This window comes from Helicoverpa armigera, chromosome 17 (assembly GCF_030705265.1).
Source record: "Helicoverpa armigera isolate CAAS_96S chromosome 17, ASM3070526v1, whole genome shotgun sequence".
NCBI lineage: Eukaryota > Metazoa > Arthropoda > Insecta > Lepidoptera > Noctuidae > Helicoverpa > Helicoverpa armigera.
Window position 1 is genome coordinate 6,650,165 of NC_087136.1, and position 72,089 is coordinate 6,722,253.

The following is a 72,089-nucleotide window of genomic DNA, read 5'->3' on the forward strand; positions in this document are numbered from 1 at the left end:
CTGTTGCGTTGGTGTCGCCAGTTTAATTTATGGTTCTTAACACAAGAACGTATTTAGGAAAACTAATGATCAGGATGAGGTGCAGACAGGCGTCTGCGCTGCGTCCCGGGGTTGGAATGAGCGTGGTCGAGATGGAGCGGCGCCGGACAGCGCGACGGACGCGATAACGACGATCGCCGATTATCGGCGGATCCGCGCTCGCATGTGTCCCGCACCATGCAACATCACTGGAAACATTACAAATACATATTCATATCTACGATTAACAAACTCTTCGGCCAATTAATAACAAACATATTAGCCGGCCATTCTGTCAGTTGTGCGACTATAAGTTAATCACGCACCTAAGTACAATATACGAACATTGTTTTGTCTACATTTTAATAAAGTTTGCAGTTAAAATGATAAAGCCAGTAGAAAATATCAATTAACAAAGCCGTTTATTGAACGTAATTGAGAGTCGGCTCATTCATTTTCTGTTGTTATCGGTTGTTTGCCCGACCTGTCCGACAGTTCTTTTACCTAAGCTTTAACTTCACAACAATATTAAATTACAAGTTTGATTTATGACAAGTAGTTAATCTTCCGTGCCGAGTTTGTACTATGTAACTCTTTGCAACTATTGTAACTTATTTTTTTCTGAAACAAGTTTATCATTATTATTTGTTGGAATTTTAGTTTCGGTCACAAATTATGAACAATCTGCTGCAGGCGTTTTTTATACCGACATCCACGTCTCTTCACATACTAGATATTCTTAAATGTTAGTCTAGAATATAGCTTTTTGAATCCTGTGTTTGATGAAAATGCTTCTAGATACGGAGTAGCAGGACTTGAGCATGCTTAAGTTACGCAGATCTTTCAATTTATCGAATACCAATAATACAAAAAAATATGGAATTCCCAAAAAAATATGCAACTGTCAGTCATTCAATTATTTCTGCCTCTGATTCATACATAGCGTCGCGCGTCGTTCAAAGGTTCCTGCTAGTTTTTAATTGTGTACATTGGACTTTTATGAAAGTTCCCTTTGAAGACTATACTTATTTCTGCAGTAAGATGCTAATCTGTTTTACAATATGCCTTAATTCTGACTGTTTATGACGCAGAGACAGGATGCAAAATGCATTCATTCATAAATTGCCTTCAAATCCATTCAAGGATTCTTATCACTATTTTTTCCGTTACGATACCCATTGTGATGTCAATATAATACGTAGGTGTAGGTTAGGTACTGTTCATATATCTACATATTGAGTCAATTGGTATTGTAGCCAACATAACCGATACTTAACTTTTTGAACTACCTAGATACAGATTTCAAATGTCTGTCACTCCGATTCTAGCGCTTCCAAAGAAAACGTCTGAACCGATTTAAATGAACAGCAAACTAGTTGAAATCAGAATTACCTAACAGCCTTGCTTAGATGCACTGGCTACCTTTCGAGACAAGTGTAAAGCTATTTGGCTATTTTCTCGCAAACGAAGCTTTACTCATCCCTTAATAACATAAGATAATAAGGTTTTTTTATTAACGCTCAGTCTTTTACTGTGCGAGAGGAGGCTTACCTATCCCTAGCAGTCAGTAGGACGATAAAAGCTGATACAAATGAGTAAGATCTTACATAATTTACAGGGCTTATGCTATTCCTTTAAAGTTGTAATCATAACTTAGTTGTAGATCCTAAGCAATCATTCCAAAGTGATTAAACGCAATCAATAAACGCAGTGGAAAATAAAAAAGTCAACAGCGTAATATTAACAGTACATACGCAGAATGCGTAATTGAATCACATCGAGTACAATGTGCGGGGGAAAATTATCAAGGTTTTACGCAGATGATTTTTTTTTGCGTTGCGTCACGATTGCACGTCTAGCCAACGCTATCGGCTGCGGCGGTGGCTGGCACGGCCAGCATCTGCTTACTCGACCAACCTGCTCACGTTACACTGACATCCGATTTAACTGCGGACCGATAGCCAATACGTTTCAAATCAACGCAAATTCATAGGTACCTGTTGATTAATTTCGCTTAGGATTTGTATTTTAATATCTACACTTCTCCTTCCTCCTTTGAGATTTGTGATAAAAACTCATCTCAAGTTACATTATCTATTAGAAATGTTTACGTAGCATCCATACATAAATGTTTCGCTAACAGATGAATGCCGACAAGTGAAGGCATGCAAACCCTTACTTACAAGTTACAAAAAAACAATCATATCGTATTTTGAAAACCTTTAGTCATTCGGGAATTACTAACCGGAACTTCCTATTCCGGATTACGGAGTAACTGTAGATAGTAACATGTTTTTGTGGATGTAGCCGATGAATATTGTAGTGCTGAAATATAAATAGCATTTTGTTATCCTGTTGGACTTTAGAATTAACTACTTTCTTAACATTTGAATCAGATTGCTAGTTTTGGCATGAAAACCTTACAAATAGAGCTACTTTCGCATTTATACAATTACATAGTAAGAAATATTGAAGAAACGTTTATAAGCCGTCTTTCGATGTAGCTAGCTACGTAGTTTCAGTAATACCATTTTTTTTTATCTTTACTTAGACAAAGTCGCAAGCAAAATTGATGAACAGGTACAGTTAACAAAATAATGATCAAACTCGGCACTGAATATGTATGTCACCACTAAAATAGAAAACTAGATAATTGGAATACAATCTGATGTGATGTTTTATCAGCATAGTGAATATGGTCGCGATATATTTACATGTGTTAATGTGCCCAGCAGGACGATAAGTCGGTGGCTGGCGGTGCCACCATCTGTTTCAAACGCTACATACTTCGAACCTATACTTATTCAACTCTAGATTATCCATACATTTATATGTAAACATTCCGCTATTTATGTTTACTTTTGTATGGCCAATTTAATTTGTTATATTTAAGATAAGTGGCCCATCAAATTGAGCGCTAGCTTATGTCAAGTTGTTTTATTTTAGATATTTCGATGTACGAAATACTTATGACCTGGATCTGAATTGTAAGAAGAAAACCTACATATTAGCGTCAGCGATCATTTCCTAGTGTGTGGGCTAGTATCGTGTGTATAGATAAACCATCCCATTATCTGAAACCGGCGTGGTTTGTTTATTTTGACTAACAATTTGCAAAAAATTACGTTAATTGGTTTTAGTGATATCGATTTCAATGGTTTATTAGATAAAAAGGTCATTAATGGTCCATATGGTTTCGTATTGAAAATAAATGGGAAATACATTGACATCATTTTGGAATCAAGTTACAAACAAAATCACGATGTGGATGAGTGACAATGAACCAAACATTGATCGTTTTGTTTTCAACTGGAGTGTAAACAGAAATTACCAGAGTTCATGGAAATTCTCATAAATATTATGTCAGATAATATTTAAAAATATTTTGCTCACTATCTATGTTTAGATTTTCCGCTAAATAGGTGTGAGTCAACGCAAAAATAATGTTGTTATGATGAAAGGGGATGTTACTGTTTATAGCATTTCAGTGGGAGGTCGGGGCCCTATTAAGTCAATTTTTTTGTTTATCTACTGAAGTTTTACTGAAATCATTCAATCTTTTTATTTTTTATGTACCTATTTAAGTCTTGCCTCCAAGATAACTTCTAAAAATAGATGTAGGTACTTACATAGTTGGAAAAGCAGTAGATCTTGAGGTATGTGTGCTCCACTTTCAGTGTCTGTTTGGAATACCTAATCATTACTTTTTTAAGCCTTATTTGGAATTGTAAGTCGACCAAATATTTCGGCTTCAGTCAAGCTATGCTTTAAATGAAAAACTTCTATACAACAGCCATAATTTCTTAGCCGTTTTATAGATAATACTAGTAGTTTGTTGTCACCTTACCTTTCTTCGTCATTTTCGCATATTTTCCATGGGTGTCCTGAAATCCGTATTACCCAACCAACAGTAAACCGTTCCTCTGATTATGAAATTCATGTTTAGTTAGCTTATAGTTGACTATAACTAATTTTCACCAGAAAGAGCCTAGTTCTTCAGTGCAGAGCGGAAACAACGTCTGGATGTGTGTCGGCGCATTATCTAAGAGTAATGAGGTCGTCGAGATACACGTGCTTCTAATACGCAATACATTTCATACGTAGTGCACTGACTACCAGGGAATTGCGTGATGTGATGCTAACTATAGTCATTGTCATTTTCTGGAGTAGCACTAGGCCAATTACGATCTAATAGGGTCTTTTGAGGCCCAAAGACCCAATAAAAGGGCATTTTTAATTAATACTCAATAGGTATTTTCTTCGGTTAAGAATCCAGGGTTTCAAAAATTCGTAGCGTTCAAGATTTTTTCTCGTCTTCAAGAAATGTGCTTATGTACACAATGACACCATATGTATAATGAAACACGATACAGTTACATTCTGTTACTTGCCAAACTCTTTTTTTCTTGCTATGTATATCACATTGTGTTGAGCTTTCCTGATTTTTCTCCACTTCGCACTGTCTTCGACGTCGCTTTCGGATACATGGCACGCCTTCATATCCTTCCAACACTAACAGCTCTCCATCTCGTCTTAGGGAGGTGTCTTAGCTTTTAGCTAGACCTTCAGGAATGGAAAGGTGTGGAAACTAAAGCTGGTATGAATAAAATATACAGAAGGCTACCATACAACAAACATAGTTCTTTTTCTTTCGATCCGCTCATATGCGCGTGTCTGATTCGCACTTAGCTGGTTTTTTCAGTTGGTTCAGTTTGTACATTGTGCAAAGCTTATTGAATCGAAATGCACGAGAATCATTTATTTTTTCTATAAAATACACCATTACGATATAATCTTAAATTATTTTTATTTTATTTTTTCAAATTTTAAATGTCTTTTATTTCTTTTACATTTACAAATTATAACGGAAACTTTCAAGATATTTTGTGATTAGCAATATAATGATTATGCATAGTTCTTATTCTCATTTTCATAATACTTGGTTCTGAACTGAAATGAAGTGTAGAGTTTAGGTGAATTTTGATTGTTGACTACCTTACCGAAATTGCTTAACTAACGATTTATTCCGGTCTGGTTACACATCACATATGTAGGTAGGTACATAAAAATAGAAATACTTGAAAGAATTAAGTGGTTAAATAAATAAGTGAATGTTAAGAGAAACCTATTACAAATTCTAAGATTGCCTTGCGAATATTTTCGACTTATCTGTTCGGCGTTCAGCCGTAAAAGTTCCGTTCCCATCAATCGACGTTTTTGCATAAATGGTGTTCGTTAGAAAGCCGGTTTGAATGTTATTTAGAATCGCTCATTAAGCAATGTTGTATATGGAGCTAGGGAGATAGTGCTTCCCATTATATGCCACACTGGGGAAAACATGACCATTATGGAAAGTATGGAAACTGCAAAAAGCTTAACAACGTGTTCAATGAAAGTACCGTTTTTGTTTCAGTTTGCAAATTCTGTTTTAATGGATTTGCGTCGATTTCGTGTGGACAGTGTAAGCATTATTTAGCAATTATGTACAATACAAAGTTTTACGATAATGTTTATTACGTTTTCAAGTAATTTTACAGAATGATTGATGATTTATTTATAATTTAATGTAGCCATCATTAGTACATTTAATGCAAGTAATAATCGTGTTACGTGATCTTCTCAGGTGATTTTTTGTGTATAGGGTTGGTATGAATAAAAGCAAGTTTTATACGGGTTGCGCATATCTTTTCTTTAATACGAGCATTTTACAACAATATTGAAACGAAATCATCATTTTGAGATCTGCTGCCAACATACACTACGGCGCTCAACAAATAAACATAAATCGCGCACACTAATCTATATAAACAAGTCGCATAAGTACATACAGGCTTCCCGATATATTCTATACATACACTAAAGCTATATCACCACTTGCCACTCTACGTTCCCGGAACGTTCCACACTCACTAAGGTACACAGTCACTTGTTGATCTATTTTGTTCGCTTGTTCAACTGTCTGTTTGTCTGTCGCACTAGTAGATCACCTCATACACTGTGGCCTTCTTGTCGCCGGACCCGGTCACTATGTACTTGTCGTCTGATGAGATGTCACAGCTGAGCACCGATGACGATTCCTTTGACTGTAAACAAATATCAATTTATTAGTTTATTGAACTTAGCAACAAGATTGCGTAAATAGGAACTCTGAAAATAACTAGAATGATAATAGAGTATTAATTAAATACAGGTTAATAACATGTGTAAGTGTAAACATGTTGAAATAATTAGTTTGCTCACACTTTGTTTGTTAATTGTAATCATGACACTGAAGTGTGTTTGTCTTCACTTGATATGAGAGTATTCACTATGTTTTAAGACCTGACTCAGCAAAGTCGAAACAAATAGGTACCTAACCACTAGACCGAGCCTCTTGACGTAACTTTGATAACCTAAATGCAAGTGAATATTTATTATGTGCTTTCTGATAACTCAGTAAGGTATGAGAAAGCCATCAGAATAAATTATGTTTTAACTTTCTACATGTGCACACGAGGATGTTGAATTTGTGCTGTAGGCGAGGTGAAACCTCAATGGAATTCTGACAACAGACATCATACAGACATTCTTGGCTAACCTCTTAAAACGTTGACAACATTGCAACTTCTTTTACATCAGTATTCAGAGAATATAGATAATATCTACTTTTCAGAATAAGGCAATGCGGGGCTAGTTACTATACGCGATAGAATGCAATCAAAAGTAATGGTGTCGCGATGGGAATTCATAGAGGACCCGCAAAACCTCAAAACTAAAGGTGGGGCTTATATCTAACATGTAACTCTAAATTCTCTACATATAAGAACTAATTACCTGGAATATACTAGCTCCATAAGGCGTACGCCACGCATTGAGCAGGTTGTCCTTCCCAGTGGACACGAACCACTTGCCACAGGAAGCGAACCGCAGCGACAGCACGCACGACTCGTGTAGGTGAAGCTGGTACTTGTCCGGCTTGACCGCGTGGAGCACTTCCACGTTACTGTTCTCCATGCCTACTGCTAGCCATTCGCCTGGAAAATAACAATTTCGTAATAAATTAATTGGAAATAAATGACGGGAGACTTTCGTTTTTTTTTTGTTGTGTTCTGGAGAGGATTTCTCTTTAGACCGGTCTCACTGACTGAATAATATTTCTGCTGACTATGCTTTAGATTAGATCGATTGTTGCACAATATATTCTAGCTGAATTTCAATTAAGAATGCCAATGTAGTATGAACCCAGTCCCACAAGGATCGGCTTAGTAATTTGAGCTTCTTCTTTTAATTTTTCGATCAGGAAAACAATAGCTTATTGACCTCTTCTTAATTGTTGGAAAATCTTAAGTAAAATTCGTAGTGCTTACCTGTCGGACAGTATCCTAATGAGAATATTTGAGAACTGAAGTCGTGCTGTTGTAATTGTCTGCCTTCTCTCAAATCCCAAGACCTGGAAATATATAAAAACAACTCATTAACATTTTGATTTCATCAAATAATTCTAATTTTATTTTATTTTGTAATTAAGAAACAGCCAATGGCCCGTTACATTTGTGTTAAGAAAAAACAAACAACTCCGTAGTTGCTATTATTAGTGCATAGGTATCCGATTTTTTGTCTCGATATTGTTAATTACATAGTTACATTAAAATATTTCAGCTCATAATTAACTTGTCTTTGGACTTTAAAATGAAGAATCTGTAGTCGTTACTTTGAATTCAGACTGTTTCTATAGCATCAGAGACGCTCTCAACTCGAGTCTCATTTCTAACTTACACAAGGTCTAAAGACTGTGGTAACCAATTGTAGTATAAGGTTGATTTATCTTGTCTTACCTGACAGTATTGTCAAGACCCCCGGTCCATAGTTTAGTGCCGTCAGCAGATATATCGATGCAGGACGCGCCGTCTGTATGACCCTGGAACTGCCGCACCAGGGTCTGATTGTGTAGGTCCCACACCGCTATGTTGCCGTCTGAACAACAGCTGAAGCACACCTGTAAGATTTTACGAGATATGTTAGTAACATTTTCATCTCTACTTGCTTTTTCATTAAATGCAACTACAGCGCTTTCTCAGTAGTACATATTTATGCGTCATCGCTTGAACCAAAATCGAGCGTACAGCCCCACGTTTGAAAGGGTATACTTTTATTTTTTACTCAGAAATTAATAAAAAACCCCGAAAAAAGCGCTCAGCGACCGGTCTTTTAATCTTCTGAAGTGCTTACCTTAGAGTCGGGACTGATGGCAAGTGCATAGCAAGCTGGTGCTGACGAGGTGAGTTCCGCCTTAATCCTAGGAGTGGGAGACGCGAGGTCCCAGATGGACAGGTTCGAAGCCTCCCCGCCTACGATCAGCGTGCGACCGTCAGGCAGGAGTTTCACAGACCTTATGTAGTTGTCCCTTTGCTGAAAACAAGCAACATCAAATATTCAATACAATGTTTTATCAAGATATTCCCCTAATTGTATTAACTCATACTTGATATAAAAGAAAATTAAAATAAAGAGAATTATTTAATATTTATGGATATTGTCACCATTTCTTTTGAATTTTGTATTTTCTACAGTAAACCTCAAGATCAAAATAAAAATACCAAAATATCATGAATCGACGACAGTTACCCACTCACCAAACAATCCAGTTGACTGACTGGCGCTTTGCTAGGCTGGCTGATGTCCCACACCTTGACGCAGCCTTTCCCTCCAGTGTAGACGTACTTAGTGGGCGATGACACTGTGACCGCGCACACCACCTCGCCGTGCGCGAGTGCCGAGACCTGACGCGCGTGACGGGGTATGCCCGGGCCCATCAGCGCGTCAGGCGGAAAGGGCACCGGTTGCATTTGCCCCTCCGCAGAAACGTGGAATGAATATGCCCTGCAATCAAGTTATTTACTTATTAGTCGCATGCCATAACTGATCAGCCGCAGTTCACTGCTAAATTGGAGGACAAATGGGGAGTTATGTCAATGTCGTCACGCTGGGCAAGCGGGATGTGGACTGATATTTACATGTTTAAATAGTGTGACGAATGTATTACGGTAATTTAACGAGTTTTCTAATAATTTTGAACATCTAATAGGTATATGAGATCACTTACGGCTTGCCACCCGGTATCGGCGTTAGCGAGGCCGGTCCGATGGGAGGCCGCAGCGGCTCATATGCCAACGCGGCCCGCGCCGAGTACCCCGCGAGCCCATAAGCGTCGTGCGCCCCATTGCCCAGGTAGGGTACTGCAGCGCCGGGGCTTCACTGCGGCCTTCAGCGGAGCCCCCGCAGACCCCGCCCCGCTCGCCCCCGAAGTCGGAGTGACAGGCTTCGAGATCGGCGTGCTAGGCTTCTCGTCAAGCTTTTTGGCCGAAGGCGTCGACGCGTTGCTAGACGTGCCCGATCTGATGATTGTTAAAATTGAGTTATCAAAGCCCGCTAATTGTATTGATCAAATGATCAATCTAACCACAAAAAACTTATAAAAGATTTCTAAAAGAATCTTAAGTAGTCGTGTAAAAAACGGACGCTTTGAACATTGAACATAAAGAGGCGTAGTTACACAAGTACGTATTTATGTAGTACAACAAAATAAATGTCCAAAAGTTTTGTAAAATGAACGCGATCCATCAAAGCGTCTAATCTTATTGGTGTTAATGGGAGTACCAGTGAACCTCGGCCGTGTATACGTAATTGATTCAGTGCGGAGGCGGATTAACTTTCGACTTGGACAACTTGTCTCGGCGTACAATGACCTTACGGGTACAAGTAGTTTTCTCACTAGGGCTTCTGTTAAACGGATAGAGCGATTATCACGAGTTAACGCAGCCGGCGAGCATTACGATAGAACGCCGCGGGGCGTGCGGCTTAGCGTGTTCACTAATGTACTACTTGTTATATTTAATTACAGGTGAAATGGGCCGCCACGCTTGTACTTAATATTATCAAGCCCAGTTATATACGTTTTACGCACTTTTGTGAGTAAAACATTGTTTTTCTTGATGTTATTTATTTATCGTGCGGGTTTGTTGTAATACACACCTGGGACTGTGTGGCGGGTGTTCCTTCTTCGGTTGGAGTTTGTCCAGGCCGTTTTCCCGCGGCGAGGGCGCGCCGTTGTGTGGTGACGTGGGCTCCTCGCTCGCGTCATCTACTACCAACTCCTGAAATATCAATAAGACATTGTGAATATTAAATATTATGAAAACTCAGTAGTTCTACTAAAGTAACTGAAGCTACGAAAAAGAAGGGCAAATTATGATTTCATAAAGTGTACTTACGTGACCCATGTCTTTCTCTTCTTTCTTTAGTTTCTTGTGATCAGGTTCTGCCGGACTCCGTGTCCTGTACTTTTCCCTTTCACCGGGTGATATAGAATTTCTCTGAAACAAAAATAGAAAGCGATATAAACAAACCGCAAGACCATTAATATTGGCAGTATTGGTCTGTTAGTTTAACAAATACGAGTAGGTAAACATAATCAAAACGTTTACGGCGAGCTTACGTACCTACAGCAATCAATCGATCATTGTTCGCAAATAAATCGGCGCGCAGCGAGGCGAACGCTACAGTCAATATCAATATCAAAACACGCTGAGGCAGAACAAACTGACCGCATGATTAGCTCCGGGAGTGGTCATCGCCCCCTCGGGGAGGCGGGAGGACGCGCGCGGCGAGCGGGGCGGGGGGGGGAGGACAGGCGACCGCAACATTTGGATGAGCGCGCAAATACGGACTAATGAAATAATCATATACGTGACGAACGACCGCCCCGCGCTTCACTGATTCCGTTCGTGTTGACACTGCGTACTTTCGCGTACATCCGCACGCTATGTACGGCCTACCCGCTAGCGCTGCCAGCTGCCAATCGTAAATTGCAACGTTGGGGTAAACGCGGCACACGTGTGATTGTGAATAATCTGGTGCACAGCATGCACTCCGCACAACAATGCGAAATGTTTCATTCATACAATCAAGTATTTTACATCTTTTATTAACACAAAAAGAAAGGGGATTATATTTTCGGAGAAAATAAAATATTTTGAAGGATTTCTTCGCTAGGCAGTGACTGGGATTAAAACGTGAAATATTTATTTTAAAAATAATCCCTTGCTTGCTGTAATAGATACCGTATATTCGGTCTATTGCCCGCAGCCAGTTATGTCTAGGCACATACTGATGCTATTTCAAGTGTTCGAGCAGCGAACGCAGTTACTCGAGCGAAAAGCTATTCCGTACGAGTACCCTGGGTATATTGCGCTTTTGTATTTTCACTTCACACATAATCGGTACTGGATTGAATACAAGCTGAAGTATTTTAGCTATCCGGACATGGATGTCAAGTTACGTGTTATAATAACGTTTGGCACGCATTAAGATCTACACGCTCGTAGCACGGAACGACTCCGCTACGCGCGTAGCTTATCGTGCGTAGCATGTTGCTAAGCGTATTTGAAAGAACATTTTGTATTTCTTTTACGGTTCTTTGTGTATTTTCTTTCATAAAGTCAACTTTCTGACTTACTCGTAGACCGTAAATTCGAACAGTATAAGTCATAAGTGTTGTAGAACATTTAAGCGTTCGGGCTTACCGTCGCCCCGGGAGTTCTGCAGGCTATTCGGCGGGCAGGCCTGAAGGGATCTAAGGGGCCTAATTTTATGAGGCACTAAGTTAGAAGCAAGCGGCTGTTAATTTGCTCGGCGAGGCGAGACGGCGACCTGTCGCCACCCGCGGTGACTTACGGCCTCCCGCAGTCCCGCTTCAGCGTACTCTATCATACTTTACGCTAAGATTTGCAACTATTTATCGCCTCATCGTGAAGTGATAAAGAGCATAAATATCAGACTATCAGCCGAAATTAGCACGAAAACTATCACCAAGAATATACTGCTTGGCAGTGCTTGGCTCTTTCGCTAGAGAATTAAATTGTTATAACATCTGTTTTTCTTTCAATAATCTCAATGATATTAAAGTTTTTATGTACAGATCCCGATTTTTATTAGCACAACAAAATTAGATAATAACATCGAGACAAGCCATCAACGTGTTAGATAAACAAGTAACACAGCTTATTGCGACCGTCGTTATTAGATATTTGATAGGCAAGATGTAACCAATAAAGTTTTATTATTGGTAACAGTCGCGCGGAGCCACATATAAAAGTGGAGTCGGCTATACTCTGTACATACGAGCAATATGTAATGAATATAGGCAGTGACTACATATGTAGTACACTTGAACATGTCTAGAGAGGTGAGCGAGGCGCACGTTAGCAGGGGTCGAGCATGTACTCGAGGCCTAATTTTACGATTACCGATCCCCACAGAACTCGACATCGAATTTCAAGTGAAGCTATATCGTATGGAGTAGCCACCGTGCCCGTCGCCCTAATGTGACGTGTCGGATTCGATTGGATGGATTTTATGTTACCCATACGAGTCGTTCGCTCGAGGGTACATCGTTTGTGGTTAATCGTTAATTTAATAGATTGAATTTGTGGTCGGCTGACGAATAGTTTGATGTGGGCACATACGTTACTTTGAAATGAAAATGATCAGAGGTTATTTCTTATGTGCCTGCGTGTTAAAGTTATCTTGTGATCTTGTCTAATGATTATGTGGAAACCTTAATTTGGTTTGTGTTTGTCACTATGAATAACATTGTGATTTGGAGCACACGAATAGATACGTCAACCTATCTACTGACTGCACCCTGTATTATGTTTGTAATATAGTTACCAAGACAAGTCAATAAAATTATTTGGGTACGTGATATTCATTCGTTTATCTTCTTATATCTTTGTTCAAACAAAACACTCAATAACGAGTATCGTCGCAACCTTTTCTATTTTCAACAGAAAAGCGAACAGAGCTAATCTTTACTTTATCCCATTACGCGCGTCGACCTCAAGAAAAAGGCAATTGAGTGCGGTACGAAGGGTCGGGCGGGGTGACAGGCGACTGCGACAACACGACTTGCCGTGTGTCGAGGCCGCGAGCCGCGTCGCGCGGTCGCACGCTCGCGCCGCGCAAGTCGCCGGTGTGCGGCTCTGACGTAACATATAAAGTGGCAACACACAGGCGCGCTGTTAACGCCGGCCGGGCTTATTGTCTGCGGTCACGCGACGAGCCGTTTAGCCGCGCGCCTCGCCGCCGCCGCCGCCCGGTTAACCGGAAGGGGGGCGGTTAACCGGACGCTCTGGGGCGGAAGCGGGGGAAATAGATAAATAGACCGCCCGCCGCTCGGAAATGTACGGATTGAGTTCGGACTATATTTCAGGCATAATAGTTTTGAAAGTTACGTGATTTACACGCGACGTTTTCAGCTTTTATCGAGGATACCAATTTTATACGACTTCGTTTTATGATACTGTCGTCGAAAAGTTTTATTGCGTACATTATATTTTTAAGTTCTATTACTGCGGCAATTTATAACATAAGATATAGTAGCGCTTCATAATACGATGAAAGGCCAACCGTCCCATATGGTTAAGCTCATTCATAAAGATTAACGCGTTATTAAACATGTCTTACTACTGAGACCCCCGTTTAAATGTAAACATTAATCGGTCCGAAACGAGAATCCGCGCTCGTCGGAAACCTGGCCCACAAAAAAGTAACAAAAATTAATCGTCAGCGAGCGCATAAACCGCGGGTGCTGTGCGACTTTAAAATTAACTTTACCGGTTCATTCGTATACATAAATAATGGAGGAATTTCTGAATACACATTAAACTCCTATAAAGAATACATTAGCATAAATTTATGGAAGCGAGTCGGCGTTTCGAGCGCGTTTTTACTCGACTCGTAAAGTTTATAGTCGCGAGTGGAGGATTGCGTTTACTGCGCTCGCTATCGCTTTATGGCCGACCCCAAATAACCAAATTGCCTGGTGCTCGTTGTCGAGCTGACGTGCGGCCGGCCGAGCCGCTCCGCAATCTGCGAGCGAGCCCATTATGCCGCCACTCCGCGTTACGAGCGCTCCTCGCGGAAACTCCGCCGCACTTACAAATACACTTGGAAACTTGCCCGATACAATTGATGTTCATTACCGCACTGTTTGTTAACCTGCAGTAAACCGAGCGTGAGCGCGGCCGCCTGTCGACAGCTCTCTACTAAACGGCTCCACTTCGTCTAATGTAAAACGGCAATTCAAAACAGAATTCCGATACATGTATGGAGCAGGCAAAGCAAACTCAAGTGGATTACAAATTATATCAAATTAACAGGCGTCCGCGTCGGGCAGCCGTATCACACAAAGTAAATTCCGGGGAAGCCATCGATAAGCAATCTCACCCCGCCCCTTGCTCTTCTTCTTCTTCTTCTTTAGTCGGTCCCTCACTCGTTGAGGATCGTGACCCCATCTCCTACGCCGACTATTAGCTGTCGCCAGCGTTCTCTGTCCTGTGCCCCTTGCTCTATTACAGGAGTAATTAGCACAATTAACAGGAGCAGGCGCGAGGGGGTGTGTGAGCGGGCGGGCGCGGGGGGAGCGATCGCTTTCACGCACGCAAACAAATGTCACGTGGCACGGCGCCTTAATTAAAACGATAATTGAGTTGACTTGCGAAATTCATCCGCCATTTCGACATTCCGAGAGAAATTTCACGGAAACTCCCCTCGAAACTACGAAGCCCTTAAGTGTCGACGACTTTAATTTTGTGTTTGCGTCTACTTTGCGGTCTCGAGGCAAATTTTAATACGGAGTACGCGGCTTCGCTTTGTAAAATTACTTAAATAAATTACCTGAAATCGAGTTTCAACGCCACGCTGAAAGTCTAATTCGTTCGGAAAATTGGCAGAATTAAACACAGTATCCTTCATATAAGTCACTAAAGTCTCGTATTTCAAAGTTTTTTTTTCTGTAATTGAGATTATCTAGGATAGTAAAAAAAAATTACTATTACAATAACCCCAAACACTTTACGCTTAGGGAAATTTTCATAATATTTTGCAGTAGGGGTTTAGTACATAGAGGTGTTTAAATGTATCATTTACAATATTGTAGAATGGGAATTGACACAAATCTGTGAAGTGTCCGAAAGACAACGGTCTGTTTGATGTGATCAACACGAGTTGAGTCGTCGAGCAGGGCGCGTCGCGCGTGCAAAAGGGGCTGTAGCCGCGCGGTTATTTAAATGAGAGCTCCCTAGCCACCCGTCAATAAAACATTAAACACGTAACAAGTTTATGCGCAGCGACAACCCTAGCGGATTCCGCCACTTCGTTAATCCGGGGCGGGGGCAGCCCTAAATTAGGGTCGAGACAAGCCGTAATCCCCCGCTCCGCGCGACGGGGGATTTATATTGTTATTGCTCCGCGTCCGGAATTATACGAGGGTTGAGGGACTAATGAAAGGGGAAATTTAATTCCTAATGATTCTCGTCTTAGTCCGTAACGAGGAAACTCGAAAAAGGGCTGCGACCCGCACACTTTTTATGATTAATCGTTTGAAGCGAACCGAAGATTATTCGATCGGATTGCCTTTGTTTGTTTACTGGTGTTTAGTGTGTTTGTTTTTATTGTAAACGAGGCGATGGCGACGTGTTTGTGGTGCAGTCAGAAGTTAACGACAAATTGGATTACAAATTTATTCATGAAACGTTTTCGATGCTGGTACACGGCGTCGGCAGAGAGCTCGCGAAGCATATGTAAATGTGTGATAAGCACGAAGGGGGCTCGGCAGGCTGGCCGCGCGCGGTGGCAGCTGCCGCCGGCCGCAACTCCGCCACGCCAGCTACACGCCACCGCATAAGCCGCATTGTACAACATGCCGCCAGACACCTACACACTACCTACATATTATAATTTATTTAAACCCATGCTATATTGCCTACCTTTCTGCAACCTGGTATCCTATAGACTCTATTAAGTAAAGCCGCTGGAGCAAGTGTTAATATACATAACTCTCTTCGTAATGAAATAATTAAAATCATGCCGAATGGCATCATTTCTAAGCAGCGAACTGTAGCACGGTGATAAACAATGAGTTAAATAAAAATGAGCCGTCAGCCATTAGCAGAATGCGCTGTTACGCTAACTGCAACAGTAGCGTCCGCCCTTCCGCTCATTACGCCGGCGACTAATTGAGATAAATTATGAAGACGTGCAGCGAGCCGCGAGCTATCGCACCCACCTTACCTGCTAATTACATGCAGCGATTTCAATTACCCGAGCGCACTACCAAGGTTTTTTTTTGCTCAACAACAAACATGCTTGGTTTGTTTTTATTAAGTTTATCCGCTATTGAACATCGTCTGAGGCGATTAAATCACAATTAACACACGTAATAGCGTGTTGTAAAGATGTTATAGCATTATGGATGCAATTAGATTTTAGTGCTTAAGTATAGGGTGTCGTAAAACCGAAAAGAAACGTATGCAATAAATATATTTAGTGGTGGTGTGTGTCGAGTGCAGCGAGGTATGCGGGCCACACGCGTGGCGAGGCGACAAAGAGCGCGGCGGGTGATAGCGGCGCGACCGCAGCAGAGAGGCGCTGCCGACCGCAGCAGCGACCTGCCTCGTCAGTCTGCGGTCGCGCGCACTCACCCGCTGTTTACGACCTGTGTGCTGTGCCTTACTCCCGACCCTGGGTGGTACTTACAATACAACTACCTACTTTATAATTACACTAATTACGTTAAATAGACCAAACATTTCATATATGTAATATATTTTATACGCGGTAATTGCTACAGAGTCAGACTGTTTGAATTCTAGCGCACTTAGTATAGGTAACAAAGCGCCTTTGAATCGAGTCGTCGAATGCAATATCTATTGAATATTTCATTTGAAATATTGAACGTGTGGGAGCGCGAAGCATCGTTATTAGTTATACGGTTGGTTACATCAACGCGATCTATTCGTACAGCTAACAATGAATCAAATAACAATATTGTTTTAACTTACAATAATGTTAAAGCTGATCTTGACAAGGAAAGTAACTTATCTGTATTTTAGGTGTTATCAAGATAAACCGGATCGTAGCCTGGAATACTGCCAGCCCTAAGTTGACATCAGGTTAATATTGCCACTTTCAGAGAAATAAAAACTTATTTCAGCATCAGATTCCAAAATCGTGTATAAAGAATGAATATTAAATAGTGGTAACACAATGCAGCGACACAAGCATGTATTGTTATGAAGCAAGAGGGAGGGCAGACGGGGGCAGGCGCGATTCGATCAAGCTTGCATAAATCGATGCGATACGGCAGGATCGTGAACAAAGCCGCAAGCCCGCTCCGAGACGAGCAATCCCCTACCTACCCGCTACCCACGACACACGCCATCCGCCATCCGCACACCGAACGTCACACAAACGATATTATGAAAAGAATTCCGATATACTTTTTGCTCTTACTGCCAGTAGGTGGATTATTACCTTCTCAGACCAAGTTCACAACAGGTAGCTACGTAAGTATTGTTATTTTAGGAATTCAATAAACGAACCAACGTTCTTAGCTCTTTGTATCGATACAGTTTTTTTTTTGTGAGTAAATATCGATGCATTTGTGTTTCCTTTGAAAACAGCGCGTTTTCACTGAACTAGCATACTACATAGAAGTAGCTATTACATGAAATGTCCACGGGTGTTTTACCCGAGTAAGTCTTGATTAATTCTGCAGGCAGATTATAAATTCAAGTTAGAGACAGAGGCCCTGACTGCACGACACGACGGATAATCCGCGTGGAATAATGTGGATGCACCGACATAATCTATGTGTTATTCCCTATCAAGAGACGCACAGTGTAAGGATTAAGTACAGTGCCTCGGCTCCGAGACATTAGCCGGGATTCAAGCAGCAACCGGCTGAACAGAAGCCATGTACGGGATTACCCAAGGATCCGCTACCTTGCCAAATATTATAACAATGCTCTTACAATCGAATTGGATAACACCTACATGTGCAGATATACGTGTCGCCTTGTACCTACTTACATTTCCACGCTAAGGTTTATGTCATGTTTTGGATGTTGCTGTGTATTTAGCACCAACCAAATTAAAAAGAAAATAAATAATCTGTCTATCATAATAATTGCATGTAGCATCAGAATGGCCATTTCAAATCGAAACCTGTTTCGTAGAAGCTGCACAATTTCATCGAAACGTCATGAATAACAAGGCACAATGTTGCGCAGGCAATCTAGCATGTGCCTCCAGTATGCGCCCCTGGCATGGGGCACAATCTTCAGATCGATATCCCCCGCGACTACCTAGTAACTGCTCTTTAACCTGTTCCTTATCTGATCGTTCCTTCACAAAGTAGCAGACTCCGAGATATCAAACCTATAAGTAAATGTTACTCTACGTAATTTGAGGATAGCTGCTCAAGAATAATTCAACGTTTATTTACGACGTGGTTCCATAAGTTCCGTATCCATCTACACTATCTACGACGAGGGTAATTTGTATAATTGCGAGAAACATCTCTAGTATAAACACGGGAAGATCACGCAGCCGTATACTTAAATGACTACAAAGTAGAAAGCAGCATAAATAAATTACATTAAACATTCGCTTTAGTAGCGCTAAGTTGTTTTGTTTTTCAATAAACAAGCCACCGTTACTTCAGATAGCCGGCGGTGTATAAAATGTAAAAAAGTAAAATAAGAGGACGACTACCGCGCAATCTGTTTCACTTTCGCCCGTCTTAATAATTACAAGTGGCCATTCTTTCCAATTAAGAAAAGTCTCGAGCTATAAATTGTGAGGGCTGTCGCGCGCGCGAAGCGAGCGAGCGCTGTTACAACGCGCGTAAACATGCCGCTAGGGCTACCACCCACCGATTTAAAAGGAAAATATCCCATTTTTGTTTTAACGGTTTAATAAAGTAGTCGGCCCTCGCCTGTATTTATGTAAGACATTTATACTAGCCGTTTCTACCTTAATTAAAGGAGCGCACCTTTAAAACGCAACGACCCCAGCATATCGAAGAACAAACGCAAATTTATTCTGACCGGAGTTTTTTTTTTTCGGTATCTATTAAATAAAGAAGTCGAGGAGAATGCTAAACAAGGTTGAGCGGCCCTCGCCCTGCGAGTTTTCCACTTGAAGTGGTGTGCGGGCGCGGCGCTGGGGAGGGGCCGGGTGGCACAGGGTGTGTTATTCAGAGTGGCTTAGATAAGGTAAGGAGGATGAAGAGGCGAGATGCGCGGCGTAATGAACCGGCTCCGAGCAGTTTTTGTGTGGTTCGGCCGCCCAAATTGAATATTAGGCGCGATTTGAGAGCGAATGAGCGGGCGGCAAAAATAAATCCGCGGTTATTATGTTACTCAAATGAGATTGTGGAAGGGCTCGCTCTGTTAGGCTTACAGCGGCTGCTCAATTTCGCGTCGGTGTAAATTGCTGGTCGTAAAGTTTGTTATTCTGTGGTTTAAGCACCTTTCTAAAATATAGGTAATTTATTTATAAATGACTAATTATACGGTTCGACCGCTAGGTGTTAATTGCCGGTAAAGAAGGGTGACTGGAACAGCTATTAAAACTTTGTTATAGCAGCAAAAACCAGATAGATTCAATACCCACCTATTATTTTTATTTAATTTCAAGCGGCCTACCTATCTCAAAAATAAAATAGAGCTTCAAAACAGAGCGGCATCGAAATGAAAAGTTTCCCTACACTGTAATGTAAACATGGGCCCGATGTATCGGAAAATCAAATATACGGCGCGCGATGTTTGCAAATAAACAACGTGCCTGCAACTGTGTAGCACCTTCGTGATTCGCAATAAAAACATAGTGTGGACAAAACGGGTGCGGCTCGGTCGACGAGTGTAACCTGACGCCCCCGCGCGGCCGCGGAGCCGCAGCCAAGACGCGCTCGGTTTATGTAAACTTTATTACGGAGTGCACTTCTCCCTGCCCCCCCGACTCCCTCGTTTCAAATTGTAAGGCGCGTCCGTGCATTACTCAGCTCGCCGCGTGTTTGCACAGATCGACGGTTCCGTGAGCGGACTGCCAACACAGCCGCGCCGTATCGGGGTCACACTGCAAGATAAACTCTTCACGTGCTGTCGTCGAGTTATAAACTCGCTCACCTCACCCAAGTTTTCCAACAAACTTGTTAAAGTATGCGGTGCGAGCTGATATGCGGTAATGTGATCGCTACGTGACTGATTATGTTTTCCTAGCCAAATGGAATTAATGTCTGGGGTGAAACAGCTACTGCTCGCGTTTGGGAAATTTATAAGGGGTTACTAATCACCTAAAATATTACAGTATATTTGATTTCGTTAAATGCACAAAACTAAGGAAGAAATACTTTGTTCATTGGAACAAGGCCTCCATGAGAATCATTTGACAATAGACGAAACTAACGACCAGGCGATGTCAAAGGCAAAAGTGGATAATTGTTGTCATTGTCATGAAATAGGTTAGTGCAACAAAGACAGTGTTACAAGTAGGTGCGGCGTATCGATTCGCATGCATTTCTGGGCGCTCGTCGGCACATCTGTGCGGTGCGCCACTGTTCACCCCCTCCCCCCTCGGTGGCGCGATAGCCGACATTCGCAACACCTCGGGAACGACGCACTCGCGACCGAGCTCACTTCACTATAGGGTTGACATAACCACAACTGACATTATTTTCAGTTTTTAACACTATTAGGAATTTCTTCAGTCTCCAGGAAAATAATTGGGAGAAGTTCGAATGACATGCTCAGATGATCATATTACCCATTAATTTAAAGTTAAGATCACAAATTAAATTGATTACTGCCAAGTATCAAGAGAGAAATAATAATATCGCTCCCACGTACGTAATATACTGACTCGGAAAGCCAGCCAGAGGGGATGTCCGGTTTACGTTGACAGTGCCAGGCCCCAAGCCCCTAAGGCATTGGGGGAGAACCCCAATTCCGTATGCCTTAGCTGCCTAAGTTGATAACGGATGCAAGGATCGGGCACGTGAAGCGTTTTTGGAACTATACATTTTGTATATAACCTACAAGACTTTTACCACGTCTTCTTACATTGAAAGTAATTACATATTTACAGAAGCAAGGAAGGTGTGTGGTAGAATCCGAAGGAGCGGTATGTAAATGCGTGGCATCCCTGAGCGGGGTGCGCCACTTGCACCACCCACTTGTTTCAGTCAGGGCCGTGTTATGAAATCAACGTGTTCGAGCGCAACACTACTCTCCGCGTTCACATTCCCAAATGGAAAAGGCACTACGTACGTAGCTACATCCTACCTATGGATGTACGTAGGTACGCTTGTTGGGGAATTTTTCAAAGCAAAATTGTGCCGTCGGAATTTTAACAACCGGGCGAAATTGGAAAAAGTTATTCTATACTCACATGTCGCTCCTCTGCTGAACTGATACCTGCAACCAAGTGGGATAAGTTAGCTGGATTATATTACACGTTGAACACAGGAATGTGGGTTAACCGCAACTATAAAAGACGATAATTTATGATGAATTATAATAATTATTGGTTATGCCCGGTTCGCGAGTTCTTGTCTAAGCAATCACTTATTAATTGCGTGAAGTAGATTGGTAGTGGCATTAGCACGACTACTTCGAGGAGTCAACTTCAATTCTGCTGAAGCTTAATTATTGTTGCGTACGTAAGTAAATGGTTCAGGCTGTCGAGTCGAGTAAGAGTTAATTGAACATATTGGTGCTACGCTTGCTCAAAAATAAAACTAACTAGATTTACTGTTTTAGCACTACATTTCCTCTTGAGCATAAATATGCTCAAAATAAGATATGCAACATCTGGAAATAGCAGAAATGTGGCACGTAGCACGTAGCATTCGTGTTTGTTTTATACAAGCAATCTGAGTGGGAAGGGTACGTGCGAGTGTAATTGAGGTGGATCCGATGAGGAGCCGGGTAAAGTGGTCGATGAATATTGCAGGGCCTGTCGCCGCCTCGTCACGGCACCCCCGCGCCGCCTCCTGACACCTTAATGCTATTACACACTATATCAGTTACGCCTCTGTCTACTGTTTACTTATTAAACTGCTCACTAATGTAAGCTACGCCGAACTGTTCGATTATATGCCAGAAAAGTAATCCGATGAAATTATTTATGAAGAGAAACCTGATGATACTGACACTTTTGTGTGCCAAAATCGTGGACTTGTTATCAATGGATCAGATATCAACTGGTTTAAGACTTTCTCTTTTGTATTCATATGTCGAACTAAATTTATCTTAATCCTAAACATAATACTTTATTCCACATAGTTATCAATCAACGTTTACCCCATCAATTAAGTGGGCTAACGCCATTGACAATGGTCTGTCATATGTTGCTCACTCCGAGATAATTGGAAACAATATTACTGGCGAAATTAGCTTCGCCTGTCAATCCCACAGAATACGTTATATGTAGTTGGCGTGTTTATACATTATGTATATGCTTTGTGCGGTATACATTAGGTCGCTAGTGTGCATGCAAATTGAATACTAATAAATTATCGGTAATCAGAATAGCACAATGCAATAGCTAGAATAGTTGGAATAGTAAATAGCCTGCAGCTGTAGTTATGCGACTAATAAACCTTTCATACAATCATTGGTTTTTAATACAAGGAAGTGTAGATTCAAAATGTATATTCCTAACTAAATAAGCTAATAACACTACAAAGAAGATCCCCAGTTATGTAAAGCCGGTGGTGAGGCACTAAACAGTAGGCTGTCATTCCCCATAGGTGGGATTAGCCCCGTCACGTCGGCACGTATCAATCGTGAGTATTCACGGACCGATAGTGCCGGAGTTAACGACGCCTCCATTGTTCCCGAAATAGACGTGTTCACGGCAAGGGAGAACTTTCAGCCTATGTTTACTTATCTTACACGCTTACAGAACAACAGTGCTTGTCCACAACTTAGCGAATGCACTCCAATTTTGAGTATTTGAAATAATTTAAAGATGTGTCAAACAAAGATGAAGATAGAAAATTATGACAATTTAATTTCAATTCAACTATAAATTGCAATTGCGTAACTTAGTAAATTTTGTGCACATGTGTATTTTGTGTAGTACCATCAGAATATGTTGCCACAGTTTAATCAAAACAGCAAATCCGTTGTAGATTACCTATGTACAATACATACCGTAGTTACTGAGTATTGCATACATCAAAGGCATTATCTCCGCCGCCTGATTCGTCTCAAGTTTGTGAGCAATTGCAGCCAATCCTATTACTATTCACGTGCGCTACATATGTACGTACATATTGCCAGACGCCATATTAGCACTGCATGTATTGCCACAATTAATTTAAACGCAATAGCCTCAATTATTGGCCGGCTATTCCCCTACATTGGCCGGCTGCGCATGAACGCTTCGTGCACATCGATTCAAAACAATGCAATCACATCATAACAGACAAATTAGAGGTTCCATTCGTGTTTTGAGCTGCTTAATATACATAGACTTGTACAAAATTATCGCTTTGACACATCGCAAACGACTACTTACGCTAATGCAACGCGTGGATATAATTTGGTTAGAACGCGAGTTACGTGTAAGTCCGCGACCGCACACACTCAAGTCAGCCGCAAAATTACGTTACTAATTGACTAAAACACGCGACGCTCACACCAGCAAGGAATAATTAATTGAGCTCTGGCAAGGTGCGGGGCTCGTGGGGGCGGGGGGGCCATCTGCGCGGTAACTCTTACATCAGTACACCGATAATGGCACAAATTAGCCGGGGAAGTGGCAGGCGGCGCCAGGGGGTGGCAGGGGGCGCTAAGCCGGAACATCCCGGAGCGCAGATTACCGCTTGCTTTTGTAATTAACCGGAGCGACGGGCGGCTTCCAAATCCATTTCTGTGTTACATTTTCATTTGTGGCGCGCTCGTCCCCGCCGCGTCGGGATTACTCGCTCTACCGTGAAAACTGGAAACACTCCCCGTTGTTTGATATGAATAATACTCAGCTTGCCCTCGAATTATAAAGCGCCTATTTGTTTGATGGATATAGCCGACTAACAGGAAATATGTTTTCCACCAATCTGTTCTACATCTCTGTTTACATATTCTGTCCAAACAGGCGCGTAGATATATTTCGGAGAATTGACTTATTCATACTCTCAAAGTAATATCGGGCGAGCCGTAGCCGTCAGCGATCCGAAAACACGCAAACAGTGAGTTCAAAAAGCCACTCGAAGATTGTAAATATTGAAACAGAAGTGGGATCGGAGACGTCTGCCGCGGAGGGCGGCGGGGGCGAGGCCCGGGGGGAGGGAGGCACTAATAGTCTCCAGAGGCACACAGCAAACAAAGCGAATACACAAATACGCGACAACCTCTTAAAATATTCATCTTTGTATCGAACCGTTAGTTATACAGTGCGACAGATACAGGAATCCTTTTTCTTTGCGTCTTTTGAATGTTTTCTATAGGTGGATTAGCAGAACTGATAAAACTTTTTGTTAAGAAAAGCAAAATATAACTTACCATTGCCTTTGTCGTCTGGTCGATGTAGGTCAGGTGGTTTGGCTAGTACTGATAGAGGATGGTGTGGCACGCCTAGCCCCAGCAGGCCGGCGGGAGGCAGGGCTCCCTGGCCCAGGAGTGGCAGAGGAGGCGCTCCGTGTGCCGGCAAGTGCGCCGCATGCATCTGCTGTAGCAGTCGCGGCAGGTCTGGCCTTTGTTGCTAAAACAATTAAAACACAACACGTTAAAAATTTTCTTTCCATAATTTTTAAGTGTCTCCAATCAGCAGCAAAACACTCAGTCCAAACGTTAATAGACGACGTAAGTATAGGTAGGTAAGTCCTAAAACTAAATGGCCCATTCTAACCGAAGGACGAAAACCGAAACTACGGTAAGACACTAATTAAAACCCACCACGCTTAAACAGAATAAACCCACGGCTTTGTGTCTAAACAAAACGAAATCACAGACAACACAATCAAATTAAAGTGTATTGTTTTTTAAAACGAGTAATGCATTTTAGTTCAGCGTCAACATTCTAAGTGGATTGATGTGTCACCGCAGAGCTTCGTGCATTTTTAAACCGAAGCCAAGCCAAATTAAAAAGTCCTCCACGGGACCCCTCCGTTCCGCGATATTTTAAATTTTAAATGAGAGCTTCGCCGGCGGCGGCGACTGAGCGAAATTGATTACTCCTTCTCCATTATTCCCCTTTTTCCACTTTTCCTGTTTTCCCGCACTTTCCGTTCCTATCTCGTCTCGTTTAACCTTATTATTTCTATACCCCCATGGACCCGCTCACTTCAACTAAGCGAATCGGTATGTTCTAACAATTTATCGATGCTCATTCGTTTCCATGCGTACATGTATCAGTGTGCTCATCAACAACATTTGGAGTCGCTAGCCGCTCCTGCCCATCTGCCCGCTGCTCGCTTGTACCTCGTACAGTACGCCCAAGCTTTTTCCGCTCGGCTGGGCAGGTTCTTTTTTTAACCGCCGAAAATTAATTGGATTTTCGCCGAGGGTGGAACATATTTTTTATTGGCCGCTCACGGCTGTGATTTATTGTGTGTCAAAAGGTGGCGAGCGCCACTTAGTTGGGAGTGCTTTTTACAAAAGGGGATTTTTGAAATTCAAATTATTTCCATTTGGCCATTTACACGTCTTATGGCCGAATGATTAAAATAAATAGGTTTAGTCTAGCTGTTTTCTTCTAGAAAGTTTTACCTACGAATTAAAACAACGATTATATGTTTCAAAGTAGATGATTAATAGCTTCTTGGCGCCATCATCCTAATAGAAAAGTATATTGTATATTACACTGCTACTGACAACTCTTGATCTGAAATAATCCGTACGGGAAAAATTGGTATTTCCTTATCACTTATGCATGTCACAAACAATTCTAAAATACAGGTGACCTAAAAACGGTATGTCCCTCCTCCCCAGGCATTCGTGGTGAACCCTCATCCGACGCGTGACAAACGACGCTACCTATCGTCGCTCTCCGACTAATACAAACTTTTACACTCTCATCATTATGGTCTGTTGCGCGACCTTTCTCTTTGCTGACTTCATCAATTAACTTTATGACAAACAAATGTACTGTATACTTAGGACTTATTACTTTTCTCTCAAAAATATTCACTATCGATTAATTTATCAATACTAAAAAAAAGCAATCCGACAGACGTTGAAATAAATAAAGTTTTGGGTCATGCAATTTGTAGTTGATTTTTACGTAGCGCGAGTTTTAATTACGTATTCGTCCCTCGCTAGTCGGAGACATACCTGTACAAACATTTCGCTCGAGCTAACTGTTCCCTCGTTACCGCGCGGTGGCGGCGTGATCCCGCAGCTATCGCTATCGAGAGCTCACCCCCGCCCTGCGCCCGCCCCACCCCCGCAACCCTCACCCACCCGCCTGTTATGAATGACAATAACGTGGCGTGATACCTCACCAACATTTTTTTCCATATTTAGACGTGATTAAATAGCGTCGATACGCTCTCCCCGGGATTAAAACTCGTTCCCCTAACGACTTTTCCATCCGTTTACTTATCTCTGAACGAAGTTTGGTGTTTATATTATCGACCGAATTTAAGTTTGATTAAGTTCCCCCTCCTACAAAGGGAAGACGACTGATATTTTTAATGAATTTTGCGGCTCAAATAGCAAAGTAATCCGAGCGACGCGACGACAGCGAGATAAGTGATGTGAATAATTCCCACATCGGTGAAACAAGGCACGCGACTAATGATTCAGTAATAAATAGGTACCTACAAAAACCAGTAACCTCAAATTTTCTTGTTGATAAAGTGGTAAATGACTATTGTTCTGTATTTTCCCATAAAAGTGATGAGAACGAATTTTATGCTTTGCTCAAACAGCCACATTAAAGCCTTAATATAAATATTTGTGTCAGTCGAGTTGAAGAAATAATCTCGTAGATTGAGATAAAAAACCCACAAGAGGTTATATTGTGTGGCACATAGGAGTGTACCTAAGCGTGTTCGTACGTAGTGTATGTAATTTGGGGTGTGTCGGTACGTGTGTAGCAAGTAGCAACAGACGTGAGCTGTCTCCAAAGCTTTTGTCATGAGAAAAATGCTCCGGCGCGTTCGGGTTTTCACGGCACATTTACCACCGTCTATACGCCGGGGATTATTCTTCATTTATAAATGGATAGCGCACGCCAACCGCACAGATTTCCACGCATAAATATTTCGCCAAGTTAAACAAGTAACTTTTTTGCTGGTTTTTTTCTCTCCTCGAATTTAATAGTGCTTTGGAAGATTTTGCACTAGCTACCTGGTTCACTTATAGATCAATAGAATTCTAGTACGTGACAATCTTCAGTCACGATTTCAATCATCGGAGCAAATTTTTCTGATATTTTTTCCGCTCGAAAGCTGTAGTTAAAGCCTGGTTCGGTAAATTTTCAGGCTTTAAAAATGTGGTTTAAGTTTCTTTGCAAGCAATTCACCATCCAAATAGGCTTGTGAAAAGAGATAAAAGATTTTATTGAAGAATATATAAAGCAGATCCCAAATGAAACCTATAGGGATAAGGATATTTATGACGCACCATGTCGCACTAGCATTAAGAAATGAGATCAACCACATATTATAAACACATTAGTTTAATATGGTGAGCAATTAATAAGTAGCAAGAACATTTAAAAATAATTACTGTTTACACAATTAGGGACTGAACTAGCAATCAACACGTAAGTGGAAGTTAACATACAATTAGTATGTTTTCAAAAGGTCTCGTTTTATGAGAAGTTTCCACTTCGGGATCAACTATAACGACAAACAAAATTGAAAGGATTGGTTTTTAATGCATTTTCAGCATGATGCAAAAGACAACAATATCATCGACATAATCACGACTCAAAATAACTGCTTAAACATTAAACCTCAAGAGAAGAAACATATTCCATAATGCCTGCATTAACTGAATGTTTTGTTAAAGAAGATTTGATAATTACAGTTACTGCTATCGTAATATAAACCAACCTCACCAGTAACATCGTTAAATAATTAAGAGTCAGTAAGCCCGTAGTGAGGCGAAAGCTGTTACAGTCTATGACTTGACTGCCGCCACTGACAAGAACCGAGTTAAATTGTAATGATCTTGCGTAATTGAATTAAACTCTTGAGACAAGACATTATTATTTATAAAAATGTGGTTGAATTAGGACATAACAACTTTAGGATACTGTTTTATGACGTTAATATAGGTTTAACATATTTATTCGGTAAGCAAACCACTGACCATAATTAATTCACCAGTTTCGGTAGTGTGCGATCAAATCCCGCTATTACTAAAATTAGCTTTAATGTATTCATATTACTAGCTGCAATGTTTAAAACATTAAACCAGGAAGTGCTAAGCATGGCAATGACACGCGTGACTGCTACACCAGGTAGGTAATGTTAAGGCTTCATGTGGCGAACACTTCGGCACTAATTTTACGGCCAATACAACAATACAAATTCAAAGCTGTAACCACATTCTAATCTTCCAATGGTGGCCATTAAATGCCATTCTAATGGACGTGTCGAGAAAAATAAGAAGGGTATGTGACAACTATGTATTGGCTTGGCAGTACAACGACGTAACAAAATTTACGTTACTTCACACATTCGTACATTAAAAGGTCGTAAAATTTGCGACATAGCAATGTTTCTCATGCTAAGTGCCTGTGTAAGGACAAGAGCGTGACATCAACACGGCATACAAAATAAACTTGATTGGGTTCTTACATGTAACTGTTCGTAATGGTATGCAGGTGTTGTGTCATATGTGTAGGTGCACACGTCAGCAGCCACGGCACGGTATAAAGGGGTAGTTTATCGCGACTGGCGCGGGAGGGGCGGCGAGGGGCTCACGCACCATTAGGCAGGAAGCCTCGAGGCGGGTCGACACGCGACGCCGACACGTGTTACACTTTCAACATAATTGCTTCTAATTACATATATTATACCTAAATACATGATATGTTGTAACATTAAGGATATACACCAGCCAAAAATGGAATACATAAACAGTTGTTCAAATTGTTGTGTACTCTTGTTCATGTATCTATGTAAGGACTTATTATGAGGCAGACTGGTATTAGTAACGTGTAACTTGGAATAACCTCCGAGTTCTCAAAGAAAAGAATACCAAATAAAAATAAGAAAAACTCGTGTCACTCGCGGGCCGGATGAGTCGTAAAACTGATTACATAATTTCATTGGAAGCGTCGACAGAACGGGCCCTAACTCACTTTTCCGCGTTGAAAAACAAGGAGCTTCGTCTAAACGACAGGGGAAAAGTTAATGCGACTCGCCGGGAGGACGCGTCGCGCGACTCACAAGAAACGTCGAGGGCCTGCAATGCAATATTTATCACCCGCCCGCGAACGTGCCTGTGAAAAAATGACAAATTCATGTTTCCCCGACGCCGCCCGACCCCGGCGCGCTTCTCGCCCCGATTTATTCTCTTCGTAATTTTTATCAGAGGGCGCGAGACCCAACGTAAACTAGATAGAAATGTTTTCACGACTCGCTTGTTTATAAAGCCATCGACGGGGAAACAGATACGCTCTATTTGCACGGCTCCGGCGCTCGTGTTTGCACATCTATCTCTCGAGATAATGTTGCATAAATGTTGTACGCATAATACACTTGTTTATTTCGCATACTTGCGTCGGCTTTTCAATCACGGCCTCGGCAGAGTCGATCGTAAATATAAGAATGAGATTTAGTAACGGATTCGTAACGCGTATCTATGACTCGAGGTCGCACGTTGCTATCGATCTGCACAAGTTACGTGAATATTGTTTCAATGTGAACATTCATGTCATGTTAGGTGAGCTTGAGAGGGAGTTTTCGTATCTGTAAGCTATTACCTGCGGAGGTCGGGCGCCACCCCTCGGGCGCTGGCGTGGAATAAAATCAGAACGAGAAATGATTTACCCGGCGATAACGCACCGACGACGCTCCACCGCTGTCGCCGTCTCCCTGCTTATTGACGAGTTCACGCACATTGCTCAAACACAATGCTGAATCGTTTCGCCACCTTATCCCTCATATTCCTATTCATTTATAAACTTTTCGTATTTCCTGCGAAAGTAGTACCTACATTTGTCGATTGTAAATTTGTAAATCCTCACGGCTGGGGGGCGACGAACCTTCCGCAAATACTTGGACCGCTTAAGGTATTTTCTTCTATCCGATGGCTGTTTTCCGATCGTAGACACTGAGAGGAGTGTCGCACGGGGCGGAGAAGGCAATGATTCACCTACGTGATAAGCGCGTGAAGCGGAACGCGATGACACAGAAACTTGATACGTATGGCAATAACATAAGCCAACAAAACATATCATATGTCACACGTTAATATGCGACTAATTCATTAATTGGAGCAGTTACGCGCGTCACGATAGATTATTTGTAAACAAAATATTTGGTGGTTAGCCAAACGTTATAATCTCAGGTATTAATGTAGATAATTTTTTGGCGTCTCTCAGTTTACGTGATATTAAGTTGAGCGTCGGTCGGCGGCCACAGTGGGCACGTCGTGTGATCGAGTTGGCTGCGGGCCAGCGCGTTCCATCCGCAACTCTCTATCGGCCGCAGACAGACGAGCGACGAGTGACTTCCACCACTTTATTTTCGCCCTCATTATCTTTAAAGTGATTTATTTTAGTCGCGGTCCATCTATTCACAGTTTTCGAACGCCAAACGTTAACACATACGGAGAATAGGTCACACTAACGACTTGGCACCTGACTACGAATAAGCCTATTGAAATAATAGACGGCAATGAAGTCCTCACGACACTTACTATAACTAAGAAATACAATTAGAGTGTGTGAAATTAGTTAGAGCCGCTATTTGAGGACAGACACTAATTCACAGCTCGGGAGCCGTTGTTAACACCGCGTATGCAAATTGAAGTAAAAGCTAATAATATGTAGTTGTCATTACTCTTGGACACTGTCGGTAGCAATATTCTACGTGTCTCGCCCACGCCGATGACAAATGGCCGCTTGAAATTATATAAACATGCTAATTCGCTGTGAACGTGGCGGCCGTCAGTTTAATAAAATAATTTTATACATTATGGTAGCAGTTTGTAGCAATTTCATCAATACCTCGTAGTTGGATGGCGGCCAACTCGTCTTGCGCGGCTTAGATCGTTTAATTAACGACCGTCGAACTTTCGACCTGTTGAAAGCCGTGCTTTTGGAGAATAAACTTACTTTACACGTAAGTACCGCTTGTTCCGAACGGGAATTTTAGTTGAGCTTCTGAACAATAACATTTTGGCCATGCCTGCGAGTTAGTCGAGAACGATAATTGGAATATTAACGTTTGTTGTTTCAATAAAGCATGTCTTACACAGGAGGCTCGTTTCTGTGAAAACCGATTATGTTTGGAGATGAGTCAACGGATGAGAAGCGTGTAAAATATGATATTTTAACCGAAAGGTGTGATTTATGCACGGCTATTATAATAACATCGACCTTCCCAGCATTTAGTGTGCGTGCAACAAGCGAATAACTAAGCAATGACAGGTCGGAGTCGCGAATGTTTGGACAGATGCCACACTCACACTCGCCGCTGGCACATCGGGAGCCGGCAGCTAAACATTCCACGCCACATTTACAACGGCCCACTGCTGTACAAACAAGACACGTGTTGTTCAAATCGGTCTCGCCTGAAATATTACCTACGCTCAGGAAATTAATTTCGTTACTCGGAATTTTATACATGGTGCGGTAAATTCTGAAGTAAATAGCTGGTAGTTCTCATGAATCATAAATATGTTATACATTAAGATTCTTATTTAGTATGGCATGCCAAAATCCTAAAAAAACTGTTATAATATTTATTATTAAGCTTTAATGTCTTGAAACACGTTAAGTGGTCGTGTTACAACGAAAATTCAGCACACAACGCAGTCTTACAAATTGTACATGCCCCGGCGATGTGATGCGATGAACCCAAGCTCATTTGTTACGTATAGTTATGAACGACGATGATGAGCGCCACATGTTGTTAGTAGTGTTAACAAAATGCGAGCAGGCAATGAGTACTCACCCCAATAATGGCATTAAGTTCTGTCATAGTGACCTGTTTCGCGCGCTCCACGGCCGACGCCACCTGCTGCTGATGCTCCTGCGACAGGAACGGCAGGATCTGCGCTATTATCGCGTTCAATCTTTTCGCTATCTCCGTCTGCAACATAACACACACACTTAGTTATCAATTCATGTTTAACAATCATCTGTAAACACAACGTAAGGTCATCGTGACGAAATTACAATATCATCACGATCGAACACCGATATCACACACGTTAATATGAATAATAATTAATGTTCACCAATATACTTTTCTGAATAAAATCAACATTAAAGTTAACATAAAGTTGGCTATAAACGAAACAACGGTCGGCTAGCTGGTGATTGCTACTTACATACAAATACACGACCAAAAATGTTTCCACATTCCGAAGCAGATTATATTCAATAATAACATTTATAATTAGTTGATAAGCCGAGCGGGAAGCAACAAATAAAATTAACACGATAAACAAGCAGACACGACGCGGCGCGGCGCGGCGAGGCGCGGTATGAAATGATAAATCGCCGCGTTACCGAGCCCGCAGTATTTATTGGCTTTGTTCGTATTTTCCGTTTAAATGCACATTAATTTTATTCGCAGATTCACAGTGAATCGACGACGAATTAACATAATTAAGTGTATTATTATATCGGCCCTTGTCGGCTCGTGTAAACAATGAAGTTGTTTCGGCGGTTTATTTTTATTCTGACATTATCAGTCAACTGTAAAGTTGTTAAGTGAATTAAACATGTTCAATATTTAGATCATGGTTTTAAAAAGTTCTGCATATACGCTGCATTGTTAATAAGTAAGAAGATCCGCAACGTAATTAAATGTAGATGTAATCATTGACATTTACGCGGCCATGTCTGGCGGAGTGTTAAATTACGATATTGTCTGAGCACGACGGATGCTCCATTACTGCCGCAGAGCTGCCCACTCGTCTAAACACAATGCTCATACCATAATTGCATGGCTACACACATTTTTAGGACACATGCCAAGTTTCTAAATTCAAAACAACAAAGACATATTTATTTACAGTAGTTTTTTTCTCGTCGAAGACAATAACTAGACCATTACTAAGCATTTGTGTAGACAGATTTTTTATTTTAACAAGTTGTTCAGTCTCAATGAAACTACAATTACAAGAATTGCTTGTAATTAGAGATCGGGCGGAACGATTAATCCTAGCGATTAACATAGGTAATAAAAACTTCAATGTAATATTAGTAATTCAGGATTATCACAAGAAGGCGTGTTCCCGCTGCTTACCGCAATAAGTCATGCGATGTTTTTGTTCTTTGCCTAGTTCCTGGAAGTGAGTCGTTGTGGAAAAACGCACGTAGCACGAATTACCTATAGTTATCTTATTGATACACATCTTTTCATTGAACTAGAGGAAGTAATGATTAAGCTGGTACAATCAATATATCAGAAATAAATACACAGCAGATATTACACAGGGTGGTATGGTACAGCAGATATTCTATCTTTCCCAGTTACGGTAACAGAATGGGCCACATGGATTTGACACAAAATACTTAATGTAGACTCCTCATCAAACATCTTTATGATATCACTTAAATAACAAGTAATTATTTCGTGAACTTATTAAAATATTGTCCGTGATTCGGTGCGGTAAGATTTCACTCGTATATTGTATTTCTAAGTAACTTAAATGTAACATCTAGTAACCAGTGATACATTTTAAATTATCGTTCGTCGCACGTGTGCTATTGATTGGTTATCGATCACTTAAATGCACTACCTTGAATGTTTTGAATAAATAAATACCTTGTTTGTAAGGTGTATCTTTCCTTACGTTTATAAAATGGTGACATTACTTTGAAAGAACAATCAAACTTAACCTTTTTTAATCATCGTCATCTTTACTTGTCTCATTGTCTCTTAAAGTTTCCCCTATTAATTTTATAAGTAGGTTATTGTTTTCTCCCTTGACTGACTTTCTAATTGAATATTTATGGCAGAAGGCCAAACATAGACTTGTAATTTTGGTTATTGGTTCAGCGTTTCGTGCGTGAATGGCAAAACGTGCAAGCATTATAAAACTGTTGATACAGCACATTTGAGCAGTTGCTGTGTTACAGTAAGCCGTAGTAGGTATTTAATCGTATGGTGGTGTTGTGCAGCGTGCGCGAGGCAGCGAGGCAGCGAGGGCGCGCGGCGACCGCAGCGTTCACCGCAAATTGTACTTTCATTCCGCCTCGCTAAATGGACTGTTTGTCGCGTCCGAGCTCGGCGCGAATTTACTCCACACACCACACATATTTGTTTTTTGTGCTCACTATTTATGTGTTAACCAATACCTTTTTGTTGTAACGCCAAAATATATCTTCTACACTCTCTTCCGACGCGAGGTTCAGCAAACAAAATTAATCATGCACTATTTTTGTTTTAATTAAGAACGCTGGTTTCCTTCAACAAGTCTATTATTTTTAATGCAAACTGAAAACGAATTACTTTAATAAATATTTGGATACGATTTTTATGGGATGTTAAATAAATAAATATTTTAAATCAACAAGGCTGGCGATATTTTTAGAAGTAAGAAAACTACAAGGTTCCTCCATTTACTAGATAAACATGAAACTTCGTGAGTCGTGCAACTATTTGAATATAGTGCGTAATGCAAATTTTACTTTAGTGATGTGCTAATCACTGAGTGATTTCCCTATTACCTTCGATTCATCTACCTATGTATGATACAAAGGTAACATACGGTACCTATATACCACAAACATTTCCTTGAATTTGTATCAAACAAAGATTTGTTTATCGTTACTATTTAATAAGCGTTCCCGGTTCAAGAAAGTTTACAATAAATTATTGTCATTGTTAGATATACGAATAATGTCAGCTTCGATAACCTTTTACAGTCACGGAACTGAGTTTCAAGTAATGTTGCGGTTACTAATAAAAAAATTGTCAACGTTCGATAGGTATGATGTTGACATTGGCGACCGCCGCGCCGCAGCCGCGCCGCACTCGCCCGCGGCATCACCGCGCCACCGACCAACGCGCCGAATTACCGCAAATTACATTTTCATTCGCCGCCTGTACCACCAGGTTATTGTGAAAATTTACTACTAAACTGAAAATACTGCCTCTAAATTTAACGCTTTTTATGCTAAACGACTTTGTACTCCCACAGCGTCGATTTTTTTTATTAACGTACCGTGAATTGCAGAGAATTGTAGTGAGAGTTAGAAACATGTTTGTTTCTCGGCAACTCGAACATTCCTTAGCCGTATGATTCAGATGACTGTGACTTCGCAAACGACGGCAGACAGTGAGAACTCTATGAATTCATAATTACCCGAGTAATTAATTGTAATTCCAGACGTGTGAAGATATTTCACTAGAATGAGTTACCTAATTGTTAATTTGATCATAAAAGTGAAAGTGTTACATAAATATTAGAACTCGGAGCAGTTAAATAAGTTACAAGAAAATAACGGAAGCAAGCAAAATCTGACCATTTACATTTATTTACGTAAAGGAACATAATTTTCTTAGTGTAATTTGAAGATGTGTGGTTGGACTCACTTTAAATCTAAACACAAAGCAATCACTATGCAATTTAGAATTTCGTGCACTCGTCAAATACTTATGCGAGATTGCTTGTCTAGCATATTGTTCTCATAGTTGAACGGGGGCGTAGCGTGAGTTCAACGCATTCCTACGTATCGCTATGTCGAAATTCAATCAGAGAATAGCACCATTGAGCGCAAAATATCGACAAAGGGTTTCAGATTAAAGCAGTTTTTCTTATTGTCGTTACGAGGCGAACAATCCCGTCCCATCTGCACCTCGTATAACTCTACAACAGTAGCTACGAGTACGAACGGAGGAATAAAAAGCGGGCGTACAAAAGGGCCACAAAATACGTACTTTTGCGAGCTCTCCACAAAAGATATAGTACGGTTTGTCATTAAGGAGTTCATCCCCGCGCGAGAAATAAAAGAGGAACGTTGGGTTTCGGGGTGAGCGGGCGGAGGGTGGGCGGCGGAGGAGGTGCACTAATGGCTCCGACACTCATCCGCTAATGCCGCGGGTGACTCCTCTTTTTGCGCGATTTTCACGTGGTTTAGTCGGTGAAGCTTTTAATCTGCGGCCGCATCTTGCCAATGGTGCTCCATTTGTTTCACTATTATTTATAGCACTCCGCAAACAACGCTTCAATTTATTTCAATCACATTTTAAAACAGTATAAAAGCGTGTCAATTCATTAAAGCGTTTTATAGATGGCTATCAAATATATTCACACACAAACTTGTCGATTTTCGAAATTCGCGATATTTAAGTCTCATAAAAGCGTTAGGCAATAAGAATTCAGAGATTTAAATTAATAAACACATTTAAATGTTAAATCGATTCGTTAATTTCGTCACGAATTGATTTGGAAACTAAAATAAATTACCTTATAAATACCAGCGACGAAAAATATCTCCGAAATGAATGAATCATTATTCATTAGATGGCGAATTAAAATTCAGATGAGAGAGGTATTTTAATGACTGCATGACATGCATGAAGAATGAAATACAGTTGTGAGGAGTTTTTATGTTTATAATTTTGGTTAGAAGACAGTCGCCAGTGAGTGATTAGAATTCAGGTGTGGTAGGAACATCAGGATTCCTTGGGACACAATACAACGGAATATGGCACATGAGTGCACGGTGCATGAGCGGCTGTGACCTGAATGCGGGTCGCGGTTCCACGCCGCAATTTATTGTCTCCCTTGAATGCTCGTACGCTCACGCTCACGCTGCGTACGTCGTGACCGGCCTGGCGACCACGTGAATACTAACCAATGTCATCTACATAATGTCTCAAGAACTGTGTCCTACGATATACGTTGCATACGGTTCGACATAAGGTGACGTCATAAAACTATCATTATCAAGAGCTAAACTAAGTATAATAAATAGGAATAAATAATGTCATAAAATACGTTTCATTTGAATTTATTTTACCAGTAAGTATAGGGCTAGTAAATGCTTTACGGAACAACGCATGATGGATTTTCCTTAAATGCCTGCGGGAGCATGTCGACGATGAACTTTTGCTGCGATTGTGTTCTACGGAATAAACTGAACCGAGGCGGCACTTCCACTGAGGTTTCGGCCTTCATTAATGCCTCCCGACTCTTTTATGAATTATGTATGCACGCTGCGTTCTGCTTATCTTGCTTGCGGTGCTCTCGCCAAGTTTCCACTTTATTAAACAAAACAGTTGCCAATCGAAAAGGCAGGCTATTGTATTGAAAGCGACATCGCTCTTATGGCCCCGCAATAAATAATTCCCCCGGCGAAATGGCAGTCAAGTCGATAAATGGGCTATTATTGCAGCAGACAGAGGCCAACATTATCATCGATTCGTATCGCATTCGCGGAGCAATAATTGTTTAAACATAGCCTGCCGTGGAACATTAGTGGCTGGCACATCGATAATGCACACTGCCAACCGCTGTCGCCGCTTCTCGTTAGCTTTCTAATTACCTACTTAGTGCTGTTATTGTGCTCTGTAAATTGTGAACTTATACGCGACTTTGTACTACAACAAACGGGGGATTTAGGGGTTGGACGTATTGCACCTAAAATATTAAACACGGTTCAATTATTTACGCAGTTGACTGAAGTGCTCGGGAACGACAAAATAATTGCCTTTACTTAAAATAATTGCTACTCGAGCGTCGATACTTATAATAAACAGAATCGTCGGCCGGGAAGGCGCGTCATTAATATTCATTATAAACAAATGGATATAATTACTTGGCAAGAACAAGTTGATTGGAGAGCCGTCGAGTGGGTGTGTAGTGCGGGACACGTCGTTATCTCGGTATCGAGCCGCTCGGGCTCCGGTGTCACCTCGTAATCAGATTGTAATTGCGCGATCAAGAGCCGGCTACGCACCACTACACACCACCTGTCAATTTAAACCTCCTTGCTCCGGTCATAAATAAATACTACAATATTCTTGTCGGCGTTCGTTATGTGTTCGTATTATGCTCGACACTTAAATATATTATATCTATTAGGTACTTATCTGATATACCTAGCATTTTACATGACTAGTTTATTAAATATAGATTAACATCTTTTTGTTTAATAAATATGGTATCCAGTAGTGGATAATAGTTCTTATCAAAGTCTACTATTAATTATCATCAGCTAAAAACACAGCGGAATTGCTGATGTGTAATCAAACGTAATATTTAGAGAGGCGGACGAAGTGGCCTTAAGCCATCACGGTCAAATTCATTCAGTCGCAGTTATAAATTAGTAGAATGCAATGGTGGCGCGTCCGAGCGACTCTGATTGACAGATTAGCGTGGACATATCACAAGAGCCGCGACACTGTTTCATAACAGGCGGGCAGGCAAGCGTGAGCGCTCTGTTGACTCGTATGTTTCTCGCCAAACAAAGAGCCAGCTTCCTAGCTACCCTTGTTTGTTTAGGTCCACGCCAAACGTTTATTGCCCTTTGTGTATCTTACCTCTCGGCAAAGCGTGAAGCCTTTTTAACTCGGCACTTTTTATAAGAGCGCTTATAAACGTGTACGTTACTTGACATTTTAAAAACAAGGCATTCAGATATTTATTTAAGTGAAAGAAGCATTGTTGTGTAAATGCAATCGCGAGGCAAAAGTTTTAAGCAAACAATCGTCGAGAAGGCACTACATCATAGTTGATTCGCAGCGAGCGAGGTGAAACCGCACAAGCGCTTACGTGATAATAAAGAAACACAAACAAGTTTCTCGACGCACATGAATTGACCAATTTGTAGACGCTAGATAGTTTCACAAGCGGTTTGTATAGATAGACGAATCAATCATTGCGCTGCACACTGAGCTTTTTTGTGGGCATAACGAGCGGCGGCGCAGTAATGAGTCCGCACTTCCGGCGCCTTATGTGTTCCGCACCTTGTAGTGAACACAATGGCGCTCGCTGCTACGCAAATACTAGTGTATTCGGTAGCGCTACAGCACTGTAATTAGCGCTGTTAATACACTCCTAATTTATGCAATGTGCAACGGAGCCTCCGCGCCGCGCTCCATGTCGTGTACACGCGCCGCTAACACCGATTGTCTGAATAATTTCGTGTTGCCATCAAATTATTTTCGGTTCGACGCGCGCCTATTATTATTATTTTTAGTTTCGCAACGTTGATTGCTGGCGCGCTATCGCGGATTATTAGAACGCTTCATATCAGCTGCTTGTTCTGAATAACAACATTAATACATAACGTCGATAACATCATCCTAAAAACTCGATGGTTATCATTAAAGCTTTATCTGGTCGGTATTATCTCGTATGATTTTTATACTGAGCTGTCTTGCTTTTGTTCAGACATGATAACGAGTTATCACGGATTTTGAACTAAAATTGATTGGACTGATTACGGACGGTTCCACGATAAACTGTGTGTAGGTAACGTATCTGTATTATTTTTGTGTGATCAGAAAAGTAGGCGATAAAAGTTTTAGATAAGGACTGTGTTAAATTGTGATAAACACTCGATATCGGAAGAGATATGCAGGTATCAGTCAGTCTCTGCGAACTAATCGCCTTCGTAAAAACTTGAAAAGTCATAATTCAAGGGTCGAAATAATCGGGTGACATCAACAGACTTAGCGTGTAAATCCGGCGTTATAATGCACGTAAACAACAGAGTTACAGATAGAATATGTCGCACAGTTAGTTGGTTATATTGTACACGGACAACGTTTATTGTAGGTCGTATATGGTTATGTGGAGTGTAGTTCGCCGGGCGTCCAGTTGCGATGGAAGCTTGCTTATTTACGGAGAACGTTTGCACTGTACTGTTTGCTGTCTCGTTGTGCCGACTGGCGAGTCGCCGACTCACTGGCAATTCTTGCTATTGCCATGCGACACGACACGGCCACGGCACACAACTCAGCAATATTCGTGATCAAAGAACGTAGAACAAAGATTCCATGAACAATAAGTACTCGAAAGATTTACTGAATGCTTTCAAGTAAGTACTGTGTTCTGTTATCTAGACATGGCATCGGAACTAAAAGAAGCAAGAACAGCGGTCGAGAGTTCAGCAATGTGGTGGTACATGCAGAGTATACGTAATGTTAAATATTTAATATAGTTAGCAAGTATTTGTGCGTAGTCGCAGGCCGCGGCGGACTGGGCGCGGGGGATGGAGTTTGCCAGTTTACACAGGCGGTGTTTACCCGGCGTGTTTGCGAGCCCGATGCTTATTGTGAGCGTGGAGCGTCTGTCGGGCCGCGGTCTACGAATACTGTTTAATTTGTTGGATGCGTTAAGTGGCGACTTACCAAGCCCGCTTGCCAAGTTCACGTTTCTTGGGAACTTACAACCTACACGGCATTCCTTCACTTGAAGTTTGGAATGTCTTTGTAAAAGTTTTAAACATTGTTTCATATTATTATTGTCAAAGGTAAAGGCTTCATAATTTAGTGACACGAACTCGATTAGCACATGCTCGCAAAAGTCCAATTATTGTAAAGGTAGTAGGTATGACTACAATGTGCATTTTAGTTGTTGTAGCTCATTTTAATTCCAACATTTGAATAAACAAACTTATTTAATGATTACTTGGAAATAATGGCTACAATAAAATATTTATGATACGATGCTTAAATATTTTATGGTTTCCTGTTGTACGGACCGTTTCGGAGAGGTCGCGCGAGAAAATCGTTGTTGGACCAGAATACAGGGTAAATAACATCGTAGAACCTAGGTACAGATTACTTCAAAATTAGTCAGAGAGATAAAGAGTCCAAGTTATAAGACACAGTAAAATGGAAGGCCATGTAGTCAAATGATCAATTTGAAAGAAAAATATAAAACAAAACATGGTAGTATATTTGAGTGGATGCGGCTGAAGGGAGCGAGTGCGGGCTGCGTGCTAGCGACCGCACGCCGCAGCGGCGCGGCTAACCGCAGCCGCACCCGCCCCGCGCGCCTCACACCCCCGCGCCCCTGCGAGCAAGACCTGGCTCGAAGCTTGATCTCCGCGCCCTACTAAATGCTTCATGGTTTTACTTCATTACAATATTTAGTGGACACATTGGCACAACGTTAGCATACTTGAAAAAATTTTAAGCCGGTTGGTACACAATTTAAAAAGTATATTATAATAGGATGTACTACCCCTGCTAGTAAATTCAGTATTCATAATCAAAACATTGAATTCAACAAACACAAGGTGTATATTTAAATTAAATGTTGTTGAAATACCTACTAGTATTTTTATTCAATAAACTACATTTATTACAGTTCCAACAAACAAGGTGAAACATAAATTCGACAATATATTTCAATATTTTCATTTCATAAACTGTTACACCAATTTAAGTTAAATCTAACAGAAATGTTGGGTGAAAAATGTGTCGAATGTTTTCAATTTCCATTGCCTACCGTAGTTAGGTACGTAGGTATCTATGTATAGTAAAATTCCTTGGTATTGTGGTACATGAATGTAGACACGGCCTGCACAAACACGTGCGAGCTCGGAATAATTTGGAGCCGTGTTCTACCAAGCCTAACGCCATGTAAACGGCCGATCATTTGCTAATTAGTAAATAACCGTTTGAGCTCGTTTGGAAGACAGTTAACTATGAATGTTGAGGTCAAGTGGTGTTCTTTGGACTAGAGACTATTTATAGAGTATAATTATTGTGTGTTTAGACATGGTAATCGATTGCATAACTCATTTTCTCAGTTATGTAGGTATCTTTTTCAGAGCCTGTACCTATGTAAGTTAGCAAGTACTGCATAGACAAGTAAAAATATTTTATACACACAACTTATAACTTCAAAAACAACATTGCGTTTCTAGTTTCATTGACGTTGGTATTCATCAAAGCGTCTGGTCGTCTCCCTTCTGATAATGATCTCTCCACTCGACTGGAGAATATTTCTCACCGGTACAAAACCATCGAGTGCTTACTGCTTGCCTACTGCTCAGCACATTAATACTGTCTGTATTTTATTTACTACTGAAGGAGTCACGATTCCTAAATGTCATCGAAAAACAACTGTGTTTATAGTGCCGTAGATTTTAGATTAGATTGGTTTGGAATGACAATCAGCTTTCGTTAAAATCTACGTGAAGTGGATGAGGGGACCATCAAGGCTTTGTTTGGACTGTGCGAAGCCAGATACATGATCATGGGAAGCACGTGAAACTTAAAAAAATAACCAAAGTTTAATAAAAATATTGGGGCTGCAAACGCTAAAATAATTGAACTAACAGACTTATTCGCGACTGCATTAAATAAGTAGGTACTACATGAATAGTGATTTGACAGTCTTCAATAAATATATTTGCTGATCATGATTTCATAATTTATACCGGTACGTAAATACATTGGAAATATTTACCTGTCACAATAATTATAAATATTCATTTGAATTGGACATGAATTTCCAGTTAAGTTATGCATTAACTACAGTTAAGGTGAGAGGTTAATAAGTCATTTTGCACACATTAATTCGAATCGCATTTATACTTAAACCTTTAATTATTCAGTAGCTATTATGCTGTATAATGCATATTACAACATGCGTATTTTGTGAATGTTAAATACGTTATTAAAGGCTTCTGCTCCATCGGACAGTGGAGTGAGTAATGTTCAACTATTAGACGGATTCTTATTTATAATTCAACAAGTTGCCTGTGCAATTACTCCATATATCCTGTTGTTAAATATTCATAAAAAGCCTTAAATAAAGGGGATCATTAGAAGCGTCGTTTGACCACGAGTTGTTAATAACAGCGCTCGAGTTCCTTTGATAGCGTCGTAAATTTCAATAGCGGGCCCTTCAAAATGTTTTATTTTATCTAGCTAGCGTCACTCGCAATAACTGTTATGATATGGCTGTGTAAGGGAGTTCCATCCGGTCGTCATTCATGAGTGTAGTATGTTATGACAGGGTAGTATAACTATTTATAAATTGCTACTTAAACGCTACGCTAAAAAACTACGCCTGGTGTTTATTAATCTCTGGCTGTTAAGGAATAAGTCTCGCATTAATTGTGTAGATTTATTTCAATACAAGCTTTATTATCCTCAGCCTTTTTATCGTCGCAATACTGGGCCCGGGCCGCCTGTCCCATAGAAAAGAATTGAGCATTTTGATAGTGTATCACTTACTGATATTAAAATAAAATTGCTACGATATCAACAACTTCTTACGTGTACAATCCCTTTTATGTTGACTTTCATTTATAAAAAAAAACTTGATCAATATGGAGTATAATATAATTTGATAATGGCATCAGTCAGCAACACTAATAAAGTGCACTTAAACACAAATCCAGCAAGTGTATTGTGGGGAGCTGTCAGATTGCGAGGGCTCCAGTCGTCAATAGCCGCGAGGGTCGCCACCCCCGTGTTTGTTACCCCTTCGCCTTGTTTGCATTGTTTCACTGTATTTGAATAGAGTACGCGCACCCGCCGCCCTACAACTGTTACCGTTTTCATGATAATGTAAGCGAGATTTAATGATACAATCTATGTGAATAACGCAACGACTGCCCCACCGCATTACTTATGCACGCACATACCTAACCTATGTAAATTCTCAAACATTTTATTTAGTATGCTAAGTAAAAAGACCGCCACTTAAAATTCTTACAACGCTAGGGATGCAGTTTTACGGGTTATTACATTGAATGGGAAATGAGTGAGTCATAGGCGTGTAGTTTACGAGTCGAATAGAAATCGTCTGTTTTAAATGAAACTCAAGGAGCGAACAAGGCGTCCATTATTCATGAGGGCCGTTTCACGCCCGACCACCACCGAGCGAGCCCGAGCACAGCCGAGTGTCAGATTCCCGTGCAAGAGTCGGCACCTTGGCACCTCGGCGGCGTCCACGCAAACTGTTTCCAAATCAATATCCGTGTCTCAATCAGTGCAATTAAGGTGGTCCGTAGTGCACGGCTCGTATTCGGTGTAATTAGTTTGACGCCGGCGCTTCGCCGAGAGCCGATAAATAAACGAGTAGAAATACTTAGCTGCCAACTGGAATTACGTTAAATGTGTACCTACTGGAAGCTCACCGGTTTCTAGCTAAATCTACTACAGTGCTTTACCTGCTCCATGTTTACTGCCTTGACTGCTTTACACACAATTAAATTAAATATTGAATGTGTTTAACTCAATTGCTTAGTAATGATGCCAATTTTCTTTAAGGAAAAGGGTGAAAAAAAACCACACATATGTCATGTGATTCAAGAAGATAACGCAGCCAGCGTTGACTAATTGTGAACACTTACATATTATTACGTTGTTTTATTGCGTGGTTTAGCCCGACCATAAAACTATGTTTATTAGTCACGAGCGTTCATGGGCTTATAACATGGAATAACTCAATATGCTCACGAACACAAGTTTTACTAAATTAGCCAATTTTGGATAAATGGAACGTTATTATAACGGAACACGCTGTACTGTATGGTAGAAGCAAATTTAATAATGCACCAAGGGTGAGTACGCCCTATTTTTTCACATGGTTCGGAATATCACGTCCCTCGGTATTATAGGGGTCGAATTTGAAAACACAATTAGACTTAATACAGAGGTGATTGTTGGCGGGCGAGGGTCGCAGGCGAGGGGTTACAGCAAATCCTTTAATTTGGCTCCCCGATCAAATAATAAAGCGGACGGAGGGGCAGCGGCGATATCGCGTTTAGTGGTTTTATTGCAAGCGCCATCTGCCGCGCGACGCACCCTGTAGATGGAGAGATAATTTCGCTTTTAAAGCGAGGGGGCGACGCGGCGCGAGCGCGCCCAAGCGTTCATTGTGAGTTGTTGCGTTCGTTTAGACAATTCACAGCGCTGTATCCGCCTGTAGATGTACGAGATAGCGCTCCCATTATGCGGGGACCCTTAACGACTACCTGCATGTTGATGTGAACACTCAACGGCTATAATTTGATAAGGCACGCCGCGCGCCTCGAGCTCCTTACTATTGTTTATACTTTACGTTTAATTATGTTACGCCTCTCGTGAATTCACTAACAGGATGTTGAGTAATATTAATAGGTGTTACATTTCATCATAATATGTTAACGTTATGTTTTCGCTTTATGTCATCATTAGTTTAATTTTATTTGAATAAAGTTCATACTCGAAAACATCAGGTGGTCAGACTACCCCTAAATGATCAGATAAATAATTGATATCCTAAAATACCAAAATCAAATCCTCTTTTATAACTCAAAAATGCAACGATACCCTAATAAGTATCTGGATAACAAAGAGGGATAAAGAGCCGCTATCCTAGATATCCCACCCCTGGTTATTATAGTAAACAGTAGGTAAGCTGATGGGGCACGTGCAGTGTTTTTATCAATGAGAGTGATTGCGCGGGTGTGCGGGCGCCCTAATGCAAGAGCAAACAATCCTTGGGGCCGCGCATGAATAAATTTGAGCGGTGTGAGCGGTGCGAGCGCTTGGAGCGCATCGTCCTCCCCCAGCGCCATGGAATGGATGGAATCGCAATAACCCGGAGATTATTAAATTATACGGACACGTACAGCTTTCGAAACTATTCAAATGGATTTTTCGCTAGAATGCTTTGGTGATAAAACGAGTTTTAACTGATTCGACAGATAAATTGTTTTGATGTGTGCAATTTTACACACATGAAATATGTTGTGCATTTGTGTACAATTTTAATTGAGTTTTCCCACAGTTTTCTATGAGATGACTAAGTATTTCGATTTAATAAGTATTTCCCCTGGGGTTTAGCGATGTTAGATTGGGTAGGAGGTAAATCTATAGGTATCTATACATATAATAAAATGATAGGAAAGTCAAAACTGTACATTGAATATTTTTCTTAAAGAATACTTGGGGGGTGATCCATAATCGATTCTGAACCCAAATATGTAGTTTTTAGAATTTTTGTCTGTATGTCTGTTTATCTGTTTGTCTGTATGTTTGTCCCGGATAAACTTAAAAAGTACTGCATGGATTTAAATCATATTTTGCATGACTATTATATGGGGGCCGGTTCAACACATAGGCTATATATTATCACGCTATCACCTACGGGGGTTGAGCAATGAACGATTAAATAAACGAAATTGGAAATTCTATATTGCTCACGCAGACGAAGTCGCGGGCAAAAGCTAGTTCTTAATATAAATTAAGAATTTCGATTATAAAATCGAGATTTTATTACAGAGCAATTTTTGACAAAGTACTTAAATATGAAAACGCGATAAAAGGGAAAGCAACAATATTTACGTAAAACGGTAACGCCAAAATAAAATAAAAATCGACTAACAACATATCGAAAATCTGTGCATGATGTAAAGGCTCATTGTTGCAAAGCAACGAGTTCTCGCCATTGATATATCAAAACAAGCGAGCACGGAGCGTGTGTCGGAGGGTGGCAACTCGACGAGCAGCCCGCAGGGGTGTCGACTGTCGACGCTCGTAAACCTCGACAAAGTATTTTATCGACATCCCGCCGCGCCGCGCACACCGACCCTATTCACTATTGTCTCTCTCCACATTCGTGACACTTCATGAAATCACTCCACCGTATGAATTCGCTCTTCAACTACCCGTTATCTACATTACGACACATACTTATCTAGAATTATGAGTACAGTTTGGATGGTGAAGGATCTACGTCGCTAGTCGATTCTGAGTAAGGAAACCGTTGCCATAATCGGCAGCGTGAAAGTCAGTCCGGGCGTGAATAATAGCTCGAAGCACAGAACAATAAGTCTCCGTGTCGATACTGCCACACAAAGACGAAACAATCAATTCACGGCGTAAGTAGGTGTGATTCGGCACGGTCTCACTACGGTCCGGCCCCGCGACTAACAAAAGAAAATCTAAGCAATTAGTCGTCGTCAGAAAGAGCGGAAAACGCGCGTTAGTCGCGGTCACGCCGGCGAGTGCGACTCGGTCACGACGCGCGGGAAACGCTGTTCCGATGCGACAAAACAGACCTTATTGACGCACGATATCATTAACTTACACTCACAATAAGAGTTACACTTGTATCGATACTAACAGCGTTTTGTCAGTCGAAGTATTGTGTCGCAGTTAATTAAAGGAAAAGCTCAAACCGCGAACAAGTTTCAGCGATTAGAGTTAATTTATACCTACTTTTATTAAGTGTTTACCCGAGGCGACAGTCGCTCGGAGTAAAGAAAAAAAAACAAGCACGATAGCAAATAAAACAGTAAAAACATTAGTTGTTATTCTATTACGCTCGCATGCAACACATAAAAGCTTAACAAAGTCGGCGGGGTGCATTTCTGGTTGTCGGTTGGCTGAGCGTGTTTAAGTGCTAATGTAATAATCCATTACAATGAAGCGCGGCACTGCACGCTAAATAGCGCATTCAAGCATTGAACTAGTGGATGGAGGCCGCCATCTGTCCGCCGCGCCGGCAAACAATACGACCCTTCGTAATCACCCCTCGTTTGCTAGTTTGCCAGAACCTAAACAAATATCACTCACCGCCGACGGCTTAACATTTCGAGGTTCAGGGTTCGGACCCATTGTCCGAGAGTTTATCAAACAAATCATAAACCTTGTCAACCTTAATATCTTTGATATGAATACCACTATCTAATATTTCCCTTGACCATATCATATCATAGATATTTAATAACAAGGTGCAGTAAGTTCCTGCATCATAAATTCATAATCAACAAAAACCTTCTTTCGATAATTGTTTTGTCCTCAAAATGAAAATTAATAAAGAACTGTAGCGTGTACGAGCATACACCTGTCTTGTTCATTTAAAAATCCACGTGTGAATATTAATTGTGTGAAACGAATGAGTGTTTCTTATTAGCCACGTAGCTTTCCGTGTAGTAAATTGATTGTGATTCCTTTTACAGTACGTGTTAAAATACAGGGTGATATTAATAAAAGCGGGGTTCGAGACAAGCTGGCGAGCGTAAAATCAACAGATTACCATGAAGCCCCCACGGCACCCTCGCCGAGGCACCCCAGATATACGAACCTATTTGTTACGATAGCTATTGTTACGCGCACTGGTCAGGGTTGTCATACCAACTCACATTCAAATATTTACACGCTTACATTTTATACATGTTGTATGGTTAATTGTTTTTCTTTTAAATCAACAGCAGCGTAAAAATTAATAAGCTTTTATTATCCAATCAATTCAAACACCGTGTATTTTAGTCGCAGTAATTTTTCAATTAAGCACCGAGCTCCTTGAACACATTTCAAGTAATCAAACGTTATGTTAGTTAGGTACTCAAATTGCAATCGGAAATCGATGACAATTACTGCTATCAACCGAATACCTACTTTCAAATAATAAGTAGGTTGGTATTAAGTGTAGCTTTAATATTTAAAAAATATATAGGTTAGTATTAAGTGTGTTTGCCAACCCTATTAGAGCCCCTTTTTGTGAATTCTACTAAGCGTCTAATTCATAGATATAGTTTCTGCGCTTTAGTCACGCGCATTAGGGGGAGCCTGCACAACTTTTGCTCCCTTCTCCATAATATTTCGATAATAATGTGTCGTATTGAATTCAAACGCCGCAATATTAAACGAAGATAATAATCGATTTGCATAAGATTATTCTATGACAAGGGAATAATAAAACTAATTTAGCAATTAAAACAACGCTAGGTGCAAATTAAAAACCGAAATGTCAACAAAGTGGCTTGACCAGGCGGAGCGCCCCACCCCCGGGGGGGGCGCCCGCGGGCTCGCTGTCAAACAACGTTTATCCAACAAACAGGCGCAGCGCAATAACACGTTTTTTTTGCTTTTACAACATTTCCCCGTGCGCCAATTCGCCCGACCACTGTTGTTAAAATATAGCCATATTTTCCCCCTTCAACTTTCTTTTGTACTGTTTTATTTTTAACCATATTTAACATCTGCTTTCAGAAAGTGGAAACATTATTTTTTAAACAAATTTACACGCTGACTTACGTTAAACATAATACATGATTTAAAGAACATGAGAGTACATACCTGTTTATGCATTTCCACATTGAGGCCGTAGGACATTTCATAGTACTGAAACATAAATAACACGCTTTAGTTTAATCGATTACAATTTATGCGAGTAAACGTAACGGCCGAGCAGTGACACGGTACGGTTTTGGCACAGATTAGCTTCCTCAAATTATAGGAGTCGAGTGACTAAACATCCGCACTGGCACAGTTTGGACGTCGGCCAGAAGTGTTTCCGACACATAAAAATTCTCGCGAAAATTTCCTCTCGAGCGTATTAAAATAAATTGCGAGCGATTTGGCAACACTTAATCGTGATTCATATCTGGATGGAGCGAACATGCGGGGATTAAGGCATGCCAAAATATATCTGTTCGTTTGAAATATATTGTCTGCTCTTGAACTGGCCACTAATACGTTTGCCTACGCACGCTTCTGACAGCTCGGTTGGCGCTGTGATTGATACGACGATGTTACAATATCTTTACTATCATATTCTCTTACACTCACTAAACATTTGAAATATTCATTCTTTAATATGTACAAACAAACAGTCCAGTCATTGTTTAATAGTTCTTTATAGGGACAATTATCTTAATAGGAGGGTGCATTGGAGCCAATCAAATAGAAAACATGTCAGTGTGACATGCGGGCGGCGAACAAAGGAACACATTTATTGATTTCACACGCCATAACAAATGTTACATGTGATAATTGTGATAAACATCTCTATTTAGCTGTTAAATTAGATGTCCCTTTAAATTAAACTATGTAGCAGTATTAATATGACATATGTTTGAAGCCCGTGGCGTTAGTTTTTATACGGATTTGAATTTGTCCATAATGTCATGGTGTATTGTTGGCTTCGTTTTGACTATATTTTTTGTAGGATATTATTATCATCTGACGTCGATGAAGGAAATAAAAAATATTTATTTTTAACTTACCATAACATAATGCCTTTGTATTTCAATTTTTTCACTAGCCAGCTTCTCGCATTCTAATTTTAAACTGAAACAAAAGAGTCCATGTTATGGAGGGTTCAAGTCATTGACATGTAATTTCGTGTATTTAGTTCCGAAATGGGTTACTTGGGAGCTTTCTGGCGTATTAATCAGCAAGTAACAATCAGTTTGGTACATCCTGACGGTCAGCGATAACCGCCACGAAATAGGTCAAAGCCATGAATCGAATGGGACGTCATACATTGAAGTCTTGTAAACTTATTAACGCAAATACTGGAGTGTACTCAGTAATCTAACACTCGACGTTCTATTTAAGGAGAGCTTGTAACATTATTAAGATAAGAAATATAAGCGAACAGCTTGTTTTATAGCTGTTATCGCATGCATAGTGGGTCAGACCTGTTATGGTTATAGTTTTTATCGTCGCTTAACTACACTGTTCAATTTCAATTCTAGATTATTACCTACATACTTAACGATCACTGAAAACGACCCGATAAGAGTTTTATAACATAATAACTTAGTAGTAAAGTAGGTACGGTAATAGGTAAGTTCGACGAACATACATTTACATATTGCTTAACAATACCTATTGTACAAAAAACTAGCAAATTTTCTGTTAACTGAAAAAGGTTGTTTGAAAGCCAATTTAAATTATTTCACAGTAGGATACTACCTACTTAAAATATATATTTTTTAAAATACCTTAGGTGTCAGATAGGTATAGGTAGACAGACCGACAACCCCGTAGGGTACCAAACAGACTAGTATATTTTTTCTTCTGTCAGTTATTATAGAACAATGTGCGTTAAAATCTAACCCGTTTCCCAGGGCCCAGGACTTCAATAAAATAATTTCCTATAAAGTTTTCATCTGTAAACTTAAAAACGCCTTGTAGGTAAATAAACGTCATTGTAAGGTTTTTTTGTTCGTCGACAATGGTTAGTCGCAAAAAGCCCGATAAGGGTGTTCTCAAAGGGCAACCAGGTAAGGGTTGATTCTCTCCATCCTCGTTGACAGGGGATACCGGATGATCCCACTTTACTTGTTTTATTTTTGTTGTAGTAAATCCTACAACCCCAAGCGATTCTCTTGATACTATTTTAGATCTTTTATGGAGATTATTAACATATTCAACTTTAATCCGAATGAGGTTAGTGAACTAAGTTCTAAGAACTTGTAATTATTTGCGTGTCTTGACCCAGCCTCACCTATTTTAGTGTAAGGCTGTTTTAATAAAATACTTACTTGTGATATTGGGCTTGCAGAAAGTTAAATTCTTCTTTGATCCTATCACAGGATTCTCCCACCGTGAACTTGATGGGTTGGCCGGGTTGTGGGGGACCCTGAGAACAAAAACACACAATTAATGACTTACAAGTAAACTCCACCATCTTCCGTCACAATAAAGATTTCTTAAAACGTGAAATGCTCTAAATGACCATTTACAAACGTTTACTGAACACGCAACGGCTTAAATATTAGGAGCATACTACGTAGCTCATCAATCTCACTCTCAGCACAAAAACATTCCTATCACGAAACAAAAATTACACGCATCCCAAATTACCATAATACAAATTATCCTTTAATGACCATAATTCGGTGTGAGCCTCGATTAATAAAAAAAAATAAACAACGTCGACCGCTCGCCTCTTAACACAAAAATAAAGTAACGCGAACACGCGAGCACGTAATAATAAAGAAAAAAAACTAACTCCATAATAAGAAGCACGAAAATAAAAATAAAGCGAGGGACACAACAACACACGGTCGCCGGGAGGCCGACGGCAAAAAATAAATAACCGCCGCTCGGTGCCGGCGCGAGGAACAAACGGACTTTAAAAATAATAAAAGGAGCGTAAATAAAAGCGTAAAAGGAACTGGCGCGGCGTGTAGACGTTGTAAATGGAGCTGCGGACAATCGGGCTCGGGAAAAATGTGGCCGGGAATTTAGTGAATGTAACCACCGGGGAGACGGCTTGCGGTCGCGCCGCCGTCTCACGCTCCGCCTAATGGCTGATCGCACTTAATAACGTAATAGGTAACATCGTGGATAACCTAACCGCAACGTCTAGGCACTGTTCGCAACATTCTAAGTTAATTCCTCCACCGCAATTCGTGCTTATTTACAACACTATTTATAACCGAGATTGTCGTCTAGCAATCTAGCTAAAGAATCGGACTTGAGCAAAAAAATAGAGACCTATTATGTTTCTCTTAATTGCTTTACAGTGAGCAAAGAAATGGTTTAATAAAAAAAGGAATGAAAGCCACACAGGCATACGGGAAGATGTAAATCGACACAAGCAATTACTTATCCATGTTCATATCGTTGAATCACAAAACAAAAAAGAGTTTAAAGTTACGAGCTAACACAACGTATGTTTGGAGGCAAAAACAAAACGATATCGACAGTAGCAGTGTGAGAGCTCGCGTGTGGCTCGGCTACACGACGGCACTCGACGACGTACCGTCCTCGCGTCAGAATGCTCCGACACTTCAACCTTATTGATCTGCATTCAAGCAAGAAGTAAAAAACCTCTTCGGCTAATGTGCACTCAGCTTAACGTCATTTGTCACGTGGCTGTCTTAGATTTATTTACACTTTTTTATTTATAAAAAAATATTAGATTAGCACTTAGCGGCTCTATTAATCAGTATCTTTTTGTAACTTCAAATTTTGATAGAAAATAAGGTAAGAAATAAAGTCCTAATAAAAACATTTTGACTAATACGTAGGACTTACTTAATCATTATTTACAGGGGTAGCCCTGTTAGCCCATTAGCCGTCCACACCCGCTTATCAGGCGCTCAACAAAATCCGTAATACAGCTACACACTCAACAAGTGTGCGCGAGCCTTTACTCGAACCGGACATAATATTATCTGCGTCAATAAGTGACGGAGCGTCGTCGTTTTAATTATTTGTTTTATTCGGCCATATCGGAGTTATCGCGGTAATCCGCCTCTCTCTCGCTGCCCGACAAACCTGACACCTCGTTATACGTAAAGTGTTTTATAGCTACGATTAAATCACCATATAAAATAACATTACGACTACGGATTAAATTAAACACTTTCGTGTAATAAAATTGTATAACATGCCAATCGGTCGTCTGACCTATCGTAAATTTTGTATTATTTCATGTTAAAATAATTTGAGTATGTAATATCGGTAAAATTAAATACCATTCTCGGCTCAGTCCCAGCGAGCTTTAAGCAATCGCATTAATATTGCACGTAGGGACTTAATTATGAGCTATTTATTGGGTTTGATGTGGCTTCTAATCATAAGGTAGATAATACGGTTTTATAGTAAGTAGTCAATATCAATTTGAAACTATTTATAAAATGCTGTACCGTTTTTTCCCACGGTAAGTATTAAATGTACCCTTCGATACTAATAGTCTCAACTTCGATCCAACCTACAAATCGATCACAAAAGAAACTGAAATAATCCTCGGCAATAATAGACTGAGTAAACGTTCCCCTCGACAAAAAAAAGATTCCCATAAATTATCGCCGAAAAGGTCAAATTAAAATACAATGAACAGTTTTTGAGTGGCAGTATTGTGTAGAGGCTCCGGATGAAAGGCCCGCATCCACCAGCCGCTCACAAAAACAAAACTAAACAGAATGCGTTTAAACGGATATAAAAAGAAATACGTGTTCTTATTTCAAATTATTGAATACGTCTGCCCACGTCTACCTGCTGTACGCTTCGGAGAGTATTTTCTTTTTATTGGATTCGAATTTCGAATTCCGAAACGGCTGAATGAATTCTGCTCGAATACGAAATTGAAATGAGAGTTTGGTGATTTATATTAACGTCGACCTCGTCCACTGGAGAAAACTCCCGAGAAGTGGATCGATGTCAACTGTCAACTGTTTATTAGTAATATTAGAAGCCCGCTCGACTCACAACTCACACAAGTTCAGCGGCTCGGTAAACATCTAAACACCATTCGCACTTACAAACCAAACAAGCATAGACAAATATTTGAACATCAAGATTGGCTTTGTAACGTTACGCCTTAACGTCAAAACCACGCGAGCTAATTTCTGCTCTATTGTGTTCGTTTTAGAGCTCATAAAACGAGCGTAACGGTCGGATTTATTACCCTTTGTATCGAGAAAATAAAAAAATGCTAGTAAACTAATATGGTAGCCCGGGGAGCAGAAAGCTGATTTTATTTTCTCAGAAATACTACACCATTTGCCACCCGAGGTGGGCTGGCTGGGTGATTGATAAAATTTATTTTGATATCAAATGTTGAGCGAAGCTGATCAATTCAGGTGTTATGTCCAAAACATAAAAAACCTTAATCAGGTTTTTTATCTCTCAGTGAAAGGGATAAAAAACTTCAATAACTAGGATATCTAAGCATAATCCAGTCTGATAGAAGTGTGTCAGCCCTCGATACCCGCACAGCGAGTGTTTGATGGCATCTTGATTATGAGTTATGACGAAGCATTGTTTGCGTACTCCAAATGGTGTGTTTGTACAAACTGATATTGCATTATCTCAGTACAAATACCAAGCCATTATTTTAGGAGAAACATTGATTCAAGGCACTCCACTTATCACGTTGATAATCCTGACAAGACATTTCCGTTGATAAACTCATCTCGGCAATATTAAAATATCCGTCATTGACACAGATCTGTTATTTCTAGAACTCCACTTTATGTGCATGTTTGAAGAAAACTTGGAATGTTTGAGGAGACGCCATCTCATTTGTCCGTAGCGGTAATTCTGTCAGTCAAATATTTACCGAGTAGGACGCGACACGGATTTTAAGTAAATAGACATTTACATTAACACCCGCCGCCCCTCCCCCGCCTCGCCGCACACCCCCGACACTATTATGACGGTCATAAACCACATGAAAAATAACTACAAATTGTCTTTCGTGGGATATTGCTAGGAAAATTCGTTTTCTTGATAGTGGGTGATAAAAGATTTTAAAAAAATATGTGTTTTTAGTTCAGTGTTTACAAGAATTATCATATGTATGGCAATGACAAGTTTCCCGTGGTTGTAGGTACTTCACAAGCATGAAAAGATTTGATTATGTGTTTATTCCCTTAAAGTTGCTGCAAAAAATGAATGCATTCATTAGGAGGTAAACTTCACAAAACTTCCTGAAAACCAGTTCCAGTGATTCCAAATTGATGAGCACCGTTTATTGAATTTAATAGGATATAAACCAGCTGAGGTCAACAGGTATAAGTCGTAATTGTCCGTTTATAAGTCGGTTAATACGCGCGCGTGTGGGAATGTATCAACTAATAACCTGCATTGTGTAGGTACATTACATACTATCTCAATTATATACTTACGCCCAATACAAGAAAAAAACGTAATGACCAGCCAATTAGCCCGCGACAGACTTGTTTTCAAACTGGGAATGTTTTCCATTTCAAAGTTGTTAAAGTAGTTTATTTTTTCCATTCAGTCAGCAGTTTTTTGTTCCCATAGATTAGTCTGACATTTCATAGGACACTAATAACTTGTTAAGTCATGCTTCCAGTGAAGTGGTGATGCCGATTACGATATCTTGTCAACAAACAATAATTTCCTCAAATGCAGTGTTTTTGTTAACTTTATAATTACCCGTTTACGCTTTACTATGGCTTATAGACAACAGCATTTCTTAAACTGGTGTTTAAATTACAAGGTTGCAAACCTGTGGGTTTATTATAATTGTTGCTGGCAACAATAGTCTGAAAAGGCGCAGTACTAAATGTAGTGTCTTCGTAATAAAAAATAGCACTAATGTATTCTCGAATTGTGGTTAGTTTCCGTCGGCTAGCTAGCGGCGACAGATGGGTTGCGGCTTGCGGTCGCTTCTTTGAACACCACTTGCTACCGTTATGCTCTATTACAGCGCCGTAAAGTTCAAAATCGTTTAACACACTATAACACACTTCAGCGCGGTTGCGAAGCACATGGTCAGCTCCGTTCATATTTTTTACACTAGATTTAATATGGATTTGTGAACAGATAAATAACGTATCATATATTTCAATTTTAGAAAAAAACTGAGCAGATGTTTTAAACTTTAAATGATATTAGATGATAAGTTAATAAGTTACAAATGTAAACATTTAAAAGGTGACGCGTACGATAATAAAATAAGAAACTACAGTTATTCAGAATTGAAGTGTAAACAATGACATGTTTTTTTTTTATCCAACCTAAATCGTACTATTAGATTGAGAACAATATTACTTTACATTGTGCAAGTAATTTAAAAGTTGAAATTAAATCGCATTTTACCGATACACAGATAACACAAGAGGTGTAAAGCATCACGTTATCAAGAAAGCGCATCAGTACTTATAACAGTGCTATAATAACATTTCGTAGTAGCGAGCAATTTCAAGAACTGGGTGTCAAAAGGTCTGAGTAAGCTTTGTTAATTCGTCCCCAGATTTCTGAGTATGATAAAATCCTTTGCAGACAATTTCACGGGTAATTGAGCGGCTGACAATGATCGGCGGCCGCGCCGGGGGGCTCGCGCGCCGCTGTTTCTGCCATTCCACTGTTTATTACTTTTATGCTTTTATTACCACTCAACTTTCTGAATAACTAAACTTACGTGCTTTGTACTATATTGTTACATTTTATAACTAACTTTTGAGCAGTTACGTGCTATTATGAAAATAAACTTTTGCTCAGTTACAAAAGACATCAACGAGCTTAATTTTGTACGAATTTGACTGGTTTGAAATAAATTACTTGATCTTATTGATTTTTACAATGCACCGTTTGACTGTCAGATTTCAATTCAATTCTATCGCTTTAATCCACTAACAGCATGCCAGTTAATACTTTCTTTACCTTATGTATTAGAGCATTCATTTACTGATCTGAGGGTATTATTACCGTGGTAAATCATCGCAAAGGACTTACAAATCAAAGTATTTACATATTAAACATCTAGTACGACACGCAACGTGTTTTTTTTAACATACAGTTTGTTATCCATGAAAACGGCTTAATATGAATGTTTTTGTACTTCAAAGTGAACATTAAAGTGTTGATACCGGTCCATTAGTCCATTGGGTATACACAGGTGTGGTGTCAGTAAGGAGTGATTTGTGTAGGAGAGCCGTCGCTTACCGGATGCCTAGCGGCCGCCACGGCAGCGGCGGCGGCGGCGGCGTTCATTGCGCCCGCGCTTGGATACATCCCTCCGTCAAACACACACGCTCATGGTCTCAAAAACACTAAGTAAAACAGGACACAGCACACACTCCACTAAGGACACACAACAACACAGGATCCACGCACGTTCTCCGAGTCAGTCACACGCGACGATACGCTGCTGACGAACTGGTGACGCACGTCGTTCTCGCGCGAACGTTGCAAGCGAACTGACGCGAGGGGGGCGCCACCCGCCGCTTCCCCCGGCCAGGCGAGCGACCCTCGCATGCCGATTGCCGCTGCCATACATATTTCTCCACTCGAATTTTTCGTCGACTATCTTCATGTTTGAGGAATACTTTAGCCGAATCGGAGATATACGCTTTAATAGATACGTATTATCTGGGGATTTTCTGCGAGGGGTGGTGGGTCGGTGTTACGGGTTGGTGGTTCGCTGCGGTTGACTTGCCCGATGTTATTTTGGCAAACAATATTGCATTGCATTTCTGTCTGAGCTAGCCAGCCTTATTCTCTTGATACCTAGTCACGTAGTTAAGTAGGTCACTCAGATGTCAGACTAATAAAGATTTCTGTGGACGCTTATCGCAAAGTTGATAATATATGTCTACTTCTGCGTAAGTAGATAAATAAGTACCTATACCTACTTGACACATTAAATGAAGTCACTAATTGATAATCCTATATGGGGTTATATCTTATGTAAGTACCTACGCACGTAATCATTTCATTCAAGGTTTCTCAATGACTTACAGTAGGTACGCTTTTATGAATGGATATCAAAACGACTTTTGATTTAAAAGAACTTAGGTTTATATACCTACTTAGTTATAGGCTAAAGGTCCTCCGAGAAGGTGAACCTACCTATTGGGTCTGTATGCATATCCCATCAATTAAACAAATGCTGTCGACAACTGTAATTACTATAAAGCAATTGGAAACCATCAATGTCATTGAAGGCACCATTTGATCTGTCGTTAACATAATACAGCTATCAATCCCAACTCGATAGAACCATGAACAAAACATCTAACACAAACACTACCTATTTTACCTTATTTATCAGGTAACCAATAAGGTAAAATGTGTCGAATTTCAATATTTGTTTGCTGAGTTGCATAGGCAAGTTAAGTTTTGCTTTACCTGCTTACCTAAATAAGTAGATATTTTTATTATTTTATTGTACGTAATTGATCTTTTCAAATTAGTGCCCATTGATGATCGCTCAAAGTGGAAGACGACTTAAACGATGATGATAGACAAAGGTACCTACTTAATTCGACCTACTACTTAACGCACTCAATTATCTAGGCATAAGAAAAATAAACACCAATTACGTACACGATTATACCACCTCCTACATAGAAAGCTATGAGCGCCATCAACAAAACCCGACAAATTAAGATTTCCACCATCTTTTAGTAACGGAAAACCTACTATTTAGCTATAACCATTTATCACTGGCAACATTACGTGCAGGGAAATGCCTGTGGTCAATAGAATAGATCGCATTATCGTAGCCGCGTACGCGTACATTTGCGGTCATAGATTAAAATATTAATGTGGCTGGTTAATTCGGTAATCCGCAGAGGGGCAGGTAATTGATACAGATGGCTGTGTATCGGTGGACCGGCGCCCTAAAGCTGCTACCACACTTTGCGTATTTACGACCACGCTCGTACCCTGGCTTTGAATCCTTTATTTGGATAAGTAGCTTATCTATTTAGGTACCTAATCTATTTTAAAACATAATTTGTGGAATAAGTTACCAATGCTCCTGTAAAAACACAATAAACCAATGGGACATGTAGCCAGTTTGTTCCTACATGCGTAAACTGTGGTGCTTCTTGGAACGAGTGCTGCAAGATTCTCGCATCTTCTGAAAATACAGATTTGATAAATGAACTTCATAGAAAAGAATGGCTTTCAGCTTTTACCTAAAAATTGGACACAAAGCACAACAGAGTTCTAAATCCTATGCACATAGAAATAAAAAAACGATTAGGTACTTGTATGAAGGTACCAATATTGAAAGCTCTTGAGCAATACGTCGAAACAAATTGACAAAGGGACGCAAAAATAAAACAAAATGATCACTATTTATTTTAGATGAAAAAATAAAACAAAGAATTTTAGCAGAGCTCTCTATTTTCAGTGTGGAACGAAATATGCAATATTTTTTCCGGGAAACCAATACTACGAGTAGTTTTGAAACTGATACCTAAATTGGGATATCCATTTCGAATCTATAGCTGGATATTATGCCAACATTGTTTTCTGTGTATTTTATTCTTAGGCATAGGTACTAAGTACGAAAAAATCTGTCTAATTGAGATCATTCTTATTTAGTACAGAAACTTCACAAATGAAATAGTAAGCATGTTTGTATTTGTTGAAGTATGTTAGTAAATTATCAACAATTCCGTTTGGAATGACCACGGAGGAATGGAGTGGCACTAATATTTCGTGCCACCGGCTACTTTCGTGACTAACGAGAGTCCTTTAAAACGTTTGACACCGTATCGCGTGTAAATACGCAAATCGCTCATTATTATGTTGACAACCCTAGAATAATTAACAGTGGTAAGAAACAGGCGTTGTTTGTCCGTGTGTGGTGAACTTAGCTCATAACATTTGATGAACGGCTTTATTGTAGTGGTGAAGCAAGAGATCGGTGTTACAGATAAGTTAGTGCGTATCTTTGTTCCAATGAAGCGGCAATTTGATGGCTTGGTGAGTAAGTCATTAGTTCGTAGCTTGGCCAATGAGCAATAAGTAGTGTTAGCGGTTAATTATCTACAAATGCTGTTACAACTGAAATATTTAATACATGACTCGAACACTAATAAAACGTTTTTCAATTAATGTTAATATGACACATTCATACATACATTTCATTTACCTACAATTTTTTTTTTTTAATTTAATTTATTTATGCTTATAAACCACAGAAGTCCAGGACGCTTCAACTACACATCCATCTAAATAAACTGAACTGTGACCGATATTTCTGAAACCAATAAAACTCTTTTAAGGTCTGACAAAACAGGAATACTAAAATAATTTATAGAGTTTCAAATAGACCGATAAAAACACCCATGTGTGTGCCCTGACTCATAATAAGATAATAACTTATGAATGTGAGCAACATAAATAAAAATATTAAAATGAAGACTATAAAACGCACTAAGTAAGTAGGTAAGTGGCTATTTTTGAGCTGTCCATAAAATTGTATTTTCACTTTTGTCCTTAGGGTAGGTACCTTTATCAATTTCGTTAGGTCCACATCCAATCACCTAGTCGAGTCATTCGCTTATAAAAAAGTATTAACCCAAGTCACAAAATAAATAGGTAGGTAAGTAAGTACCCAAGTATTTTCAATCTTTTAAAAATTTTGAACGAGCTATGAAAAGAGGTATACCTACTTTGCACTCAATAAACCAAAATAGGTGCCTACTTGTAGCTGTAACTAAGTCGGTAGGGTAAATACGCCAAATGTCGGCCTCCCCCCAAACTTCGGCCGTCTGTACATTTTCAGCTTGCATTCATTCAAAAGGTAATTAAGTGTCAGTTTTGCTCCTCAAATTGCAATCTTGATTTATACTCTATACGTACAAATCGTTACTATCCGATTCTGTCTCTTACTCTTCTCACACTGAGCGTCAGTAGCGATTGCGCCGTTCAAACATCGAATTCACATGTAAAGTAGCTTACTCGAAGTGAAAACTCACATTTTGGGGATTGATATTAGAACGATAAAACATTTATTTATTTTTGTTTTCAGCTTGATTATCATTAATGGGTTATTTTTACTATATTTTAAGACAGTTTTTTCAGCGTTTTGCGTATATTTTTCAAGGAAAAATAGGAGGCCGCCATTAGGACAACAGTTTTGACTTAAAACCGGATTCTCGGCCGTGGCCGACTTAAAGTAAATGCAGTCTATTTAATAAATTCCTATTGTACTAATTCCGTTGGCTTAACAAGAGAATTTGCAAAGCTTATGGGCAAATAGATCTATTTTACCTTTAATAGCCAAATAACGGCCGGGGTGATATTAGTCGAATCTCGAGAAATAAGGTACAAGAAATAGGGGCCGACATTGGAAATATTAAAGATCGTAATGTCGACCAGCCTCGAACTCGAGCGCCACTATATAGGCTGATGAAAAAATACTTTTATATTTTTTTCATTTTCTCAAAATGAATTTATTTATTTATTATAATTTATTATATTGTAAAGAAGTTAAGTTTAAATGTATTGTAGGCATGTTTATGGTAGCTTTATGGTTTGGGACTTGCTATCTATTAAACCGATCTTATTAGCTTAAAAAATATAAATGGTTGGTCGTGAATACGACTTTTTTTGTTTAGGGGTAACAAAAAAATATTTTACTATTAAACAATTATAAATGTATACTTATATTAGAATTCTGCCAAAATAAATCATGTTAATAATATTTGTCACTGCCTTAATTTGAAACACCCTATACCCGGCCGACATTTGGAAAAAACGCGACCGACCTTGGGCCGTGAATGGCCGACTTTAGGGTTTTTCTGTTCTCGACGCATCTAAGCCTTATTACTTTTTTCTTTTTGTAGAAATATCGATCTTATGCCTTTAAACATGAAATAGATTAATGAAACTATCCAAAACCGCATCAGAAACTATCTTTCGTTGGAAACTGACGGTGCTATAGCGAACCGCAGTCAGAAAATCGCTAAAGGGGCCGACATTTGGCATATTTACCCTACTTGCTATGAAACCCGACACGCATTGCTTGATTTGATGGTGATGACTACCTACGGAACCTTAATTAAAACAGGCTCGACCGCTCATGACCGGCCACTCACTTGACATTGCGGCTGAACATTAGTTATACCACTGACCAGCAAAAAATAAAAAATAATGTATGAATTAGCACTAAAATTATTATAATCCGTCCATTATTCACGGGTACAATGCAGTACAGAAAAAAATAACCTCTAGACGTTAATTAATCTATCTGAACATTGTGAACACTTCACAATGGGATATTGTTGGCATTTATTTTTAATAAAAAAGGTTAATGAATAAAAAGGAGTGTGTGTACGTATGTAGGCAAGTGAGGCGTAGTTAGCTATGCTTTATGTTTATTTAAGGCATTCCGCGCGGTGCATACGCTGCGGTTTTTGTGACGGAGCGCGGCCGGCACATTAAGTAGCTACATTTTATTTTGCTCGCCACCACACACGCTCGCCATAACACAGCTTTATTTTTTATTGTAACACTTCTCAAAACTGAGATTTTATTTGTTTTGTTATGTTTATATTCAATTTGCAGTTATGTGTAATATAATAAAATAACATTATGCCAATATAGCTTGTTTTATTACCATTCTTGTTATAATGAATACGTAACACATACATACACACCTATGCTTCGATTTGTTCAATTTTTTTACAATGCCACCTAGGTAGGTAGCATACTAACCTAGGTACCTAAGTGCATTTGTTTTCTAATAATGTTTTCTCAACTTCCTTATGTTTGTGATAAGCCTGAATAGCCATTGACACGAAGAACAAGAAGAGTAGTTAGATCATCAACACTTTTTAGCGTCATTATGTCCCGCCATTGAGTCAAAAGATGAGTTATTGCGGTCAACAGCTTGGCGTCATTAGCCATACAGAAAGAAAAATAAACTTCCATGTAAATCTTTCCTGAGTAATATAAGTCCAATACGTCAGTTATTCTTTATGAAGATGTTTATTGTTATATGTTTATTACCGTTCAATACGAGGTGACAAGGATTGCTCGGTAACTTTGCATTATGCCAACCTTGACCCGATGTGCCAATATGCCCGATATTTATTCCCGTTGTACCAAAAGCGGAAAGGTCAGTTATTTCAGATGTCCAGAGCGTTAATTTTCCAAATCTGGCTGTGAAAATGCATAGGTACGTTGTCCACTGTCAGGCCAGTAAGTGAAACTGGGACGAATCTATTTGGTCCTAACTACGTACAGGTTAGGAAATATTTTTGGAATAGCTAAGGAAAATATTTTCAGTGATGAACAGACGTAGGTACCTAGGTATCTAGTTGGACATACTAAAATCGACATATTTAATTTATCTAGTTAAAACTACAATACCTAAATGGTTAGATTCAAACATGACAACATTAACATAAACTTATAAAATTAAATAGTTCTCATATATCTAAGTAGTTAATTGAATATGAGAGAATTTTTGAAATAATTGACTAACGAGTAACTTACGTCAAAAATCCTGTAACACTCCAATCAGCACCCTAAGTTGGCGGCAAGCACTTGCCTACAAGTAAACACGTCATCTGTCAAGTTTGCAGTAGTTGGCAGTGGCAGTGCGCTCCTGCCAAGTCAAATGTTTTAATTTGCGAGGCGTGGGGTTACCCTAACTTGACTTTCATATTATACTTACCTACTGTATGCGTCATCTTTGAGGGGCGGCTGCTTAAAACGCTACCGAGGAAATCGATTAATCTTTTCAATTAGGCACTTAAACAAATCGTGGGTCGAATAACAGCGCATATTTTGTTCTTCTCATTAAGTATGTTTTTAAGGGTTCGTTTCTATTTCTGTAGACCTTTGCCAGAGATGAAAAAAATCTACAAATGTGCAGTATAGTTTAAAATAAAAATACTACATACACCTAATGAACAACAAAAATAACCAGAAAATAAAACGGACTCCTACATAAAACAGCACTTAACCGCACGATCACACTTACAAATTCCTCCACACGAAGTCGGCAAAAGGCATGGAAGAATGATGAGTTAATGCGACATCTTTCAAGTTCACGTGTTGTTAGTGCTCTAACCCGCTACTAGAGACTTGTTGGTAATTTACGCAGCGCTCACGAGCAGTAACGAGCCGCGACAAAAAAACTAACAAAACGCGACGCGAGCTCGTTTTGTTTCCTTCTGCAGTACCTCTGCTGAGGGCACTCGAAAATTTTGCCAAGATTTTTACGCCCACAACCGAACTCGTTATTCTTTCATTTTAAAATGTTAAAAAGCACTAAAAACGGTATTTTACTTTTGAGACTAGGTACAGTCGGCGTCATTACATGGAGTTTAGAGTGATCATCATAAGTGTCTATGTGTGAACAGAACTTAAGCACACATATCGTGCCATGACAATACAACCTACATCTCTTAAAAGAAATGACTTGAATAAAACTTTAAACATTTTTGACAACCTGGAATCCGTAGTAATAAAAGTTCTGTGTGAAATAAAACAGAACGGACAATAAAACTAATAGCTAGATTTGACTAAACCCACAAGAGGAGTTAATTAAATAAAAGCTTGTCGAAACGTACCGAACCCAGCACGTTTATGAGGCCACAACCCTTAGCAGTTTATTTTTAATTCTTTATTTGGAATCGGTCGTTTTGTCCGCCGGCCGCCACATGTCGCGTCAACGATGTGCGCTCACAATGGACGAGGCATTTTACGTTCACCCATCACTTTACCTGCATTGTGCTCTTCATAATCTATTGCTGTGACAAACTATAGTAAAAACTCACCATTTATACTGCTCCTAATTTTATACAGTTACAGAATGGAAGATCGAATTTCTACGGGTGATTTATTTATTGTTTAGAAAACAGGTTTTTTTTATTGAATAGGGTAGGTACTTGCCCAAAAATCTGTGTTTTAAAGAACAATGGGTTATAGTAATGGAAAGGCTATGATTTCATTACAACACTTGCTAAGTTTTCAAAAGTGTTCATTTTAATAGTAAAAAATCCATTGCCTACTATTCGGACAGCACTTCCTTCCCTAAATCCTCCATTTCCGTTGGAATTCATTCGAGCCTCGATAGGGGATTTCTTTTAGAGACGCAATAAAATGATCGATCACATCTGCGTGAGCAGTTTCTTGTTTTTTTCATGCGAAAGCTTAATCCGTTTTAACGAATGATATTGTCACGGCACACATATCTCTAGTATTTATTGATAAAAAGAGCAGGCCCGGTGTACGCGAGGCGTCGTAACTTGTAATAGACATGATTATTTATTGTCTAGCAGCGAGATGGAGGCGATACAGACTCCCGCGCAGGCGGTCGCGATCCGCCGATAATGGATAAATAACAATCAAGCGGTATCGCGCGACATCGCGCCGCCCCCGCGCTACATCGCCTTATCTCCCTACCTGACTCAAACAAAATTTTTACGATCCCATTGCTTTAACGCTGATCGCATCGTGCAAGATAAGCCTTAATTAATTAGGTAGGGCCGTTTAATCAACCCGTTATTTTCTTGTCCATTTAATTTACACACTTGATGACTGTAATAAACACCTACAATCGAGATTGTTTAACCCTTATTTGAAAGTTTTGAGCTTCTATATAAGTTTAGAAATGTTGATGTCGGTAATTTGGGCGGCAGTGGTCGATAAAAAGAACATAACGCCTACGTTTTGTGAGCTTATATTTAAATTAATAGGTGAAAGAAGCGGAGTTCAAAGTTATTTGTACCATTGGAGGTTTAACTGCGTAGCTCTACGTTTATGGAAATGCACATTTTTTAAATCGAATTTTATATTGATGATTGTTTCATTCACCCAATGTAGAGCCAATACTTCAAACACTGGTTTCGTTTCGGTGCAGTATAAACAACGGTGGATTAATTAGCTAGACAGGCGGTCAACACAAGTTGCGTTATCTGCAGGCGACGCGGCACAGACGCGACACCGCGCGACACGGCGCGGCCGGGCGCTGCACGCGGGTCCGGCGCGGCCGCCGCCCAAACAAACAAAACAAGCTGCATAATTAACCGGCGCGAACAATTAGTTGTATAACCGGCCATTGTGTCGCGTAAAAGCGACTACTTTTTTAAAAAGCCACTCGGTTTCCCAGAAGGCTCGGATTCTGTCTCGCTCCGAGCTCGAGTTTTTGCTCAGGAATTAATATTTAATGGCTGCAGTTGGAATTGCATGCGATCGGCTCTTTAGATATCTCAGTTTATTTACTTTTGCGTGGTGTGGTGGCGTGAATCATGGTTTTTCAAAATCACACCGACGTAAAAGGGAATCTGATGACTAGATAGCGCACGTCTGGCATCGCCCTCCTAGGCACGAGTACTTAACAGATACTAACAACAAAAGGAGCTTTTGTGAAAACAAGCCTTTGTGCGAACTCAGACAGAAAGGTTAATTGTTATTAAAACGTAGAAACAGCTTTTAAACATCGACCCTCGAAACAAGTTAAACATTTTTTTTAACAATTTGAAGGATTTGGATGTAGTGTTGGAAAAACCTTTTTTACCTTGATTAGAAGCTTTGCTTTAGTTGGAAATACATTAGTTGATGATAGAGATGTGAACATCGTGTTCGATCACAGATTACTGAATGGTCGCCATCACAAGTAATTTGGCTGAATGCGTAGAGCTTGTTACCCAACAGGTACTGGCACAGATTACTGACTAGATACTGGGCAGATAGAATCATGAGAAGCCATGTCCTCACCTGTCGATATTAACTCTAAGCCATAGCTATCGTGGCGTAGCTTAGCGCAGCGCGACAGTCGCACGGAATTCCGTCCAGTTAATACTATTGTCCTAACTCCTAACAATACTTTCTATTGAGTGACGGCTTAAGCTGATAACAGATATTATTGGACCGGACTCAGTTAGCTAGAATTGTCTAAGAATAAGACGTGTTGTAAACCCTAGGATTTTTTATACAATATTCCCGTTATAAGTACCTACTTTCTTATTCACACGCAAAAATTTACACCAGTACGTGCGAGAACCTACGTCATTAGCAAAATTCGAGGCAGCGGCCTCAGGCCGCTGCCTCGAATTTTGCGGGCAGCGGGGCGGCAGCGGCGGCGGCGCGGGAGCGGCAGGATCTTACGCGTATAATCAAATGGACCGGCCCTCGAATACAGCGGCGCGGGGAGCGGGCAACGAGCGGTGAGCTCTAGTCAAACGGTGACCGCCCGCGCCGCCGCCGCTGCCGCCCCGCTGCCCGCAAAATTCGAGGCAGCGGCCTAATACGGATGTGGATAATACGCATATCAATTCACAAGACATAAGAAAGTTTTACACTACACCACCAGAAACGTAATGATGATTCATGTGAACAATACAGGCTGACATACCCACTCATTAATAGTCCAACCGACGCCTATTTTAATGGCGCAGACGCACGATCAATTGATTAGGTAACGTTAGATTTACTATCACCGTGAGCACCTACTTGATATTTAATATAAGGTGCGAGCAGCCGCCACAATTAAATACACCACTCGAGTGTTGATTGACAATAAAATAAAACTCTTTATTACTCATTACACAACGTGGGTAAGTACTTGTACAACGTACAGTCACTAACACAACTAGATATAGTAAATATGTATGTACTCAATCTCAAACACATTGCAAAAGTGTACAAAACTGTACATCGGTGCAAGTGTTCGTGAATGGGATTCTGGCTATTGTTGTCAAAGTTTTATTGAGGTACAATTTTAATCATAATTGTTTCTATGTTTCAATCATTTATCAAAAGCTGTTTTTGCAATTCGCTCAAATCGAATATTTACGCGTATGTGGATGACTGTACGTGAAGACCAAACATCATTATCATTGATCATTGGATGTGAAGGGTGTGTTTGATATTCTTCCTACCTGGAGTAATAATAATCTTTTCAACTTTGTGTAGGTATTGTAGTTAGGATACCTACTTGGTGGATCCTTGATACGCTTTGGTAGGTATTTTTAATGTTATTGTAGGTAGGTTTGAATAATAAATGTCGATAGCAGGTACCTATCTAATCTACTCAACTGTAAAACATGGATTATTTGTAAAGTACGTAGGTAAGTGGCTAAGTGGCGGTACAGCCGATTATAATAAAGAAACAAGTTTCCTTGCGAACGATTGACTTGGCAGTAATTCCCTACCAGTTTTTCGTATAAATACCAGATAATCTCCAATTATTAATTTCGATTCTTGGCAATGGACAAAATGGCATTTTAATCAATAATACGACGGAATTTATTGCCTCGCCCCAGCTTTTAACCTGCGTTTAATGTTTAATGAAGAAAAATAAATTGATGCGGTATTTATGTGTCAATGATACAATGAGACAAATACCCACTTAATAGTCTTTTAACGTTTATTAATGTCAAATTGAGGTCGCGGCAAGTAATTACTAACCCTATTGCTTTCACAATAGAGTTAGCAATGCCGTGAGTTGACTGATAATGATATCGAGCTTTGATTTGATCCTCCACTAAAGAGGGTGCGCAACTGAACAGTCGTTCAATTAAGTACGTACTAAAAACGAGGGCAAAGATGTCTGCAGCCGTTAACTTTATGAATATACCATGAATGGTTATGTAACTGATACACCATACATTTGCCTGGTTGTACGAGCCAAAATTTCTTGGCGACTCATGTCATTGGCATGGCTGGCTCGCCATCTACGCGAATTTAAATCAGTGTCAGTCGTCTGCATAATGGTTCCGTATCGTAAAGCCGTCAGTTGCCAACAATGAACGTAAATATCGCACTCGGTGTGTGCCGCGGCGCCGCTCGGATTGACACATCAACTCATTGTGATAACTACCCACATGTAAGCGGCGACGCGCCACCCGACCAAATTACGTATACATCGCCGGTTCGAACCGGATATTATTTAATTACAACCAACGATCATATCAATGGACAGTTATCAAAGCGATCCGACGAGATACGTGGTTAGTTAGATAGCCGGAGATTGCTGTGAATGGTTTTGCTATTAATTAAGAGATAAAAGACGTAACCATAACTTGAAATGAGTATGCCTTTAGTGGCAACTATACCTACCTACTAATTTAACCTTAATAATTAAACTGAGGAGGATACCTATAATTTTATAGTGAATGTGTGTAAAATGTAGGTACGCTTGCATTTAATTTATCGGGAGAAACCGAGATGTTTTGATCTTGGTGTTTACTCGCTGAAACACAAGTAACGTAGTATACTCGCGGCCGTGCTGTTTTGCAGTAGCTACAACTTGTCACATGCACTCAAACATACCGAATTATTACCTCCGGCAACTCGTAATATATGAGATAAAACGTAAACATAATCTTTTAAACAAGCAGCTTTATTAACTTTTATACAACATTCAAAAATTCCTCCAACTGCATTTTCGGGTTAAATTATGATTCAACGTAGGCTATCGACACGAAACATTGGTAAACAATTTTTTTAGATAGTTCGGTCTTCATAGTGTCTTTGTTATCCAAAAAATCTTCAAATAATAACGACCTATCTATTAAAAAATACCGACTATGTAGACCTATAGTCGATGGGTTGATTGAAATCTTTTTACGGGTTCTTCCCATTTGGTCCCAACATTTTTAGATCCAATCAGAGTGACATTATTTGAAGGAATGTCCTCTTGAATGTTGTCCAGAGTGGCTATTACTGCTTAGAGTATCAAGTTACGTGGCGAACCTCGTACTTAGTCATCGATCCAGATCCTAGATAGCGTTGTATCAACTCTAAAAGAACAGGCAATTACTCAGTTCAAGATACCAGTTACCGCATTAATCATTCATCAGGGCACGGAACCACTTCACAAGTGGACATTAGCTAGATAGCCAAGTGTTAGTGTCCAAAACATAAAAGAAATAACAGTTACAAGTCTGCTAGGAACTCGCTTAGGGCTGTCAAGTGTCATGCCTAGTTTACACCCGGATATCTCGAGTCTCGAGGAAAATTAATCAGAAGCAGACTTTCGACGTCTACGGTTTAATATAAAATTAAACGAGAGCTGCCACGGAATTCATAATTTGAGTTCATTTTACAAGGCGAGCATTAGCGGAGTTGGAGGCAAGTTTGGAAGTATTTATCGCGTATAGGAGCGCCGCGGGTCGGCGAGCGCTGGCCACATGTCGGGGCAGCCCTGTCAGCTGTGCGGTATGTACGTACGTAGTTATTTTTTAGTGGAAGTGTGGCTCGCAGCTACCGGACAAGCTCGCCTTATCCGATGGAGGTCGCTCGCCGCGCCTATACTTATGTATGACTGCCTGTCTCAGCCGTCTTATTGTGCTTTTAATGTCGACGCTTTTGTTGCCTGATTTTCTGTATTGATTATTTTTTTTGTTGAATACGAATTAGCTTTGTACGGATCTCTTGAATTAATGTTTTGTTTTTGATTGCTGTAGGTAGATGTATTTAGATTTAGGTAGGTAGGTAAAGGTATTGTTTGTTGCATGATTTTACATAGGTAAGTAGTAGGAAAGACCTCTGCTCTTTGGTTCGTAGGAGGTTAATGTAATGGAATATTTTTGGGAACGTTGCTACCTATATATATTTCCGCATATCTGTTGATTGTAGGATATGTTGATAGACAGGCTGATCACCTGGCTAGGCGGTGTGTGAGCCGCGAGACGCGAGTGACCCGCACTCGCCATTAGCGCCGCGCATTCAATAATAATGAACGAGCCGCACCGAAATATCCCCTGTTTACACCCACTCGCTCGCTCCGCACCGACCGACCGCATTTTATTTTTTCGCTGTCGCACATTTCGCCGTCATAGCTATTTCCACTCGAGGCATTATACGCGCGTCCATGTGTGCGTCAGTCCACGTGGACCGCTTCGTCGTCGGTGAGTAGAACTTGACGAATCCGGTCTCGCGATTGGCTCGCGCGTCGAGATCGCTTATTAAGGGCGGGGTTACACGCGTTTCAGCGCCGCGGTTGGCTGGAGTAGTGCGCGGAACGCGCTCCATTGGCCGAGTGGATTTTTATAAGAGCTACAGTCCACGTGGACTCGTTTATCTATTCAGACGCCGGCGGCGCGGTCGCGGGGGGAGGCCGGGGGGTATACGGGCAATCAGTAAAGGCGGGAGGAATACGGCCATATTTATAAGAGCTGCGGGGATGCAATCACGAAGCGGCGCGGGGGCCGGCGGGCGGTCGGGGGGGAGGCGGCGGCCATTTTGAGGGCAGCTCTTTTTATTCGTTTTTCGCGCGGGGTGCGTCGTCGTCGGCGGGAGCGCGCCGTGCGCTAATTGCGGGGGTAATGAGGGCGCTCGACTCGACTCGCTCACTCTATTAAACTCGCTCGGTATCGGCTGCCTTATTGATTTGTCCTTAATCGAGGTGGTGCGGAGTGGCAGCCGCAGCTCGGTGTAATGTAAACAAAGCGGTCGGGGCGCGCGGCGACAAGCACAAATTGAATTAGAATGATTACAGCGGCGACACAGCACTGACCCAGTCGCCGCGACCCGCTGCCCGCTGCCCGCCGCCGCTCACGCCATCCCGACATGTCTCCGATACTATCTCCGATAACTAATAATAATCCATCCTCACCGCACACTAACTTTCTGTGTTTTTTATCTGACGGTAAAACGGGAACGACCCACCCCATATAAAGTTGCGGCGAACTTTTAAAATTAATTTTTCTTTTGAAATGTTCTTAACTTGTCTGCTAATGACCTGATAAATTTCTTTATATCTGTTAATGTTAGCTAGACTTAAGAGCGTGTACGCTCGGCGCGCGATGTCAACTTTAGGTAATTCAACGCAAAAAACCGCGCAGACTAGCGTTGCGGCTGTGTGCGTGCCTATCATACTTCACGTATAGTCACACAAACCATTTTGATCCTTTCGAGTGAAATTGGTAGAACAAAAAATATATTATTTAGTAAATAGTTAATAGCTAATAGGGAAAATAGTGTAAGTCTATGGATGTCTAAAATATAAAAGCATGAAAATAAGTCGTTAATACTTACACTCTTTTGCAAAAAAAATCGGGCACCTATGAAAACCTTGGTTTTGAGGACTTTCTGTATATTACATACAATTTTCAACAGTACTAAATAGTCGACTGATGATTAATGACAATGTTAAGAGTTTCTGTATTTTAACCGATTTCAAAAAAAGAAAGGAGGTTTCAATTAGATTGTTTTGTGATTG

The 72,089-nt window shown here is 40.3% G+C and overlaps 2 protein-coding genes across 2 annotated transcripts in view; both read right to left on the bottom strand.

The window, feature by feature from the left end:
* LOC110384292 (Krueppel-like factor 9) overlaps window positions 1-576 on the bottom strand; it is a 2,100-nt gene extending 1,524 nt beyond the window's left edge. The window contains 1 exon segment of the mRNA XM_021345521.3: window positions 1-576. This exon segment is cut by the window's left edge and continues 13 nt beyond it. The gene's annotated coding sequence lies outside the window, so the exon portion shown is untranslated.
* A 5,105-nt stretch (window positions 577-5,681) lies between these two features.
* Window positions 5,682-57,395, bottom strand: LOC110384216 (protein groucho). The gene is given in 17 exon segments (XM_021345399.3): window positions 5,682-6,101; window positions 6,832-7,031; window positions 7,365-7,447; window positions 7,833-7,993; window positions 8,227-8,406; window positions 8,631-8,877; window positions 9,101-9,247; window positions 9,249-9,392; window positions 10,030-10,151; window positions 10,269-10,370; window positions 21,289-21,314; window positions 24,408-24,606; window positions 31,985-32,122; window positions 49,034-49,078; window positions 49,963-50,026; window positions 51,229-51,326; window positions 57,113-57,395. Coding segments are annotated over 17 exon segments (2,133 nt in total). The 5' UTR covers window positions 57,182-57,395; the 3' UTR covers window positions 5,682-5,993.
* Window positions 57,396-72,089: the final 14,694 nt, after the last annotated feature.